Source organism: Perca fluviatilis, chromosome 4, assembly GCF_010015445.1.
Source record: "Perca fluviatilis chromosome 4, GENO_Pfluv_1.0, whole genome shotgun sequence".
NCBI lineage: Eukaryota > Metazoa > Chordata > Actinopteri > Perciformes > Percidae > Perca > Perca fluviatilis.
In genome coordinates, this window is record NC_053115.1 from 38417611 (window position 1) to 38489348 (window position 71738).

The 71738-nt window shown below is 40.3% G+C and overlaps 4 protein-coding genes and 1 pseudogene across 4 annotated transcripts; all 5 read right to left on the minus strand.

The window, feature by feature from the left end:
- Positions 1-3891: 3891 nt before the first annotated feature.
- si:dkey-43k4.5 (potassium voltage-gated channel subfamily S member 2) lies at positions 3892-22663 on the minus strand. Its single transcript, XM_039798177.1, has 10 exons — positions 22391-22663; positions 16251-16427; positions 15610-15743; positions 15295-15459; positions 14368-14539; positions 13327-13410; positions 13046-13207; positions 10586-10669; positions 6909-7001; positions 3892-4811 (listed from the first exon to the last, which is right to left on the minus strand). The coding sequence occupies exons 2-10, from the start codon at positions 16419-16421 to the stop codon at positions 4350-4352; spliced, it is 1527 nt and encodes a 508-aa protein (XP_039654111.1). The 5' UTR covers positions 16422-16427; positions 22391-22663; the 3' UTR covers positions 3892-4349.
- Positions 22664-27204: 4541 nt separating this feature from the next.
- On the minus strand, positions 27205-30501 carry LOC120557100 (odorant receptor 131-2-like). The gene is made up of 4 exons (XM_039797136.1): positions 30401-30501; positions 29675-29813; positions 28345-28770; positions 27205-27462 (listed from the first exon to the last, which is right to left on the minus strand). Exons 1-4 carry the CDS (start codon positions 30463-30465, stop codon positions 27205-27207), a joined length of 888 nt encoding a protein of 295 aa, XP_039653070.1. The 5' UTR covers positions 30466-30501.
- Positions 30502-41570: 11069 nt separating this feature from the next.
- LOC120557101 (odorant receptor 131-2-like) lies at positions 41571-43021 on the minus strand. The gene is made up of 2 exons (XM_039797137.1): positions 42911-43021; positions 41571-42386 (listed from the first exon to the last, which is right to left on the minus strand). Exons 1-2 carry the CDS (start codon positions 42971-42973, stop codon positions 41571-41573), a joined length of 879 nt encoding a protein of 292 aa, XP_039653071.1. The 5' UTR covers positions 42974-43021.
- Positions 43022-43822: 801 nt separating this feature from the next.
- LOC120557102 (odorant receptor 131-2-like) lies at positions 43823-49671 on the minus strand. The gene is made up of 4 exons (XM_039797138.1): positions 49561-49671; positions 48131-48940; positions 44761-44778; positions 43823-43828 (listed from the first exon to the last, which is right to left on the minus strand). The coding sequence occupies exons 1-4, from the start codon at positions 49621-49623 to the stop codon at positions 43823-43825; spliced, it is 897 nt and encodes a 298-aa protein (XP_039653072.1). The 5' UTR covers positions 49624-49671.
- A 774-nt stretch (positions 49672-50445) lies between these two features.
- LOC120557103 lies at positions 50446-59384 on the minus strand (annotated as a pseudogene).
- Between the last annotated feature and the right edge of the window lie 12354 nt (positions 59385-71738).

A 71738-nucleotide genomic window follows, 5' to 3' on the forward strand; every position in this document is an offset into this window, starting at 1 on the left:
GCTAAGCTGTTTCTGTGGCTAATGAAAGTGAATATTTCACTAATATTCCCTTTCACGTGCAGCCGTGCAAAATAGAATTGTTTTTTAAAAAAATTCACCGGTGGGAAACTGTGTTTAACCGTGGGAACGCAGCCTCCTCTTTTATCCTTTCAACCAACTTCGTGAAAAGGCTCGGCGTTGCGATGTTTGTGCATATCCAAAAACCTGTTGATATCCAAGTCTTTCGTAATGTTAAAAAGTAGCTGTTGTTGGAATATATTTTGTGAGAATAAAGTGAGAGGTTGTTAGAGTTCATGAGCTGACCTTGTCGTCTCTGGTTCTCTGGGTTATGAGAGGCCATCTGGTTTTTAAAGTGATAAGACATTATAAAGGGAGTATGGGATATTGGCACCCAGGGAATGATTGGGAAAAGGTCTCCTCTGACCGGAGGGGGCAGGGACGACAATGGTGCAGTGTTTTGCGAGCGCGAGATGTGTAGCACAGAGTATGGAAATGGCCTCGGCTCTCGCAACTCCTTAACCCCACAGTAACATTAGCTACAAGAGACAGAGACAAAGCGACAGGCTACCATTCATTTTCAACGGGAGCAGCCGTTTGCCAGCGACAAGCGACGAGCTCGCCGCTGCCACGAGCAAGGTGGGGCCAAAATAGACAAGAAGTCTATTTTGTGCAAATGTGGAGCGATGCGACAAAGCGACAGCCAATCGGAGTGAAGGGGCAGCGTGACGTAGGTCAGTAGTTCGAGTCGAAGAAAATAATTCAAGATGGCGGAAAACGCTTCAGGACATCGTATTTCTGTATATATCTGATATATTTGGCATTTTATCTCATATATTTAGTTACTTTTATCGAGAAATAAATACTTTTAAATCCAAAAACATAGTTCTTGTGACTTAACAATACCTCTGAAGTAACTTTTAAGACGTGCTTGAAGGTAGCACCGGAGAATTTCTGTTTACTGTTGCCAAGCAACCAGGAGTAGGCTAGGCACGCCCAGGAGCGCCCACAAGCGAGTGCATGTCGCTCTCTTTTGTAGCTAATGTGACTGTGGGCTAAGTCTGCAGAAGATTAAGAACACACAGGTATTCAAATCCCAAACAATAGCAGCTTGTCTCTTTTGACCTGAGAATGGGAGAAGCCGAGGTAACGTTTTCATGCATCGTGTTACGTATCGTTAGGAACCGGGTGGAGCCAGAAGATCTGGACGGTATCCAAACTGATGACAGCACCACCAGAAGATGGGACAGAAATGGATAAATAGACAGTATTTTAACTTAGCAGCATCAGATGCTGGGGGAATCTTTGTCTGTTTGCTAGGTGAAAGATCGACCTGTATTGAAGTATCTGATCCGTGTACACGTAATTGTAGATTGCAATATCATTCTTCACTAAAGCTTGTTATAACTTTAACTGAACGAAACCTGAGTTGTATTTCTCTGATCTACCAGTAAACGAACACTTTTCAGGGTGTAGTGACCTTAGAATTGGAGTCAGATTAAGTCTGGCCTTTTTAGAGCCAGACCGCTCATCGGTCACATTTTTTGAATAAAATCCTACACTGTGTTTCTTCTTTTTTATCTTTTGGCCGTACATCTCTAAACCGCAGTCCTTCAAACCGTCATCTGGTTGGTTTGTGTATCTAAGTCTTTCAATGTTTAAAAAACTTATGTAACATTTTGAATTTTCAAATTTTACTTACTAAGTAAAACGTAATATCCGACGGTCTTGCGGCAGTTCGTGAAATGGTCACGTTATTTGTAATCTATTGATTTGTGTTCACGGGGATGTTTTTCTCTGGGGTTTTTTTCGTGGTGGCTAGCACGAAATGGTCTATACCGAGATTAACGGGGAAAGCAAACGCCACACCCCGGGGGAGGACGCCTCACACACCGGGAGAGGGCCGCAGGGAACGCACGACAATAACGGGACGGTTAACGGGGAAACAAACGCCACACACGGGACGCGATCCCCGGCCTCCGGGGTGAAAGTCCGGAATTGTTTGACCCATCCACCACCCCAACCAACCTCCTTACGCGGATTTTTGGCATTTCATACTACTCGCTACCGTAGTCGTGCTGTGACCACGACATATCCTTCCCATTTAAATACATTAGTTTACATTTTCGTGCTGGCCACCACGAAAAAAACGACAAAAACGTCCCCGTGAACAAGAATTAATAGATTAAATAACGTGACCATTTCACAAACTGCCATGAGACTGGGTTGTAATATAAAAATATACTTAAAGTACCAAAAGTAAAACCGAATCTGCAAAGAAACTGAAGATATTGTATGAATAGTGGAGGACAAAGTAGGCAAAATTATCAGAAAATTAAAATACTCGAGTAAAGTATCATAGAGCATAGAGTTCAGTGCAGAGATGTTTTTCCTTCATAGGGTTGTTGCTTCTTTAAATATCTCTTCTCCTTCCACAAAAGTACTTTCACACATTTCATATATTTTTTTATTTCGTTTGGGTGCTTTGTATTTCACTTCAGTCCTGAAAGTAGTTCAGTTGATCATTGCTACAGAACTGCAGGCCTTTGAGTTCAGACCTTTTTGTCCCATTGTAATTCTTCACCTTTGTGTTTTTAACAGAGCAACACATCCATCAGTAACAGACCTCCATCCCGAAACACCCGACATGCACAGATGAATGACAATTAGAGCTGCAAAGAATAATGGATTAGTTGTCAACTATTAAAATTATCGCCAACTATTTTGATAATTGGTTAATCGGTTTGAGGCATTTTCTATGAGAAAAATAAAAATTCTCTGATTGCATCTTATTAAATGTAAATATTTTCTAGTTTCTTCTCTCCTCTGTGACAGTAAACTGAATATCTTTGAGTTTGTAGACAAGACATTTGAGGACGTCATCTTGGGACTTTGGAAAACACATTTGTCACCATTTTCTGACATTTTAGAGACCAAAGAACTAATCCATTAATCCAGAAAATAATCTACAGATTAATCAACAATGAAAATAATCGTTAGTTGCAGCCCTGTGTGACAATAATCTACAGTCAGAACAGCCTGTCATGGAAGACCCAGAGTTATAATCAAACTCCCAATTAGTGTCAGAAAATCTGACATTTACAATTTGGACCCTCGAACTTGCAGCTACTCAAATACTGTCCTGCCATCTTCATACAGTGAAAGACCCACGTGAACCAAATCCAACAGTTCATACTACATTTATGTGGCCTTGGATCAGATGAAAGTCATGGTCAGATATTACTTCTTTAATCATAGACTGTAAAAATAATGAGCATAGCTTCCGGGTCTGAAAAGTCAAGCCAATGCTGAAGCTCCTTAAAGCTGCATTTTCACTTCATTTATTACCTCAGTAAACATTTTCCGTAAGAGTTTATGGTCTCAATCGCTAGTTTCAAGTCTTCTTTAATACAGCATGATGTTCATTTTGTAGATGATGCTGCCGTTTATTTTAAAATAGACGATAAAGCAGGGGATGCTTTAGGACCTGTCAATCAGGACAGAGGCTCAGCAATGCTAACCATGCTAACACTGTGGACATTAAAATAGACCTGAACTTGTTTTGGGGTGTTTTCCGTGTTTTCATCTTAAACTTTGACCCTCTCACTGTGTGTTTTCACTTCAACAAAGTTCATTGTAACATTTAACAAAAATCTTTGTTCAGCGTTCTGCCAACCGACTTAGCTAGCTACCGATTAGCTGGTGACTTAAAGCAACACCAAAGCACACTTTTCCTCTTCGGTCCCCCTACAGGTTGGAAAGGGAATTGTCCATTACCGCTATCTCATTCGAACTACAGATCCGCTACCTGATCTGGCAAACTTGCATAGTGAGGTTATAGGCAATAGAGGGCCGCAAAGCGAATGCAGAAGTGCCGTTCACCCTGTTACGAGTTGATGAACCACTGAAACGATTTTGGAAACATTATTTTAACGTACAAAATAATCTTTGGTGTTGCTTTAAGGGTAGGTTTGCTAATTTTCTGTTCTGCCTTACATGCAGATGAATGGCGGCAGTACCCGGAGGTCTGCGTTTACCCTCTGGTAAATCTCCGTTGGATGACTCGCTTCAGAAGGTTTGACAATCAGCAACTTTCCCTCTATAGCATTTAGCTTAGCACAGCACCATTGCAACCATAAACAACACCGGTTTGGCCGCGTCATCCCTCCCAAGCTCCCCCCAATCGTAACATCCGGTTGCAAAAAAACAATATATGCCTTTATCGCTAAACTCAAAGCATCAAACCGGCAGTCCACAAACCATTGGGTGACATCACGGATGCAACGTGCATTATTTTTACTGTCTATGGTTTTAATGTGATGTTTAAATCTCCAGTGTGAGCGTTCATTTCCTCACAGCTGACACAGCTCCTTCCTCCTCAGTATGGACGTGTAGGACGGATGCTCCACGTAGCTGTAGTTGATCACACCTCCGTCATCCTCGTGGTCTATATCGTCCTCCTCCATGCCATCAGTATCATCATCGTCCAGACACCTGCTGTCCCCGTCTGACCCCTCCTCTTCCTCTTCCTCCTCCTCTTCCTCCTCCGGCTCGTTCTCGCAGCTCATCCTCATCTTCCTGCGGTGGTTGTTTCTCACCGACGCCTCCAGGGCTTTCTGTCTCCGGTAAAAGTGGGAGAACTTGTTGAAGATGATGGTGATGGGCAGCGCCACCACCAGGGTGCCGCCCAGGATGCATCCGCTGGCCGCCAGCTTTCCGGCCACCGTAACGGGCACCACGTCGCCGTAGCCCACCGTCGTCATGCTAACCGTCCCCCACCACCAGCAGGCCGGGATGGTGTCCAGACCCACATCCTGAGCACAGGGACAGACGGAGGGGCTTTATAGTTATGTAGGATTACCATAGGTTTCATTTACAGTGGGGAAAGGGGGGTTACACCCCCTGCAATAATCAAAACTGGCCAGTGCAACCCACCCTAAAAAACTATTATATTTCCTTTACACGAATAAAGACATTTGCACCATAACTTGATGCAGAAAAGTCAAAAAATGTTGCAGAAAAATTCACCAGAATGCAGAAAATGAAGTGTTTCAAGACGTTCAAAATGTCATTGTTGCTCAGAAGTGGAGATCTCAACGCCCCTAATGTTGAACCCAAAGTTACGCCCTTGAGGGTTACATATTTCAAACCAAGGTTTTTATGCTTCAAATTAAGATTATACAACACGTAGATTCGACCAGGCAATCTGATTGGTCAACTGGACATTTGGAACTCAAATCAGCATGACAGCAAACCAGGCTCAGCACCAGACCCAAACCGTTTTCAGCAGTGGTCCAGAATGAAAATCTGCATCCTGCGTCTGCATGATTCCTTGTGGCCTTGCTCATCACCAACAATATTTCTCCGCCATTTCCATGTCCACATAACAGAGTTGAATCAAAAACTGGTTACTGGTTATATCTATAAACTTTTTTATTATTTGGTAAGATTTTGAATGGTAAGACTCAGCGGTAAGACGCAGCGGCCGCGAGTTCGGCTCTGACCTGCTTTGCTGCTAGTCATTCCCCCTCTCTCCCCTTTCAAGTCTAAAATCTTCTATACAAATAAAGGCCTAAAATGCCCCAAAAAATTATCTTTAAAAAAAAAGATTTGGTATTCAGGATTTTAACTTGTAATGGAATATTTCTGCACTGTGGTATTACTACTACTTCTGCTTAACCCTCGTATTGTCTTCCCGTCGACCATGCAACTTTTAGATTTTCTAGGTCAAAATTTAAACTTTTATTTTTTTCAGCGTTTTACACTTTTGTCACTTTTATTCAAGTTTTTCTTGTCACTTTTTTCGATGCTTTAGTTGATTTTTTTCTGTGCCTTTAGACATTTTTGGGGGGGTTTTCTCCACGTTTTTGAAGCTTTTTCCGCCATTTTTTGCTCCTGATATTTTTAACCCTTGTGATGTCTTCTCGTCGACGTTTTATGATTTTTTTTTTTTGATGCTATAAAATTAAATAAAACACCCAAATTCAAAGAAAGAAATGAACTGATGATTTATGTTACTTGTGAAGAGTTATGGTTGTACGGAACCAGACATGCTATTTTCTTTTTTATTTGGTTGAAAGAAAACCCAAATTTGTGATATAGAAACTTTTTGAAAATGGGTCAAATTTGACCCGAGGACAATAGGAGGTGCCCTGCCACACGTATTTCATTACTTTGTGGTAATGTCTGAAGTTCTACCATGGACTCTGTAACATTTTTTGTGTAAAAAATGCCTTGGTTACCTTGTTTCGAGCCATTCTAGCATGGTATAGAAAGCCTGCAGGAAGACTCAGCTCGATTTCTGGTTCTCATTAATATTCAACAAGCTAAGCTGTTTGAATCTGATTGGCTAACAGCTAGCCAATGAGAGCCTGGCTGTCAGAATCCTTTACCCAGCGCAAGTGGGCGAGCTAATGAATAGTAATCAGCTCAGGCAACATGATGTCAGACTGACCAGCTTTTGTAATTGGCCTGATTTCTCCGCTTATTTCTTTTCAGTGGCTAGAGCTGACAAGAGGAGGTAGCAGTTCATTTTCACATTCACCACATAACACAAACACCATATGGACCTAACATATTTCAAAAAATGCAAGTAAAAACGGTTTTGTATGGCAGGGCACCTTTAAAGTTCTGAGTTATTCCACCCCTGTATGTACTATTCATGAGCCACACCAAAAACAAAAATGTAGTGCACTGTGACATTAAAGTTTTTCTGGATCTAAATCCTCTACTAATATCGGATCAAGTTTCCTGCAGCAGCACCGACATCAGTTACCCTAAATAAGTAAATCAGTTTTTGTGTTTTTTAGAAAGTAAAACAAAACCTCACTGGCTAAAGTAAGAATTAAAGAATCAAACCTGATTATAATATAATGTTTATGCTAAAGTACAGGGTAAGAGTGAAACGTTACCTCTTCGTATTCAGCAGTGTAAGCGATACCCGAGAAGACGGACACTCCGACTCCCAGGTACAGCAGCAGGATGCCGACCTCGCGGTAACTGTGCTGCAGAAACAAGACGGAGGAAAACTGGAATGAGCCTGCTGTAAAAGGTTGTAGGCTGTGAAGTTCTCTGTCTGTAGAAGCCTATGGAAACTAGGGCTGCACAGTTGATCGGATTTGAATCGCAATTTCGATTTCAGGGACACTGTAAAACCAAGCGAAGGAGTTCAAATACCTTGGGGTCTTGTTCGCGAGTGAGGGGACAATGGAGCGGGAGATTGGTCGGAGAATTGGCGCAGCGGGTGCGGTATTACACTCAATTTATCGCACCGTTGTGACGAAAAGAGAGCTCAGCCAGAAAGCAAAGCTCTCGATCTACCAGTCAGTTTTCGTTCCTACCCTCACCTATGGTCATGAAGGCTGGGTCATTACCAAAAGAACGAGATCCAGGATAAAAGCGGCCGAAAGGGGTTTCCTCAGGAGATTGGTTGGCGTCTCCCTTAGAGATAGGGTGAGAAGCTCAGTCATCCGTGACGAGCTCGGAGTAGAGCCGCTGCTCCTTTACGTTGAAAGGGGCCAGTTGAGGTGGTTCGGGCATCTGGTAAGGATGCCCCCTGGGCGCCTCCCTAGGGAGGTGTTCCAGGCACGTCCAGCTGGGAGGAGGCCTCGGGGAAGACCCAGGACTAGGTGGAGGGATTATATCTCCAACCTGGCCTGGGAACGCCTCGGGATCCCCCAGTCAGAGCTGGTTAATGTGGCTCGGGAAAGGGAAGTTTGGGGTCCCCTGCTGGAGCTGCTCCCCCCGCAACCCGACCCCGGCTAAGTGGACAAAGATGGATGGATGGATGTAAAACCTTTCACCGTAAATTTACAGTAATATAGTGGCAGCAGCTTCGCCAGTAAACTACTGTTTATTTACAGTAAGCATACTGTTTATAAAGTTTAAGGTATTTTACTTTAAATAGACAGAGACGTTTCTTACAGTATTATTTGATTTGATTTACAGTAATATACTAGCTGCAGTGTAATTTCCGCCGTTTTCTTTATTTTCCCAAGATACATTGGTATTAACAATCAATACCTGTAGGGCCCTATTTTAACGATCTGAAACGCAAGTATGAAACGCAAAATGCAAGTAGCTTTGTGGGCGGATCTCGGGCGCTGTTGCTATTATACCGGCGGGATAAATGACTCTTGCGCCCAAGGCAAATTTTAAATGTGTTGGTCTGAAGTAGCTAGGTGTGGTTTGGGCGTAACGTGAAAATAAAATAAAATCAGAGCGTCATCTCACATTCCCTTTAAGAGCAGGCACGCTTGTTCCGTGGCGGATTGCTATTATGACGGCGGATTTGCCTGGCGCACGCCAGCAGGAGCTGTCCGGGATGCGGCAAAGTAATAAATGCCCGTCTTGGCTGGGTGTTTTTTCGCTTCGGCCCCTCGGGCGCATCTCCTCAAGTCTGGAGAAGATTGCTGCAGCCATGGAGCGTGGGCCTCCTGTTGTGCCCCTTCCTCCTCCCCCCACTCCATCTCCGTCCACCCACTCCACCAGGAGCGCATCACGCATTACTCCCGGACCAGATTCCGCCGGGGCGTCCAATCCCGCTGTAGTTCAACATCACGTCTCCTTAAGTCCTCTAATATTTCCTCATTTATGTCATCAACACATCCATGATTCATGGAAATGTGTAAAACACAACAAGCCACAAAGAATGCTGCGACTTTTTGAGGACTGTACTGTAAAGTGCCTCCTGACCTATCCGAACACCTGAACCGCATTTTCAGTAATATTTTTCCATGTAATTATGTATGGTTTGCAAAAATGGGATCTGCTGCATCCGTTTAGATGAGAGAAGTGTATGCGCGTTGTGCACACGCTACATTATGGCCAAGCATGCGCCCCTAAAATAGCATCTGAATAACGCACTACTGACTTTAGACTAGCGCCACTGACTTTAGACCAGGTTTTTCCTGGTCAGTGGCGGAATTGTTTTCTGAAACTGCAAAATAGCACCAGGTAACGTTTGCGCCGGAACACGCCTCCTCTTTTCGCAGATCTGAGGAGCAGTTATCCATAGTCCTCATAAATCCACCGGAGGTTAGAACGCCAACACAAAGAAAGAGGAAAGGGACGGACATCCAGCAGAAAATATGCTGAAAATAGGCAGGTATTTCCGGCGGCAACAGAGCAATCCAGGAAGTGGAACGCCATTGATATACTGTAGACTACATATCTTAACCTCTTTGCAAGCATTAACTTTTGATGAAAATCTGTCGGGACTAAATCAGCTGAGTCAAACATGTTGTAATATCATTATTCTGTACGATCACTTTCACCAGCAGAGACGATGTATCTGATGCTCAGTCAGTTACCGCAGTCCACTACAGCGCCGCTCCCCCTGGGCTTCATAACATCGGCCTCACTGGACATGAGATGTAGAGTATCTGAGAGTACCACAACTCATGTTACAGTCTCATCTATCATAACAGAGTTCTTTCCACCAGGAGGATGAGGGGAGCATTATCTGCGTATAAAACATTGTTATGTATGAGCTGTAATGTAAATAGATGAGTCATTTGTTTTACTTTTATAAACGCATTATTTTTGCATTTAAATCGAAGCAGCAAACCTTAAGCACAAGAAGATTTAAATCTAAAGGGGTTGAAATCCCAGTTAATGCAGCTTAAAGATAAAACCATAATTTAAAAACACAATGGATGCATTTTGAAAGCAAAAGTTTTCACTGCTTTAGTTTGGAGAAAATGTTTTTTTCATGTTGGTCTCAAATTTCCTAAAGTGTGTCCTTTAAAGGGTAACTACCGTTTCTTTCAACTTGAACCCTATTTTTCTATGTTTTTGTGTCTACGTGACTGATGGAAGCAACAATCTTTGACATTGGTCCAGTATTATGCGAGTTCGCTGTAAACTGTGTGTTTATTTCAACCAGAACTAGAGTTGTGATGGTTGGAAAAGTGGAAAGACGACCCAAGAAGGCTTTTCGACTTTAAATGAAGTGTATTTTACGATGCTAAAATGACTGTTTATTTACATGGAGTCTGGTGGGTTTAGCGAACACAATTTCATGGATGTATTTATGTTTAAAAAAAGGATCTTACTCTTTAACAGAAAGGTCGACCTCCTTAGAAATCCTTTCCATAATTTTGTCAGACAAAAATATCAATCTGATAGCAAAACGAGCACTTTTTTGAAGGTAAATACAAGCTGGACAATTGTCCTATTAACTTACATTGTAACTTGATTTCGCATAATACTGGACTAATTTCAAAGATTGTTGTTTCCATCAGTCACTTAGACACTAAAACATAGGAAAATAGGGTCCAGTTTGAAAAGAAACGGTAGTTACAGTACCCTTTAATCCCAATCCCCCTTCCTCTAAAAAATCAAACCACATCTTTGAACCAAAGGCAGAAGAATGGTTTTCAGCTCAGACCTTCAACTGTATACAATCCATCAACCTTTATCTAATGCGTCTGCAGAAAGGTCAACAGACCAGCACTTAATAGCATTGTTTTTCTTTTTTCCCGAGAGGTTTCGACGGTTGGTTTAATGTCACTGTGAGCCTGCCCCGCGTCAGAAAGTCAAATGTTGCATATTTCTGTCTCTGAGCAGCGAGCGAGTCCCGACTCACCCGAAGTGTCGCTCCCAGTGACCGAAGTCCTGTCGAGTGTCGGGCCAACTTCAAAACCCTGAAGATCCTCATTAACCTGAACACCTGAGAGAGAGAAAGACATGTTAGGGTGGAGAAAGACTTAATGTATTTGGTTTCATTTGTCTCATAATAAAAGGTGGTAATTATGGGATAACGGCACATTGAATTTCCTCTAAATTTCCCAACTTACACTTCCGGTATTTACGAGTAGTCAAGTGCTTGTGTAACTTGTATTTCTGGTAACTTCCAGAGTGTCCAAATGCCCGTTAATTGGATAGTTGGGATCTTTCTTTCTCTTTTATCCATAGTCCTGCTGCTCGATCACTCGGAAAAAGCTGAGAACACTATGTCTGCTTTCTCAATAGTGTGAGTAATTAATATCCTCCTGTCTTTCTGCTGCAGAGCTAAAAATCTACCTAAAATACATTTTTCTTAATGAGTAAACTAGTTTAGTATTGAAGCGATCTGACACAGTTTCTGGACTGTTCACAGTGCTTTTCCTGGCCGATCGCCCCCATAAAAGTAATCTGCATGTGAATTTTTACACATGTACTGTACATGGACATTTACATGTCTAATGAGTATATAAAAGCAACCCGGTCTCACGGCAGTTCGTGTAAATGTACACGTTATTCTTAATCTATTGATACGTGTTCACAGAGACGTTTTTCTTGTTTTTTACGTGTAACTGTCACGTTATTTTTTACGTGTAACTGTCATGTTATTTTTTACGTGTAAATGTCACATTATTTTCTCAGGGAAAGGACGCCGGGAAGCGGCCGACAAGGTTGCTCCATAAGCTGGGAGGTGGCCGCGAGGCGGCCCGCTGGGGACCCGCTGGGGACCCGCCGGGAGGCGGCCGAAAAGGACGCTCCATAAGCCGGAGGCGCCAGAGGCGGCCGCGGGCGATCCGTGGGGGACGCCCACAATAACGGGATGGCGGAGGTTGGGTTTAGGAAAAAACTTACGGGGAAAGGGCGCCATAAACGCCGGAGAAAGCGGCCTAAACGCCGGAGAAAGGGCGCCTTTAAACGCCGGGAAAGGGCTTCATAAACGCCGGGGAAAAGGGGCCTTAAACGCCGGAGAAAGGGCCGCCTTTAAACGCCGGGCGCCTTAAACGCTTTAAACGCCGGAAAACGCGCTACAGTAACACGCGGGACAAAACGCCACACGCAGGGACGCCATCCCCCGGAAACAAAGCCGCCGAACGGGATGCGATCCTCCGCCGCCCGGGGTGAAAGTCCTGTGTTGTTTGACCCATCCACCACCCCGACCAACCTCCCTACGCGGATTTTCGGCTTTTATATTATTTCCTTACAATTTCGTGCTGTGGCCACGAAATATGCTTCCCATTGAAATACATTAGTTCACATTTTCGTGTTGTCCACCACGTAAAAAACGACAAAAACGTCTCCGTGAACACGTATCAATAGATTCAAATAACGTCACATTTACACGAACTTCCATGAGACCGGGCTGATAAAAGTGACTTTAATTAGAGAAAGCAGTAAAAACGCTTGGGCGGTATAACTTTACATTCAAAGTGGAAATAAAGGAGCTTTTACTGCATCATTTGGAGTTGTTGAAGCATGCCATCTCATTGTGAAGAACAGAAGTACAGTCCTGGATGTGTTGACAGCATTGATGTTAATTTGGGTGAAATGTTAATACTGTTAAAGCTTTAGTGCGTAACTTTTTGATATTAATGAACGTCCGTTGCATTCAAGCATGAGTTGCTACAAAGCTAATTAAGACTATCAGCTCCACACAACTCTCTGTGTTTATCAGTATGGCTATGTTCAGAAGATTGTGGCGTCTGGTGACTTTCCTGCGCAGAAACTCAGGTGAAGATAATGACCTCTTCTGAAGAGTCCATCATGGTTTTTTTAATCCTCCGTGTCCTCCTTGGCTACTAGCAACTGCGTGCAGGAGGGGTGGGGGGGGTGCGCGGTCAGTTTTGTTGTCATTACTTAGAATTCCTCATGGGGGAGACAGAAACTACGCACTATAGCTTTAATACCCCGCCCAGTGAGTTTTTTCAGCGGGGGAGATAGTGGTGTCCGAGTATGGCTAAGGGTAGGGTATGGCTTTACCATGTGTTAGCTTCCTTTTGCCGGCTCTTGTAAAGACAAACCTAAAGTCAATGGTCAACTTCTTACCTTTCCTTTAGAAAGGTAAGAAGTTAGCCTACTATTTAATTTTAAACCAATTAAATTAACTAAAAACCTTACAGTATCATTTATAGATGTATCTAAACAGATATTATGATAGAACATTAGCCAAGAAGTGTCCAAACATGGACACAGTTCCATTATATCTGTGACAAAAGTTCTGTAGCCTAGAAATGTATCTTTAAGGTAAATAATTTGGTATTTCTTCATTTAAAGGTTATATACGTACATTTAATTTACATGCAATAAGAAATAAAGAATTGTAAACCTGTATGAGTCGTCCCAAATTTCCCAGTTCAGACTCTGATCCCAAAGTCAAGTCAAAGAGCAGCGTGATGTAGATGGGAGCCACAGACACCATGTCGATAATGTTCAGAGGGTGATGAAAGAACTTTCTCTTGTTCGGGGAGAGCAGCAGCCGCGACACCACCTCAAACAGAGGAACAGAGAAACAATACTCAGCATTTGTTTTTTCTATTTTTCATTGAAATCTTTGTTCCCTTCCCCAGAATCGCCAGTACATACCATACTTTGTTTTTATCTCCTCACCTCGAAGTTGAACCAGCAGATGCAGAACACCTCCAGAGCCTGCATGGTCGGGTCCTCGATCAACTTCCCTTCATCGTTAAATGTCTGAGAGAAAAGAAGAGAAAGAACTGTTCCTACATCTGCCTGTACTGTTAATGGTTTTTACCTCCAGGTTTTAAACTGAATAATTACAGCAGGCGTTCTGCATTATTATAATGTTTTTGTGTAAATAGTTGTTTATGACTTTGGAAAGTTTTGGAGGCAATCAGGGAGGAAAAACAAGGCTTTTCAAAGTCTGACACTACTACCCCACATTATCCCTACTCATTTTAGCAAATTGTCTCTATTTAAAGTATGCCGAATTAGCTATTAGTAGATCCTGTTTGCAGTGTACCCATGGATGTGCAGACAACTATCACTGCTTTATTTTGATACTGAAGAAAACTTGAAAAACGTGATGATTCTCAGGCAAGTTCTGCAGTTAAAAGGATTGTCTTTTTTCTATGACTTCTAAGCAGATTTATAGACGTTGGACATCGATGGACATCAGAGATAATGGATCCATTGAAAGAATAAGTCGCATAGAGTTTAGAAATGCGTGCATCATGTCTGTGTGTTCGGATTTAACTGAGTTATGACTGTGAGAAGCAGTACGACTTTTGACAATCAACTCTCAAAGAAATTATAATAATGTGCAAATAAGTTCCAGACTACTGTATAATCGTCTCATAAAATCTGAGTTTGGCCAATTGTCAGGGGACCAAGCAGTAAAACAATGAGGAAAACAGGGGTTTGTTGAAAAAGTGGGTTTTTATTTACTCAAAAAATTCACAAAACAATATAAACCAAGAACTTAATATCTAGGCCTCTAAAATAGGTCAACTCAATATAACTTAAACCAAAAATAGATGTGAACTCAACAAAACAGACCTGCTGAATGAGACAAAAGGGAACATATATACTAACTTGGCCAAACCAAATAACACACAGGGGAAAACCAAAATCGACATAATTGCAAGTATGAAGTTTGGCTTCATGTTCTTTTCAGGTCTCTGTACCAACCTGATACTCAGGGATGCTGTTGATACACATGATGGCGATGGATGTGAGCACCACCCCGATGGAGACCAGACTGAAGAGCTTGCTGGGGATGGAGTATCCCGGGTTCTCCAGCGTCAGCCATAGACACTTCCTGATGTTCCCATAACGCACCTTCTGGAAATGCAGCATTTCTCTGTGAGGATGGAGAAAGACAGTCCTGTTTACATGCACCGCAGTAACCGGGGGTTCTGCCAGTTCTTCCCATAGCTATACATGAGCGGGTAATAATGACAGGAGTAACTCCCCGTCCAGGACAGTAGGTGGCGCTCACCAACGTACAGATGGTCGGAATAAGGCTTTTTCTTCCAGTAGACCTTTGTCAAAATCTCAACAACTTGGAAAGCGGGAAGAACGTGGACAACTTTTCAGTGCTGTACATTTCAAACTCGCAGAATCGAAGTCCTCAGTGGGTTTAAAGGTTTAAAGTTTGCGTTGTTGCTGTTGTTCTTCACGACTTTGCTTCCAACTGCTCTCTTCTATTTCTGGGTCGAAAACTAGTGCAGCGGATTTTAGAGGGGCAATTACAAGTAGACCCAAACAGAATCAGCAGATTTTTTTGTTTTGTTTTCAGCAGTGATCCAGAATGAATGTCTAAGGAATTTTAGCAGGCTGTTTTTCAGCTTGGGGAGGGGATGTGTTATATTCTGAGTTTTTTTTTATTTTAATTTGTTTAAAATCTGCCGAAAATCGGCGGAATATTCTACGAAATTCAGCGTCCGCAGATTCTGTGTGACCCTGGCTTTAATCTTAAGGAGCATGTGCAGATCTTTGCTATAACCCTAATATAATCAGGGTTTTAAACTGCAAGTAAACAGATGGATGTAAGTCGGGCAGCATGATAAATCCAGACTTCAAATGGCTCCAGAGTCTTTTACCCGTTACTTTTACCTGTTTAAGTCAGATATCTCGTCCACAGATGTGTCGACGCTGCTGACGTCGCTCTCGTCGTCCCAGCTGTGATGCCGGCTGTTCTCCAGCTTGCGGTCGTGGTAACGGTAACTGCAGCAACTGTCCAGGAAGAACTCATTGATGCCCCAGTACTCGATCTCCTGACTTTGTGGGAAACATGAGTCAAATCAGGTCGGCTTGAATACACGTTTCCGTCTAACGTGGCTTTAAATTATCAGTTAATTTACCTGCTTATGCAATTGATAAAGTAAAAGTGTGTCTGTGAGACAGTAAGATGTTAAACATAAGACAGACCTGAAAGAGAAGACACACAGCTCCTCCATGATGTGAAGTTTGCCCGTCTGGTAAAAGTGGAGGACGTAAGGAAACAGGCCGGGATTCCTATCAAAATAAAACTCCTTCTGCTGCACGTCATAGTCGTCACACACCTGCAGAACGGAGAAAGAGTGGAGACGAGGACAAAGGAAAGGTGGAAATTATGAGTAAAAAAAAAACATTTTTAAAAAGGAGAATGATTAAAGGTGCAGTAGGTAAGACTTATAAAACTAATTTTCTGTCATATTTGCTGAAACTGACCCTATGTTCGAGTAGAACTACATGAAGCAGGTAATAATAAAAAAAAACTCTGGCTCCTCTGGCACCACAGCGCCCTGTTCAGATGCACCAATCAGGGCCGAGTGTCTAACTGCGTGTCAATCACTGCTCATGCACACGCATTCATTCTCCCCTTGTGGGGGGAGGGGCTTAGGAGACCGTTTCAGGCTTTAGCAGAAAGGGGGGAGGGACTGAGAAGTTGTCGATGTTCTTTTTGGCTAAGTCCTTGATCTTCGCAATCCTACCTACGGCACCTTTAAGGGACAAATGATTAAATAGCCATGAGAGAGAAGGAAGTGACATTTTATAGTTTCTGATGACAAATAACTGTACCAACCCACCTGCAGTATATCCTCCTCTGAATCACACGCCAGCAGTTTCCCCAATCTGGTGTCTGGGAATTTCTTCAGCGTACTGGAACAGAGACTCCTCTTCAGACCCCCGACGTTCACGTGGACAAGAGCCTCGTCAGAGTCCTGTCGGACCCAGCTGGGCAGACTCTCCTTCACCATGGTTACCTGGTCCAGACACAACGAAGGCGAGTATGGAAATGGAGAAACACTAAAACCAACAGTGAATGTAACTTATAACAAACACTGTACAATACAGTTCAAACGTTTGTAATCACCTACCACAAAGATGTATTGGGTCCATTATAATGTATGTCTCATCTGAGCGGACTTCTCTATATGTTTGAATGGTCGTTGATGCTTTTATGTTGTAGAAAGTCAGAGATAATGTATCCACGGAAAGCATTAGTCACACAGAGGCTAACAATAAGTGTATCATGTCTGTGTGTTCAGATTGAACAGAGTTATGATGCAAGAAGCAGTTGTAGGATGTAGAAAGTCTTCTTTACGTATAGATTTTACTCAGTGTTGTACATGGAGACCAAAACGGTGTACAATGGTTCAACCAGACTGACAACTCAAAGGGGAGAAAGAGACAAAAATCCCTCTGAGCTAATTAAAATAGCTCATGTTACTGTATTAACAGTTAAATTCAGTTAATATTCTAAGTGGCGTTTTCTTTTGCCCGGAGCAAAATGTTAGCCTCGTGAGACTGCCCTCGCAGGACTCGCAGATCAGTCTGGCATCTTGAGATAGAGAAAATTTGGAGCCGTTCGCCAAACGACCGACCAATCAGCGTTGGTTTTGAGGCGGGTTTAAGTGTGACGCAACGAGAAGCAACTGTTCAGTCTAAACAACATGGCAGCTTCCACGGATGAGATGAGCGTAGCTATCGCGCAAGTCTTATCCAAATTAGAAAGTATTCCTTCATTGAAAGAAGAGCAAAAAACGGCACTGGAGGCTTTTCTCTGAGGAAAAGATGTTTTTGCTCTTCTTCCGACAAGAGTTTGATCTGATTGGTTGATTTGGCCCGTCTATCACCAACATGGATAGATGGTTTATCCAATCAGCTAATCAGTATTTTCGCCCCTTCCCAAAAGTTCTTCAACGTAAAGTTCCCAGATGGCTATGCCGAGCAAAAGCGAAGTAATCCATCTGGCGGAGTCAGGTTAGCTAAATGTTCCACAAAAACAAGTTCCTTCCTGAGACTATTTAGCAGAGCCACCGTCGCTGCATCCGGAGCTTAGCACCGCCCAAGACGATTGTGATTGGTTTAAAGAAATGCAAACAACCCAGAGTGTTTTTTTCCCAACTCCTATCCTAGAATGTATCTGTGGTGTAGCCAGACCTTACTCCACAGCGCTGTGAAGACAGGTCTGGCAATGCGAGAATTAGACTAATTTGACATTGACTGTGGCCGGGTTAGCTCAGTTGGTAGAACAGACGCACATATGTAGAGGTTTACTCCTCGACGCAGCGGCCGGGGGTTCGACTCTGACCTGTGGCCCTTTGCTGCATGTCAGTCCCCTTCTCTCTCCCCCTTTCATGTCTTCATCTGTCCTGTGGCATTAAAGTCCTAAAATGCCCAAAAAAATTATCTTAAAAAAAGTCAATAATAATTTGACATTGAACTTTGTTTGGAGCAACTTTTTTTTTAAAGGAAAGTGTTTAGATGTGATTCAGATGTCCTCTCTTTCGCTCTTTATTATCTCTAGCTGAGTCAGCAATCACCACACAAAAAAAACATTCTGGCAAGGAAGAGCTTGAGTTTTATTTTCTGCTCCAAACGTTTGAGCCTCTCTTTCGCAATGTAGGCACTCTAATATAATCTACTCTGCTAAATGCACTTCCAAGCCAAGATGACCAGACACTACTTTGATGTCCCAGATATTTTTTTTTTAATGTTGACTACAACACAAAATAGGCATTGATTAAAAGCCAAAAGGCTTTTACTGTATTTTTTATATCTTTGCAGACTAAATTTAAGTCCATGTTTTGGTGTTTTCTGTGTAGCAAGCCATAATACAGATTTTAACAAGATTAAACTGCCATGATTAACTTCATATCAACATATATAACAAACTATGTGATCAAAATAAAATAAAAATTACAAATAGATGCAGCCAAAACAGAAACTACCTCCCACACATGCTCATCTACTACTCCTACAAACACCCACATGGCGCACAAACTTTCACTAAAAAATCCCTCAACAGATGAATAAATAATAACGTTTTCACTTTACAGCAAAACTGTGAAAAGTATTATGTGACGTTTTTAGTCGCTCTTCTGCCTCAAAGGTCTCAAGTGTTCCCACTGTTGCCTAAAATATTTTTTACAGTATGATGTTGATATCAGTGCCAGGAAACAATAATTCAGTTAGCCAAAAAGAAACAATACAATATTGCTTAGCAACAAGTAGAGTGTGAGGGAATGAAGATGATATCTGGATCATAATTTCTATTTTCTTGTATCTGATCAGAGTGATGTGTCCTGTTGTAAATAAAATCAGCAGCTGTTCCACCCAACAGGACTGAGAGAGGACGTGTGTCTCTATGTGGTTGTTTTGTGTCTCTATGTTGTTGTTTTGTGTCTCTATGTTGTTTGTTTTGTGTCTCCATGTTGTTTTGTGTCTCTATGTTGTTGTTTTGTGTCTCTATGTGGTTGTTTGTGTCTCTATGTGGTTGTTTGTGGTTGTTTGTGTCTCTATGTGGTTGTTTGTGTCTCTATGTGGTTGTTTTGTGTCTCTATGTTGTTGTTTTGTGTCTCTATGTTGTTTAGTGTCTCTATGTTGTTTTGTGTTTCTATGTTGTTGTTTTGTGTCTCTATGTGGTTGTTTGTGTCTCTATGTGGTTGTTTTGTGTCTATGTGGTTGTTTTGTGTCTATGTGGTTGTTTTGTGTCTCTATGTTGTTTGTTTTGTGTCTCTATGTGGTTGTTTGTGTCTCTATGTTGTTTGTTTTGTGTCTCTATGTGGTTGGTTGTGTCTCTATGTGGTTGTTTGTGTCTCTATGTGGTTGTTTTGTGTCTATTTTGTTTTTGTCTCTTTGTGGTTCACTTGTGTCTCTGTTGTTATTTTGTGTCTCTATGTGGTTGTTTTGTGTCTCTGTTGTTGTTTTGTGTCTCTATGTTGTTGTTTTGTGTCTCTATGTTGTTGTTTTGTGTCTCTATGTGGTTGTTTTGTGTCTCTATGTGGTTGTTTTGTGTCTATTTTGTTTTTGTCTCTTTGTGGTTCACTTGTGTCTCTGTTGTTATTTTGTGTTTCTATGTGGTTGTTTTGTGTCTCTGTTGTTGTTTTGTGTCTCTATGTTGTTGTTTTGTGTCTCTATGTGGTTGTTTTATGTCTATTTTGTTTTTGTCTCTTTGTGGTTCACTTGTGTCTCTATGTTGTTGTTTTGTGTCTCTATGTGGTTGTTTTGTGTCTATTTTTTTTTTGTCTCTTTGTGGTTCACTTGTGTCTCTGTTGTTGTTTTGTGTCTCTATGTTGTTGTTTTGTGTGTCTATGTGGTTGTTTTTTGTCTCTATGTGGTTGTTTTGTGTCTATTTTGTTTTTGTCTCGTTGTGGTTCACTTGTGTCTCTGTTGTTGTTTTGTGTCTCTATGTGGTTGTTTTGTGTCTCTGTTGTTGTTTTGTGTCTCTGTGGTTGTTTTGTGTCTCTGTTGTTGTTTTGTGTCTCTATGTAGTTGTTTTGTGTCTCTGTGTTGTTGTTTTGTGTCTCTATGTGGTTGTTTTGCATCTCTGTTGTTTAGTGTCTCTTTTAAGGCGATTAAGTGTGCAGCAAGTATAAACACATACAAGACACATAAATACATACAAGTTGTACACACAGTCCAACTGGAACACAACCATATCAGTACGAGGACAAATAAATACCAGTACAAGGTGCATGGATAGCTACATAGGGTAGGAAAAGTGCATATCAGCCTACAAGGTTGACACCGTATAATCAACAACGACCATCGTCAACAACAACATCCAGCATCCATTACATTACATCACCAATCCCTTTTATCAATGTTTCTGACCTCCTCAAAGCGTAGTCAACAAACTATACATTTTTAACCAACCTGTGATCATTGTGTGTCCATATGTGGTCATTTTGTTTCTCTTTTTGGTTGCTTTGTGTCTCTTTGTTTTTTATGTCTCTATAGTAATTAAGATGGTAGCTGGATCATAATTTCAGTTTTTTTTTTTTATTCTGATCAGAGTGATGCCTCCTGCTGTAAATGTAATATCAGCAGCTGTTCCACTCTAACAGGACTGAGGGATCTATCCATTTGGAGGCAGCGGTAAGTGCCTCGCTTCAGGTAAAGTGTAGCTATAATGTAATGTTAAAATGTTTCATAGTCTCTTATTGCAGAGTGTAGGAAATGGCCCGAGGAATCACAGACAGGTGATCACCTAATGCGGACTTAATGGTTTTTCAACCAGAGCAGTCCGACTTCATCTGTCTCTGAATCTTTCACTCTCTTCCTGCTGCTATTTAATCTCCTTTCTCTGTCTCTCTCTTGTCTCTGATTTATGGACATGTGAAGTGCAGTTAACTATGGCAGCTTAAATCTGTCTTCATGCAGGTGGGTGTGTATGTGGGAAGCATTTCAGCATTTATACTGTAACAAGTCCTCCAAACCATACGATGACATTCGTCATTTGTTCCTACTCTCTAATACGACCTTTAGTCCTCGTATCTAAACACTACCACATAGAGACAGAGGTTTAAACTTTGTCAGAAAATGTGTTTAATTAGCTCCACAATATAATCTGTATTAATGTTAAAGACCCAATATAACCAGAATTGTGAATAATACGTTACATTGTGAGTTTTATGACAGCAGAAATGTCAAATCAGGTTCTTTGTAAATTATTTCCTTTCTCATTTTATACAAGCTAGGGCTGCAAGTGACAATTGTTTTCATTGTCAATGAATCTGTCAATTAAATTCTCGATTAATGGATTAGTTGTTTGGTCTATAAAATGTCAAATGGTAAAATGAAATGTCGGATCAGTGTTTCCCAAAGCCCAAGATGACGTCCTCAAATGTCTTGTTTTGTCCACAACTCAAAGATATTCAGTTTACTGTCACAGAGGAGAGAAGAAGCTAGAAAATATCCACAATTAGGAAGCTGGAATCAGAGAATTTTGACTCATCTCTTCAGCTCTAGTACAAGCACCAAACTAAATACAGTAAATGGCTGGACAATGTGACTCTCTCTCTCTTTCTGTGAGTCTATAATTACACGTGGGGCCCATGCTGAGCTCTCGGGGGAGCTGCCATGCTGCACATGCAAAAATAAAGCCCATCTATAATTCAGCACTAGACAGCGCTGCGCCTTAAAATCACAGCGGTGAAAAAATTGCGCCTCATTTACAAACTCTCTCAAACAGATGAAGTGAAACAGTGTAAACAACATGAGACAAAACATGAAGCAACACATAGGGGTAAGATGTCGGGGAGGATACGTGCCCCCCAATATTCTGAATATGTATCTGTCTCTTTCTCTGTGAAATGAAGCTGCCTTCAAGTGCGGTCGAGATCGATCTGACGGAAATCAATAATTGTGTGTAGGCCTACTTGTGCTACATGGGGGGGGGGGTAAATAGCACAACAGCAGCGTGAAAAATAAAGATGTGATTTATTGGGATTTTGAAAGTAATGCCTCTTATGTAGATTTAAACTTTGGAGCTTATGGCTTTAACGGTCTCATGCTCTAACAGTAGGCTACTGTTAGTTATTTGTTCATCTAGCCATCTTAGATGGTAAAATGTAGGCTACATGGTTTCTAAAAATAAATAAAAACATCCCGAAACACGTGTGATGTTTTGAATACAGTTTAGAAGATTACAGGAGAATAATAATCAAAAATGACATTTTCCTTTACATAGGCCTAGAGACATTTTGCACCATAACGTGATGCAGAAAAGGCACACATTGTTCCATATAAAAATCACCAGAATGCAGGAAATGTGTTTGACATTAAAAACTTTCTGTGGGTGGACCCCCGCTTAATCCCCCCCGTTACAATTGTGTGTCGCCGCCACACCTTATATTATGATAAAGACAGAAACGTTGAATAAGAGGAGCAATTTCAACATTTAATGACTTCAAATAACACAGTTATAACTAAGACTTACCTTTGAGTTTGGTCACGTCACTCTTTCGTCAACGGATTCAGCATCCTCCTCAGATGTCACATTCACCCCATGTTGCGTTTCTAAGTTTTTATACTTTCACGCATGAAAAAAAGACCAAACATGTCACACACGGATCTTCTAAAGCCGAGAAAAGACAGCGAGCTTCTTCTGCTTAAAAAAAAAACTTCACAAACCACCTTCCTTCTGCCTGTGACATTAAACTGTTGAGAAGAGATAACTGAGTCCGCTGTGGTGCAGGTATCCTCCATCTGAACCGCTGTTTGTCGGTCTGTTTTCTCTCACAGGCTTCGGCTTTTTCCGTCACATCCCGGAACAAGATCGCCTCTCCGAACTAATGGTGCGTTCCATTTGAATTTACATCTACCAAGTCGGAAAATCTAACTGGAAGGTCCTCTATGGGATGAGATATGTCTCATTAGGTTTGTGGGAACAGATTGACAATCAGTGTGTAAATATGCAATCCGTAAATATTAAACACATTCTACAAATACAAAAAGTTTTGGAAACTCACAAAAAGAAATTTGCAAATATAAAACAGATCTGCAAATAGGCTACACAACCAAGTTTCACAAATAAAAAATAAAAAATCTGTAAATAGGTAAAATTACACAAATTTACAAATAAATTAAAAACATTGGTGAACATCTTCTTAGTCTCGCTTTGCCAGACCTTCCTCCACAGCGTTGCGGAGGAGGGTCTGGCAAGACCACACAGCATTCCTGGAACGTGCTCTGGTTAATTGGCATTTCTTTAAAACAATCACAATCGTTGCTAAGTGTAGGACAGAGCCACGGTGCCTCTGCAAAATAGCCTCAGGAAGGAACTTGTTTTGGTGGAACGTGTGTACGTTCAAAAGTAGTTTTAGTCATGCAACAGAAAACTCAGATTGGACAGATAGTCTAGCTAGCTGTCTGGATTTACCCTGCAGAGATTTGAGGAGCATGAATTTACAAACACAATAATTACAACACAAAGAAAGAGGAAGGTGACGGACATCGGGCCGAAATGAGGGACATCCGGCGAAATTTCCAACAGCACTTAAAGTGCTCATATGCTCATTTTCAGGTTCATAATTGTATTTAGAGGTTGTATCAGAATAGGTTTACATGGTTTCATTTTCAGAAAACACCGCATTTTTGTTGTACTTCATGCTGCAGCTCCTCTTTTCACCCTGTGTGTTGAGCTCTCTGTTTTAGCTACAGAGTGAGACATCTCACTTCTGTTCCATCTTTGTTGGGAGTCACACATGCTCAGTACCTAGGTAAGGACTACTAGCCAATCAGAAGCAGAGTATGAGGGCGTGCCATGCTAGCAGCTAGGCGAGCATTATAACGTGTGTTCCAAAGTGACCCACGTTTATCTCTGAAGTAAAGGCTGGGCTACAATAGAGCTGTTTGGAGCAGTTTATGAACAGTGTTTTCTGTTGGAGATGGTAAGTGGGGTGGACTTTGGGCTTTTTTACTTTGCAAGCCTATTACATGCACAAAAAAGATATATAACACAATAAAGGAAAGGGAAAAAGCCAAAAAGCATAATATGAGCACTTTACACAATCCCGAAAGTGAAACATCATCGATATAGACTGATAACTTTCAAATGGACATTTGTGCCCACTGAGGTCATTTTTTCTGATTCTGAAATTCGGAGTACCTCACCAACTCCGACCAAAGCCGACCTCAAAATCCAAGATGGCTGCTCCGTGCATCAACAGTAGTGAAAGCTGTAGTAATATACAGTTTATTAGCACATCTTACTTGTGTCTCATTAAACACAGTAGGCCTACTGTCCAACTTATATCTGGAGACATGTTGCTAAGGTCTTTAATATACTGATCCTGAACGGAGTTGTTTATACAATGTGTTTGCGGCAATTTAGAGCGAGTTTAATTAAATTTGTAAGTCTTTATTTTCACATCTCCGCAGAGACTCAGTATGTTGTAGTCAGTAATACATATTAAGTTACACTGTGATTCTAAATGGACGTTTATATTTCCTGTGGCACTACTGTAATATTCCTGCTATCTCACAACTGGGATTTTAAGACTGTGTGTGTATATGTGAAATCATTAATGATTTTTTAATCACTGCCTCTACTATCCAGAGAGACTGCTATATTGCAAGCAAGGCCTTTAAGTTTTCCACTAACTAACAGCAGCTGACTCTTCATTTTACTCAGTAGCTCATTAGAGAATATAGGTTTCCTCTCCATTATACTTTAGATTTAATCAAATGAATTAAGTTTTTACATTTGTATTTGTATTTATACTTTCAGAAATGTATTTGTTTATTGATTCATATTTCATTTTGGGAAGCTGTATTTCATAGACTTCTGCATGTATGTGACGGTGGATCCATCTAGTGGCCAACATTTGGTTTTGCGTCTGTTGGCCTTTTCCCCCTTTCCCCTCTAATTCTTTCCTAACACTTGACTTCAGTCAGTGGAGCCACAAGCAAATAATCTGTTGTCTTGTGTATTTTCATATGATGTTTGGTTTTGAAACAGAGAGATGCTGATAGTTAAAAATGACTGAAGGAAGGATACAAAATGACTCTCCATACCAACAATGGCTAAAGCAACTACATTTTTAATGATTTTATCTTTATTCATGCAACCTGCACTGTCCTTAGGGACACTGAAAGTAAACAGTCATTTGTAAGATTGTTATTTTTTCAAGGATTATTTTTTTGGCTTTTATTGGCTTTATTTTTAGGACAGAATAAGTCAGGAAAGTGGGAGAGACAAGAGGATGACATGCAGCAAAGGGCCGTAGGTCAGAACCGAACACGCAGCCACTGCAACAAGGACTGAGCTTCTGTACGTGGGGCCCACCCTCAACCAGGTGAGCTACCCAGGCGACACATTGTAATTTTTTTACACAAATTTAGCTTTTACCCCTTAAAAGTAACATTTGGTTCTGAAGGCTACAGATTAGGCTATTCTGCTCTGCAGGTTTTATCTCATTAAAAAAAAATCACATAATGGACTTAGACATGGTAAAATCAAAGGTAGTCTCTGAAGGGGAGACACTAAAGGCCTTGATTATACACCAAGCCGACGGCCCGAGGAGGCGACGGCGAGGTGACGGCGAGGCGACGGCGAGGCGTAGCCTCTCGTCGGCCCTTGTCGCCGGTAGTCTTGGCCAAAAAATAGCTCGAACACACCGCAGAGACTACAGCAGTACCATGTGTATTCTGCACCTGTCAGGAATTGACTCTCCATTAGTCTATATCCACGACCTTCCACCTCCGGGATTGCCCAGTTGCCGCCGGAAATGGCGCGGTGTGTCCGGTGTGTCCTTCTTTTGGTTGTTGCTATGACACTCACAACAAATAGTGTTTGCTCGAGCAACGGCAGAACCGAACATAGCCTATGGTCCCTCTGCTTCACTCACCGCCAGGAAGACAGTGGACACTGGGAGATGGCTAACCAGACTGTGCCTCTCCCGGGCTGTCACAAAGTGGCGGAGGGACCGAACGGCCCGATGCTGGCTTGTTAGCTAGCGTTAGCTTGCTAGTTTTCACCCACCAACACCCAACATGCCTTCATCATACACTTCTTACAGAAAATTAGCCAAACAAACATGTCACTCATCGGCGATAGCAATGTGCTTTTACTACGATGTGACAAGGGCGTGTGAATTAAACATTAAGTTGTTACATTTTACTAATTTAGAGGCTGGCCAGCTGGCTGGCTAGGAAGCTAGGTTGCTTGCAGTGTTGCCAACTCTTTTCCAATGAAAGTAGCTAGCACCAGCTCCAAAAGTCGCTAAAAGTAGCTAGATGACGTCATACACTTATTTGCATACTTGTGATGTCATTATGCAATCATTTGCATAAAGCTTAGTGGTTGTGTCAGCAAGGTAGATAGAAAGAAATAGAATTATAGGAACAATATAGGAATGTATTTTACCTTATAATTATTAGTTAGGTAGCCTATCTTTGAAGTAAAAAACGAAATTATACAAAGGGAGGGAAAAAGGTCGATGAAGAATTCTCAAAGAAGGCTTGCTTGCTCAGGGCCAGGCCAGCTCAGCAAAGTCTTTCTCCCGTCGCGTCCCGCTGTCCCTCCCTACCTACACTGGCCCCCGCACCCCTTGCCCCCTCCCCTTCTACCTGCCTGCGCACTGTGCGCAGTGTTGCTGCACATGAGGAGAGAGGGGAAGGGCTGCGCCTACAGAAGAGAGATGTGACTGTATTGGCGGCCACAAGAGAGAAATACCTTGCGTGTTCTCTGGACAATACTAGCGACTATTTTACAGAAAGTCGCTTTCTTTTCTACAGAAAGTCGCAAGATTTGTCACTAGTTGCTTTTGTGAAAAAAAGTCGCTAAGGGGGGTCTGAAAAGTCGCTAAATCTCGCTAAGTTGGCACCACTGCTTGCTAGGGGGCTAATTGTTTAGCGGTGCAGCGGTGTCTTGATATGCGTTTATTTTTAAGCTCTTTATCGTCTGTACCATTCAACAAAGCTAATTGTATAGTATGACCAACAAAGTATTAGATAGATTAAACATGCTGCGCAGCATCTTAATTTTTGAAGCCAAAAAAGTCCCACACAAATGACATACTGTTCCTTTTTGACACTAAAGTTTCCGCAGTGTCAGGTTCTGTCAAGCCTGAGGCCATTGTACAACAGGTGCAGGTACGGCGGAGGGTGCCCAGTTGATGCTTCCTCTGCAGACTGCTTTACACTCGCATGTCACGTGACCAGATATTATTGCGAATGCAATTACTCATTCAGGTATATTGAATTGAGCTGAACTGAACCAAGAGCTCACGTGTAGACGGATGGATGTGATTATTTCGCATGCAGGTTCACTGGCAGTAACACCGGTCTGACCCTGACAATACTTTTGCCCCGACAAGCCAGGTACCGGGTCCAGTACTTCCTGAACTGCTCATCCCGAAAACCGTAGATGAGTGGGCTCATAAAGCGGGGGATGATGTAGACGACCAGGAAGAAGATGTAACGGATCTCTAGACTGAAGCGGGGGAAGAGGGAGATGAGAGCCGCCTGAAGGGAAGGAACCACGAAGGCAAGCAGGCACAGCAGCAGCTGAAACACAAGACAGATACATCTTAGTTATGATAGTTATTATTAAGAAAGTACACATTTACAACATTTACAAAACCCAGGTCAGCTAATGTCTTTAAACTTGTACAATAATATACATTTTTTACGTGTACCAAAACTTTGCAAACAAACTGTAAGTGAGAAAATGACCCTACAAATCAACAGCTGACGTCACTGATGCTACTTCCATTATTTTTACAGTCTATGGTTGCATAGTCTGGATTAGACGGTTCATTTACCGGATAGTAGCAACCGGAACCTCCGAGCTACACGTTTCACCCTGAAAATGGCAAGTAAAGAACATTTGGATCGAGGCACGCCTGCTTGGTTCTTCCGGTGAATGATTGTAAAGATTTACAAAGAATATGTTTATAGCATTTCCTCTCTAACTGGGACGTTTTGGGACAGATTGGTGGGATTGCTGTGGACGAAGTACACACGGAGATACACTGGTTAGAGCTCAAATTACATTTGACCATGTATCCAGCTAATTTAAATAGCTCATGTTACTGTATTGTGTAAACAGTTAACTCTATTTAATATTCTAAGTGGCGTTTTCTTTTGCAGGGTGCAAATGTTCCACCAAAACCAGTTCCTTCCCGAGACTATTTAGCACCGTCGCTGCGTCCGGAGTTTAGCGCTGCCCAAGACGATTGTGATTGGTTTAAAGAAATGCAAACAATCCCTGACTGTTTTTTCTCCTATCCAGGAGTGTACACATGGAGGGGGCCAGACCTATCTCCACAGCGCTGTGGAGATAGGTCTACTAATGCGAGACTATTGGTTAGCTTTTCCTGCTATGACACATAGAAATATCCTTAATGAGAAAAGTATTGGGATTGATTTCTGCGTAGAAACACCGACCTGTAGCCCATGAAGCAGCACAGTGTTCCTGGCTCTCTTCACTGATGCCAGGCCCATCGAGGCGGCCTGTGCCGCCAGCATGATCTTACAGTAGGTGTAGAGCAGCGACAGAGCCACGAAGGACAGGTACACCCCGTCAAACACACAGTTCTTGTAGTAGATGGACTGATGGCGGAAGAGAAGAGGGTGGTCGCAGAAAATGGAGGTTTGGAAGAAACTCAGAGGCTGGTAGACAAGGGTGATGAGGAGGTCGGTGACGGGCGGGGCGGCGGTGAGGATGAGGATGACGCCAATGAGGCGGAGGGTGCGAGGGACGGTGCACATCTGGCTGTAGTACAAAGGGAAGCAGATGGAGATGTAGCGCTCCACCGCCATGCCGGCCAGGATGAGAGGGGTGGAGCGGGTGGTGAGGACCGCCGTCATGATCTGAGGGAAGAAGAACTCAGGTCTTTTGTAAATGTAGCAATAGCACAGTGTAGAAATACTCTGTTACAACCCGTTCTCACTCCCGGCGCGTCAAAAACCGGTGCTTGTTCAAGGGCCTTTAGTGTTAGTTACTGACGCAAAAAGTCTACTCTAGCATCTTTATAGAACGCACCGGGCATAGCAGTAGCTCGACTGACGCACTGTAAGATGATGTAATATAAAGGGCGAAACAAAGGTAGCAAGTAGTATGAAAGCCCGAAGATCTGTGCAAGGACACAGGTTAAGGTGGTGGATGTGTCAAACAACACATGGACTTTCACCCAGGAGACAGGGGTTCATGTCCTGTTCTCGTCCTGCATGTCACTGAAACTTACACTTTTTTTACCCCACCCAGGATCTTTCCCTAAACTTAACTAAGTGGTTTTACCCTGCATGTTGAAAACTGATGCCAAGTGTCCTGACAACGTTTACCCCAGAGTGTGAAATCAAGCCATGCATGGGATTACATTGGAATTAGTTAAAAGGCCCCTGTGTCTGATTTAGATGCTAAAGGAAACTTTTTGCACCTGATCAAGCTTGGTTTTGAGGCGCTGGGAGTGAGACTGTGTTGTTTTTCTAACTTTAAATTTCGTTTCCAAAGGGAAAACTTTATCATCATCTGTTTTATCTGAAAAGACAAATTCCGTTCTGTTCATCTCACTTTCATTTTAAAAGAAAAGGCAGTTTTCATCATTTCATCAATCATTTTATTATTCTAGTACCAAAAGGTGACATTTTTACGTGGAAATTATATGATAAAAGATTGATACTTGGCGTCCAAAGATTTTGCGATACTTTGCTATATATTTCCCCCACACCTAATTGTTTGGGAAAAATAGGAAGTGACATTGAGTTGATGACTTACCAGAAAGCAGCAGACGGAGGCGTGGATCATCCTGAAGATATAGCTGACCACGTAGAGAGCCGTAACGAGGCTGAGCAGCAGAGCATCGTTGATCACCATGTAGATGAACATGATGTACCGCGGGTTCTCATAGAAGAGACTGCAGTCAAAGATAAACAGGAGCTGAGAGAGATGGCAAAAGGGGTTTTCACTGCTTTTTTTAGTTTTAGTTTATTTTAATAGCTCTGTGGGATAGTTACAATGAACAAAGTGTCTTAGAGCAGTGTGCTTATGTAAGAAATTAATTTAGTTTACATGAGGTCAAATCGCCTTTTCATGTTAAAGCTTTAGTGCGTAACTTTTTGATATTAATGAACGTCCGTTACATTCAAGCCATTGCCAAATGAGTTGCTACAAAGCCAATTACACAGTCACAGAAGGCTTGTGTCATGTGGCCCTGCCGACAGTATTGTTGTCATTACTTAGACTTCCTCATGGGGGGCGACAGAAACTACACTACAGCTTTAACAAAGAAGTTTTTTTTTTTTACCACAGCTGTATAGAGATTAATGGCAGAAAGTATACACTTGGAATAATTGATAAAAGGATTCATACACGTTTTGTTTCTGTCACCACATTCAGGAGATGCTGCTATTAAATCATGTTGAACATTATTTGATTAAACACAGCATGACACAGGTCACCGTTTGTATGCACTATGTGACATAAATGTAGACGCGTGTCTACCTGTTTCGCAGGAAGGTGAGCACCATGCTGCCGTTGATGACGCTGAGGGCGAGCCACACCAGCATGGCCACTATGTTCTTGGTGAGAGCGTTAGAGAAGCTATCTTTAGCGTCCGCTGTCAGCGCAGAGCTGCTGTTACTCATCAGCAGCTCCTGAGGGTCCGACATCTCCGCCTCACAATCTGAAGCAACACAGAGAGGAAATCTGAGGTTTGACAGACAAATAAAAACTCTTCTTTTCATGTTTTGTTTAAGGGATGCATTTTGATTTCATGAAAATAGCCAATTGGGTTACCAAACAATTGTAGACACACTATAAGGCACTTATTTTTAAATGTCTGCACACATCAGGGTGCACTTTTTGGTTATTTTTTAAAAGGAACATGCATATTGGGGATGTAATGATGACACTCAATTCATGATATGATTCAGGATTTTAAGGTTGTTTTTTTTTTTACATAATGAGCTGCAGACAAATGACTTAAACATATTCCTTTATTTCTATAAACTGTGTAAAAAAAACAGCAGATGTTTCCTCTTGTCAAAAGTGAAAGGAAAACTGATGAGTACATAAAATGCACAAAAGGCTGAATTGCACTATTTCTTTTGTTATACAGCAGCTATATTGACACATTTTGTAGTAATAAATATAAAGACATCCTAACCTGTACACACTTACAACCACATATATCACATTCACACTTTATCAGGAGTCCATGGCTCACAAATTAAGCTTCCCAATCTGCAGATCAAAGAAAGAAAACACATTTAGTGTGAAGGACCTTTTAAAAGTGGCATTACAAACAGTTAAGTTTAGTTTAGTTTCCTTTCTGATAATGTACACAAAGAAAAAAAAAAGAAAATCTGGATGCTGATTTTCCACATTTGTTTACAGCTTTGAGGCTTTTATTTAGACAAAGGAAATGGTAAGCGTAAAATAATGTGTCTAATTCATTACTATAAAAGCTGTTTATTAAAATCTAAACATCTAATGCCTACCTTAAACTAGAAGCCCTGAAAAGACTAAAGTCTGACAGCTTCTCAAATCTAAAGATAAACTCAAGGAGTTTAGAGTTTAGACTTCTTGGTGGTAAAATCTTCTAGTCTGTGACTGAAAACTCAGTGACATTATGACAGAGTTTCTTTAGATGTGAGATGATGTCAGACTTAAGTCTTTTCAAAGTCTTCTCAGAGTCTTCTAGTGCAGGGGTCTGGGACCCTTAGGGGGTCCACAGAGTCAACGCAGGGGTGGCCTCCAAATTATTGTCTTAACACGAATCAAACATTATTAGCAAATATAAATCCCCACTGATGATAGGCTTACTGGCCTATAGGTATAGTCACTAAGATATCCATCCACAGATACAGTTAAGGATTCAATGTGCCACATGTATGTTTAACATTAAAACATGATTTATAAAGTCATGGCAACAATTATTAGGCTATTTAAATACAAAAAAAGGTGAAGGTCGCCCTACACGATATTGCAGGCCCAGTTTAATATGCAACTTAATTTCTACAATATTTGTAGTAGGGGCTCCCTGCTCTGTCTCTCTTTCAGTTAAGGATTCCTTGGCTTAAAAAACGTTGAAGACCCCTGTTCTAGTGTATGGTAGGCAATAATGTTACTGAATCTTTTTGTTACAGACTAGAAGATTTTACTACCAAGGCTTAATAGTTTTATGTGACCACCTGACACCGAACAATTGAGACAATGGGATTTCCTTTCTCTCAGCAAGACTCTCATGATTTCATTCCAATATTGGTAATGTGTCTACGACAGTGGAAATCGCTTGAAAAGTCATTTGGGTATAAGGTCGGCATAAAGCACATTCACATGATATTTAAGATGTACAGTATTAGAAATAATAACACAACTCCTGTTACACAATCGATTCACCGTATACATGCATATTATCATATTTTATACCAACTTACTTCATTCAGCAGCCCATAAACCTCCACTCTGTCTTCTGTAATGAAAAAGGGAAATGCATTAAACCAGAATATAGCATAACATCGCATTAAACCAAGGATGTAGTTTCACTGTTTAGGGCATTCAGATTCACATACTCTACTTTTAAGTATCCATAATATGATTCATAAAAGTGTACAACAGAAAACCTTTTCACACTTTTTTGTAAAGAACCAAGAAACACATTATCCTTTACTATGAGCTGTTTCATAAAACTTCAACAGAAAAAGTAATAATGATGTTAAGGTGATTGATGGCAGAGCCTGTCTCTCACCTGTTGATTCCCAGTCTCCTCTAGCAGCCTGCTGTCTCGTTTAAAAGAATCTGTATTTGACGTGTGTGTGTGTGTGTGTGTGTGTGTGTGTGTGTGTGTGTGTGTGTGTGTGTGTGTGTGTGTGTGTGTGTGTGTGTGTTGATCAGGTTGCCGGAGGGATAGGGTAAATGTCATGATGTCACAGGTTATGTTAAGGATCCCTGTAATGAGTGTTGGGAGACTTTTGCTTCCTTAACAAGTGAGGAAGTTAAGCTGTAGATTGACCCGTTTATTACCATACACATTAGCATGAAAAAAATTTATGAACTGGAAAGCTTCTTGGAACTAGTCTTTGTGAAAATTAGACGGTGCTCTTTGGTAGTGGGGGTCATGAACAAATCCACTGAGCATCAAGATAAAATCCAAGGCACTGATCTTTAGAAAAAAGGTCAAATGCACGGGGTTGATTTGATTTTTAATTTCATATTTATGTATGTATTTTCAGTCATGAAAAGAACATTTTGTGGCATTTTCAGATCTAATATCTGACACTGCCCACCTTGTTGGGTTGACCTAACGTCCAGAACAGGCAGATTCTCTTTTGTGTATCTTTTGTAAGCATATTTAGGCAAACTAAAGGACTCATCTCCCAAAAAAAGACTTTGAGAAACTTGTGCATGCCTTTGTTTTTAGTTGACTTGATTACTGTAACAGGACGGAGGAGGATTAGGGCCAATGCGTAAAAACATTTTTTAGTTTAAAGTCAGACAGATTCTGATTTTAAACTCAGAACTCAAATACATGGACATCTGATCCTACATTAGCCCTGATCCTCTTCCTTATAACAGCATCTTTACAGTTCTCTGAAAAGAAGAATAAGGAGAATCAATCAGACAACTGCAGCTTATTCAAAACGCTGCTGCACAAGTCTTCACTAAAACCAAGGAATTTGAACACATCACCCCTGTTCACAGAGCTTTGCACAGGCCTCCTATAATTAAAGGATTAATTTCCAAATATTGTTATTGACTTACTTAGCACTGAATGTTTTGGGGCCAAAGTACATGTCTGATATGTTGCTCTGTTACGAGCCATCCAGAGACAGCTAGGCTCACACACCGCCCCCAGGGTCGGAACCAAACATGCAGAAGCAGCTTTCAGTTTTTCTGCACCATAGATCTGGAATAAACTTCCACAACATTTGAGATCTGCCCTAAACATGGTATTGTTCTTTTAAATCAAGGCTAAACACATTTGTTGTTTGCCATTGCTTTCCCTGAGGTCATTTAGAGATGGTCATTCATACACTTCTATGATTCTTCCACATTCAAAAGCAAACGCCAAACTTCACTATTCTATCAGGCATTTGATTAAATACAGTGCGTGCAAGTGTGTGTGTGTGTGTGTGTGTGTGTGTGTGTGTGTGTGTGTGTGTGTGTGTTGTGTGTGTGTGTGTGTGTGTGTGTGTGTGTGTGTGTGTGTGTGAATTTGTATGGTCACACTTGTGAAAGGTGTTATGAATACAATTGCCATTGTCTTTTAAATATACTTTGTTTATGTTTCATGATTGTTGAATTTTCTGCTGTTGTTTTTGCTGTATATGTAATAAGCCTGCCTTTGTGGCTGAATTGTGCTAAATAAAAATAAATAAATTGTATGATTGTCTGTATGCTAAAGCAGAAGATCTGTCTCCAGCACATGTCTTCATAATTTGTATAATATATGAAATTATTGTATTGAACAAAAGTTAACTATTAGGGGAATAAATGCTGTGATGCTGTTGCTCCACCAGGTGGTGCTCTCTTCTCTTCTCTGCTCTCTCTGTGGCAGCTTCCAGATAAACAAGTTGGTATGTTATCCTGTTCCAAAGAGATATTACCTGATGTCATGTTGAAATTCATTTGTGGATAAAGCCTGGCTTCTCCCAAATCAATATTTACACACCAATAAAGTTAAGGAGATTCATTCATAAATTCTATCCAGCTAAAAACTATGTTCAAAACAAAATGTAAGAGAGACATTGATGTGAATTGGAGTTTCTGTTGTGGTTGGACAGAAACTACTGTGCATTTATTTTGGCATTGCCCAATTTTGAATTGAGACTTATGCAATTCTATAACTTAGAATATTGATGAGAGTTTTGTCTTGCTTTGGAGAAATGTGTTGTTTTAATATCCTAAAATAGGCCTACTCATGAGTATATATTTAATCATGTTATTACAATGGCCACATTTAATGTAAATTCACACGGAGGAAACCATAGACTGTATAATATTACAGTCTATGGAAGAAACCCTGTTTTACTAGCAATTTAGTTCAAACAATACACCCAGTCAACTCAACACTCTCTTAAACAAAAATCAATTAACACTGTAACAGTTAAAACTGTGAATTTTTATCGTTTGTTTTTCTATTTTTGTATGTGTTCTCTTTTGTAGCTACATGTCTTTACTTGCAAGACATTTGTAGAGATAAAACGCAATGGCCCATTTTTTGGAATAAATGTGTTTACTATAACTCCTTTGTATGTTGTACTTTCTGTAAAATAGATAAATAAAGGTTTTAAAAAATGTGTATAGACCCAATCACAATGTTTGTTTACAATAACTTCCGGGTAGAAAGGTTTTGCACCCCGTACTAACAAATTGAACGGCGCCAATTAGCAGTGCACTGAGCATCACGTGTGCAAAAAGGAACTAAGAGTTACAAACTACGTGCACAGTAGATTCTACCACACTGCTGCCATGTCTGAGCCGTACACTGTATGAAAAGATATATTTACAGTCATTGGAATGAGCCAACGGTCTGCACGCATTCATGTAAGTTTTAATTAAATTACTGGAATGAAAATATTCTATATTTTATATGATATTTCAGGTCTAAATAGTAGGTATAGAAGCCCATGTTTGTTAGCTAGCTGTACCATGTGGGATGTATCGTTAGCTTGGTTGAGTTAACTATTAATTAAGGAGTTTTACTTCATCTATTTCAATTCATTTTTTTTTTATTGTAAAACATTTCTTTTATAAATTAGTTGTTCCCTTTGAACCTTAAGTTTGCACGGAGCCACCATTGTCAGCTTGAATTTTAAAATACCTTTTCCCAATGTTAGTTAACCTGCAAGCTAGTTAAACTTAGCACATGGCAAAATTCATATTGTATGTTTTTGTACGTATAGGGCTTTGAAGCTTCAGGGAGAAATATTTGAGTATCTTCAAACACCTACACGGTCACCCCTGGCACATACACAGCACCGATTTGATAAGCAACATAAATTAAACTATAGAAATGCCAAACAAAGTTTGAAGTACTTTAGAAATGGTGTCACTATTCCATAGTGTGTCCACTAGCTAGACATTCACAGAAAGCACTGTAAAGTAGAATTTTCAACTGTTATGTTAAAAAAGAAGACGTTAGAATTAGCTGATATTGATATCTGTATTGGCCTCAAAAGTCCAGTTCAGCCATGATCACAACCCCAAATCAGATTGGATTAGTTGAAAAGAGATGATTTTCTCTGTTGCATCTGTTTAGGCTGACAGGAAAGTTGTATTTTCTGCAGTCTTTGTTAAAACAAATGCACAGTTAAAACACATACAACCTATTTTAAACTCACTTATATTTTTAATAATTTTCACACTATTGACTTCAGGGAAGATGGAGGATTTTCCAGGAAGGAAATCATGCGAGGTGAGAGGAAACAAGGAAATGTGTTTTTTTAGAAGGGTGAGACGTCCTTTACTCTGAAGCAGCACATGAATTTGTCAGCTGTATGCACAGAGTTAGCACAGCTATCAGCTGCACTGCTTCTGGGAAGGCTGCTCTGGTGTATCCATCCTCTCTCCTCGGGGCAGGAATAAGAGCTTTGAGACGGTCTTCGTGAAGGAGGGCCAGGTTCAAGTGAGGAGATATCAAATAAGAGACTTAAAGTGGTCATATTATGCTCATTTTCAGGTTCATAATTAATAATAATAATAATAATAATAAATTGAATTTATATAGCGCTTTTCATGGACTCAAAGTCGCTTTACAGGGCAGGGTAGATTATAAAAACATAACAAAACAAGTAGAACAAAACAAGATACAGATGAAAAAGGGAGGGGGGCAGGTGGACTATGGGTAGGCTGAGGTGAAGAGATGGGTCTTGAGGCGGGACTGGAAGATGGTGAGGGACTCAGAGGTGCGGATCTCTTGGGGGAGGGAGTTCCAGAGCCTGGGAGCTGCTCTGGAGAAGGCTCTGTCCCCAAAACAGCGCAGGTTGGACTTTTGGATGGAGAGGAGACCGCGCTGAGGTGGATCTGAGGGACCGTGAGGGTTGGTAAGGGGAGAGGAGGTCAGTGAGGTATGAGGGGGCCAGATGGTGGAGGGCCTTTATAGGTGAGGACCAGGATTTTGTAGGTGATCCGGTGGGAAATGGGAAGCCAGTGGAGTTGTTTTTGGACTGGAGTGATGTGGTGCCAGGATTTGGAGCAGGTAATGAGGCAGGCGTGAGTTCTTTGGACCTAGTTTTGATGTTGGTAGAGCCGATGCTGAGGAGTAGCAGTAGTTCCTAGTCGGGAGGAGATGAAGGCGGAATGATGAGTCTTTCGGAGTAGCGGGGGTGGAGAGGGTCTGATTTTTTTGCGATGGTGCGGAGGTGAAAGAAGGAGGTTTTAATGACTTGACGGATGTGAGGCCCAACGGAGAGGGTGGAATCAAAGATAACGCCAAGGTTGCGGGCCTGGGGAGATGGGGGAGACAATGGTGCCGTCGATGGTGAGAGTGGGGGTATTGGTTTTGCTGAGTGTGGATTTGGAGCGCCGATCAGAAGGAATTCTGTTTTGTCGCTGTTGAGTTTGAGGAAGTTGTGTTGCATCCAGGTTTTAATAGCTGACAGACAGGAGTTGATGTGGGAGAGGGGAGGATTGTGGGGGATTTGGTGCTGAGGTAGATCTGGGTGTCGTCCAGCATAGCAGTGGAAGTCCAGGTTGAAGTGGCGGAGTATCTGACCAAGAGGGAGGATGTAGATGATGAAGAGGAGGGGGCCAAGTACGGAGCCTTGGGGAACACCTTGAGTGACTGTGGCTGTGGCAGAGGTGTGGTTGTGGAAGAGAGATTAAATGGGATCTGTTGGAAAGGTAGGAGTGGAGCCAGCTGAGTGCGTACCGCCGAGCGACGAGGTCTTTGAGTCTGGTGAGCAGGATGTTATGGCTCACAGTATCGGGGCTGCACTCAGGTCGAGGAGGATGAGGATGTTGAGGGAACCGGTGTCAGCAAAGGTGAGGAGGTCGTTGAGGACTTTGAGGAGAGCGGTTTCTGTGCTGTGTAGGGGGCTTAAACCAGATTGGAGAGGTTCGAATAGGTTATTGGCAAGAAGACGGGTTTGTAGTTGTGAGGCGAATGCGTGCTCCAGGGTTTTAGACAGAAAGGGGAGGTTGGATATTGGGCCGTAGTTGTTGAGAGAGGAGGGATCCAGACCAGGTTTTTAAGGATTGGGGTGACAGCGGCAGTTTTGAAAGCAGAGGGGACAGTTCCAAGGGACAGTGAGGAGTTGGAAGAGGTTAGTGAGGTAGGGGCATAGGACCCGGGAGGCAGGACTTCAGAAGTGGAGTAGGGAGGGGGTCAAGGGAGCAGGTAGTGGGGTTTGGAAGAGCTGATGGGGGGTAGGTATTGCTAGGGTCGGGAGGTCTGGAGGGATGGAGAGAGGAGGGTCCAAGGTAGGTGCTGGAGTAGATCCTGGAAGGTCAGATACAGGGGATAGGGATTTGTAAATGAGATTGATTTTGTCAGTGAAAAAGTGGAGGAATGAGTTGCAGAGATCCGGAGTAGAGGTAAGGAGGCTGTTGGTCCGAGGCTTGATGAGGTTGTTCAATGTGGAGAAGAGGGTTCTGGGGTTTTGGCAGGGGTCGGTGAGGATGGTGGAGAGGTAGGCAGATTTGGCAGCAATGAGGGCATCTTTGTAGGCGATGAGATGGGATTTATAGGCTTCATGATGGACTGTGAGGGATGATTTCTTTGTCAGACGTTCAAGTTGGCGGCCAGTTTGTTTCATTTTCCGGAGTGCAGGTGTGTACCAGGGTGAAGAGGTGTTAAAAGTGACGAGTTTTGTTTTGAGGGGGGCCAGGGTGTTGAGGGAGGTAGACAAGGTGGAGTTGAGGTGGTCTGTGAGGTCATCGGGTGAGGTGAGGTTTGAGTCCAGGTGGAGAGTGGTGGAGAGCAGGTCAGAGAGATGGTGGGGATTGATAGATTTGAGGTTGCGGAAGGTGATTTCTCTGAGGAGGCGGGGGCGTGGGGTTGGAGAAGGGATGGTGAACCGTATCAGTTTGTGATCAGAGAGGGGAAAGAGGCATGGATGGAGGTCGAGCACTGGTTGGTTGGTGGAGCAGACCAGGTCGAGGATGTGACCTTTTCATGGGGGGGGAATGTGACATGTTGGGTGAGAGAGAAGTTATCCAGTAAAATTTTTGAATTCTGATGAGAGCTTGCATGTGGGGGAGTCCATGTGGATGTTTAAGTCACCGAGTAGCAGCAGACGTGGAGAGAGAGATGAGGCTAGTGTGAGGAGTTCAGTAAAATCAGAGAGGAAGGAGGGATTTGGTTTAGGTGGCCGGTAAATGAGGATGACTGTCATGGAGGAAAGAGTTTTGAAGGCGAGATATTCAAACGATGATACTGAGGGGAGGGTGAGTTCTGTGATCCGGAAGTTCTGATTGAAAATGACGGCGAGGCCACCTCCACGGTGGGAGGGGCGGGGTTTGCAGATGTAGTTGTAGCCAGGGGGGGATGCTTGGTTGAGGGAGAAGAAGTCGTTGGGTTGTTGCCAGGTTTCGGTGAGCAGAAGGAAGTCAAGAGTGTTGTCGAGGATTAGTTCATGGAGGGCAGGGGCTTTATTGTTGAGCGATCGGGTGTTGAGGAGGGCAAAGTTGGCATGGTGAGAGGGTGGTGGGATGGGGGCAGGCTGGAGAGATCTGAGGTTGTCCCGGTTAGCGTTCGTGTGGTCGTTGGGGGTGTGGGGGTTGCAGTTGAGGGGGGACAGTGAGCCGATTAGCAAATGATTGGAGAGTATGATTGAGTGTATGTGAAGTGGGGAAAGCACTGTAGTCCGGTCCGGGTTTTCTGTGTAGCCTGATGATGCGTTCAGCCCTATGTGAACCAGTGGGTGAAGCATTCAGATGACGTGGGACAGGTGCAACAGAGCGTGCAGGTGACCAGATGGATGGAATGGATTGTCCGTGGTGGAAGAAAACAAACTTGCGGCGAGAGCTTCTGTGGATGTAACGGCGTCGACGTAGAAGTCCGAGCTGTTTGATGACTGGGATGCAGGATGGAATGGAGTAGTTGACGAATTGGACCAGTTGCAGAGTTGAATATTTGATCATGATGCCGACGGAGGGACAGAGAGCTCCGTGATAGTGGTTAGCCGTGGGCTAGGAGCACAGAGGTGGAGGGTGGAGATGGATGAATGAGGTGATTGCCAAAATGATCCACAGCATGACCGAAGGAGAGGAATGTCTAGTCTTGGTCGCGGCTCGCATCTGGTGGAGGATTGCAACGGGTTAGCCCCGAAAGCAGCTAGGATTTGCCGCCACGCCGTTTGGTGAACAGGGGCAGCGAAGCGGCTAACCGACGAGGCAAGAGTCCGGTCAAGGAGCCCCAGGCGGCTTCGGGAACCAGCAGAGAGACTGTCCAGAGGTACAGAGGCTGTCCAGAGGTAGGGGGTACAGCGAACACAAACACAAGAGAATAGCAGACGAATAGCAGATGAATAGCAGACGGAGAAGCGGCGAATAACCAGCGCCAGCGTCCTCTCACGTCGGTTGGAAATTTAGGGCTCGATAATGAGGAAGGGTTGGGGGAGTGGAGGGAGCTACAGAAACGTTGGCATGATAATTGTATTTAGAGGTTGTACCAGAATAGGTTAACATGGTTTAATTTTCAAAAAACACCATATTTTTGTCGTACTGCACATTGCTGCAGCTCCTCTTTTCACTCTGTGTGTTGAGCTCTCTGTTTTAGCTACAGAGTGAGACATCTCACTTCTGTTCCATCTTTGTTTGAAGTCGCACATGTGCAGTAGCTAGGTAAGGACTACCAGCCAGTCAAAAGCAGAGTATGAGGGCGTGCCACTCTAGCAGCTAGGCGAGCATTATTACATGTGTTACAAAGTGACGCACGTTCATCAAGAAAGGAAAGGCTGGACTACAATAGAGCTGTTTGGAGCAGTTTGTGAACAGTGTTTTCTGTTGGAGATGGTAAGTCCCTTTGGAGTGGACTTTGGGCTTTTTCACTTTGTAAACCTATAACGTACACAAAAAAGATATATAACACTATAAAGGAAAAGGAAAGAGCAAAACAGCATAATATGAGCACTTTAAAGAAGCCCTCCGGTGTCTTTAGCTGCATGGTACTAGCCGATAAGCCACACTTTGTTGTTTTCTTTGTATGTGCGCAAGTAGGCAGGGGTGGAGAGATTTCAGATTTTAAATTGCAATCGTGACACCCATAGACTCTGTACATAATGATATATATTTCTTTACAATAATCTACAATAACATTAGAAATTAAACAAATGAATATCTTTATTCAACCCCCCCATATGTAATCTGTAGGGGTGTGAACATTTTAAAAATCAATTCTTTTTCCCAGAATAATTTTTTTTCTTTCTTTTGCCAGTAGTTCAACTAAATATTTTCTGTTTATACGGTACTACGGACAGCAACTACATCGTATCTATTACTGCAAAACAGACCGAAAGAACTTCTTACTCATGTTAACAAATGAAATAAATATCAGACTGACTGACTGACATGTGATATGCATTCTTTTTTAGAAAATTGGTGTTTTTATAAATACCTCATGATACATTGTCTCTAGAAGTGTATTATTAAACTTGTTTTTGTTAAAGACAAAAAAATACTCAATACGACCCATGTACCCGCATGTCGTCCCATCGCTAGTAATCTGTTACATGCCATCTTTGTTAAGGGGGGCCACTGTCTGCAGTTTGACCCTGCAACTGTTGCTTACAAGGTACATCTTGAGGTACTTCCTGAACTTTTTATCTCTGACACCATAGACGATTGGGCTCAGGAACCTTGGCAGGAGGTAGACGATCAGGTAGTTTGCATATCTGATTTCTGAGATTCGGCCGGGGAAGATTAGCTGCAGAATGATCTCCACACTAGGGGAGATGTAGGAGAGCATGCACATGGCCATCTGGGCCCCGTGGATCAGAATGGTGTTCCTGGCTCTCTGGGCAGATATCTTGTCCGTGGAGAGGGCCCGGGCTGCAAACAGGACCCTCAAGTAGGTGAAGACCAGAGTCAAAAACACATAGGAGAAGTAGATGATATCAAAAACTTGTCTTTTGAATGCCAGGATCGGGTCTTTGAACACATTCGGTCGTATGCAGAACACAGACTCATGAAAGAAGCTTAGGGACTCCGTTGCTAGCGTCATAAATAGATCTGTGATATCCGGAGCCACGCATATAAACCACATCCACCCAATAACAATGTAAGTCCTTCTCACTGTGCAGATTTGAGGGTGCCGTAAAGGCTCGCAAACGGCAATGTAGCGCTCTATGGCCATGCTAGCTAAGTTGACCGGTGTGATTCTGGTGGTGAAGACCGCCACCAGGATGAAGAAGCAGCAGAAAGAGACGTTAATCTTGTAGAAGATGTAGCTGAGGACAAAAAGTGTGATTGTGACGGTCAGCTGGATGCCGTCATTGATCACCATGTGGATGAAGAGGATGTAACGAGGGTCTTCATTAAATGTCTGCAGGAAGATAAAGGAAGAGAGAGGGGAGTGAAAAACGTAGAGAGGATAAAACAATTCATGGATTAAGAAGGAAGAAGTGTTGGTGTTAGTGAGTAAAGTCCTGGATGAAAAGTCTGTATGGCATCATTAACCATCCTGAAGTGAATTATTAATTGTAGTATATTAATAATTGTTGATCAGCATGCTGTTTTTTTATATTAAGGGGAAGAAAGACTCCTCGGAGTGAAGAGAGAGAAACAAACATAGGTAGGGCTGCAATCGATTCTTTTTTTCGAATTTATTTTTAAAGATTCTTTGATTGCAGATTGTTAAATGTGAATATTTTCTAGTTTATTCTCTCCTCTGTGACAGTAAACTGAATATCTTTGAGTTGTGGAAAAAACAAGACATTTGAGGACGTGATCTTGGGCTTTAGGGAACACTGTTCTACATTTTTCACCATTTTCTAAAATTTAAGTTGCATTCCTTAAAATAGCACATCCTCAAATTTACGAAGCTGAAACGAGTGAGTATGTGTGTACCTGGTGTCTTAAAAATGTGGCAACCAAGCTGCTGTTGATGTAACCGAGGATGAGCCAGACCATAACTACAATCAGGTTCTTCACCAACGCTGTGGTGAAGGTGTCTCTGACGAGCACCAACTGATCCAACCATAGAGGGAGCCAAAGAGAAAAAAATAGAAATTATTTTTAAACACGATGAACCATAATTTATTTTTATTCCATCACTGTGTTTCATGAGCTGATCAAATAATATTAAAATTCTGTATGCACTATGTCCACAAAAAAAGTAAGTAAGCTTTCATTGGTCACTCTCAGTCTCACCACGATGGGGGACATTAAAAAGTAGTTGTCAAAATGTTGATGAAATTCTTACACATCAGCCCATACATTTATATACGTATGTTTCTGTGAATATCAGCTGAGCTGCAAATGTATTTTTTAAAGCAAATAATCCTTTATCTATTATCATGTTTATGAATCAGGAGATAGAAGCATGTACATGACACAAAGTGAATTATCTCTTTAAAGGCTTAATATAATATTTGGGTATGAACTATTCACACAATGTTGGCCAAGGCTGCCATACAAGGTGCCACTTGCTCATCAGATAAACATTCACACTCCAATGGCACAGCATCAGGAGCAATTTCAGTTTCAGTGTCTTGCCCAAGGACACTTTGACATACTGCAGGGCCAAGGATTGAACTACCAACCTTCCTATTGATAAGCTACCGCTCTTCCACCTGAGCCACAGCCGCCTACACCTATAAACTTTACATTTTAACATCTAAATTAGCAATACAGCTGTACAAGCAAATCAATAATTGGTTATAGTTTTATTTGATGTAAAGATTATTTTAAGACCAATTTCTTCACCAAACCTGAGAAGTCATGTTGCCTCCAGGACTCACTGATGAACTCATACTTCACTCAGACCTGATAGAGAGGATGCAACACAGAAAATACATATTGAAAAATGCATAAAGTAATTACCCAAAAAAGCATAATGTAATCAATTCAATAAATCTGTTTAAATCAGTCAAACATTTACATATTAAAATGTAACTTATTGAAATTATGATGCATGCACACTACTTTGGCCACATAGAGTACATGTATTTGAGATATCAAAAGCATGTAATATGTTTTTTTAACTTTGGCTTTATTTGTCTTTATAGAAAATCACATTCTGTAGTTAGATACGTTTCATGTTCTGCTAACTCACTGCTGTAAATCTGAGCTAAACCAAAGTTGACCTTGACCTTGTTTTTTTAAAGAAATACATCAAACCATTTTGCTTGGATGTTTTTACCAAAGAAATGATTTCCTGCTTCCTGCCATGCAGCGTTCTGCCATTATTTTCTTTTCACCTGCAGCCTGATTTGTTTTTTTCAGCAATCAACCCAACATAATGTTAAAGCATAGCAATTAATTAGTTAATTATAGCATTTATATTAACATAACTGGTACATAAAGGCTGAGATGTTCTTAAAATGAATATATCAACAACAGTTTGACATTCCCTTGATTGAGTACACACATACGAGAGAAAACAAGATTCATGAATATGGATATATCTCATTTAGCAAATTAACCCTTCATTTAAAATAAACCCAAATAACCTTAGCAAAGCTCAGTCAGCTGCTGAAATGTTACAGTTCTGCAGTTTATTTTTCCAGTGCAAAACACAAGTAAATTAATCACAAATGATCCCAATGTGACAAGAAACTGGCAGCAGAAAAGTGACATTAGAAACTGAGCTTTGTGATGAACATGCTGGCAAGATTTTAATCAAATCACTATCAGCCAAAATAATACATTACATGTATATACTTATCCAAATGAAAGTCTCGTCCTGCTCCACCTACCTGAGTCCAGATCACACCCTGAAGGCAGACAGCGCGACACAAGAGTCTTTATAAACACTTTGAAACAAAACGTAATTAATTTTCACGTCATCGTCAGTGTTTGTGAGAGAAGTAAAAAAAGATGAAGATAAGATCAAACTTTTATTAATCTTGAGGGAAATTGTTGTGCAGCAGTCTTCCAAATATAGAGTTCAAATAAAAACAATGTATGAAAACTAAAGATTATTAATAAGGTGTAAACCCCCCCTCCCCCCCCAAAAAAAAAAAACAACAAAAAACAATGCCAGAATATATACATGATGATAGTTAATGGCAGTCTTGAGGCTGACAGTGTGGTCAGTAGGCCTGCAACTAATGATTATTTATTGATCGATTAATCTGTTTATTTTCTTGAATAATCAATCAGTTGTTCGGTCTATAAAATGTCAGAAAATTGTGAAGTTTACTGTCACAGAGGAGAGAAGAAACTAGAAAATATTCACATTTAACAAGCTGCAATCGAGAATATATTTTTGTTCCATAAAAAACGACTCAAACTGATTCATCGATCATCAAAATAGTTGACATTTATTTTAATAGCTGACAATCGATTAATCTTTGCAGCTCTAGTGGTCAAAGCAGGGTGTTTGATCCTTTGATGAAACTTTTCTTTTATTCACAATGATTGACTGAAGTTCAATGTTGCCAAGTAGTGTTGGAGGCACTGTAGCACTACAATCATACCAGACCAGACCTTAAAGAAAATCCCCAGTCAGAGCTGGTTTTCAAGTGTTCAAGTGTCCACAGCCAATGTGAACAGACTCTGCTTCATCACATGTAAATATAGGCTGAAATTCAATTGTTGTAGCAATATTAATAATTAAATTCTGTCGTTTATATGCCAATGTTATATTAAGTATATATTATCCTTGCTGCTAGCGCAGCTTATAATTTATATACAATCAGGGGACATTTTTATTGAAGCAGAAGAAAGTACTCGGTTATCAGTCTTTTATAAAAAAAATGTTAGTGCTGTCAGTTAAACGCGTTATTAACGCCGTTAACGCAAACCCATGTTAAAGGAGTCACTAACTTTTTATCATGACATTAATACATATATATATATATATATATATATATATATATATATATATATAATATATAATAACATACATTCTTTTTGGCCTAGAAAACTTTGTTGTTTTTTTCACATGCTGTTGCAACCACTAGTAACGTTAGATAAACTACAACACCACACCGGATCTAGCTAGACCGGAATTAATACAACAGGCACGCCGCACACACTTGTTTGGGCTTGCGAGCCGGCCAAAGAGTAGTAGGCTAACGTTACGTTTTGAGTGGATGGCGAGCGCGAGACGCCAAAATGGATGCCAGTAAGATTCTGAATGGAAAGATTACTTTTAAAGAGTTGCCAAATGGTTCCATTGACAAGACCAAAGTGATCTGTGTGTTTTTTGTCGTTGTGAACTGAGCTATCATCGCAGCACGTCCAGTCTGAAATACCACTTGATGGCCAAGCACACAGCTGATGGGAATTCTCCACCCCCTCGTCAAAGCCAGGCGACAATGGATGACTTCAGACAGAAGCACATGGATACCACAACTAAGAACAAACTTAAAAAAACATTTGCACAAAGCAAGCCGATCCACTTTTCCATATTGATAAGAGCATTAAAATGAGAAAAAAATAATCAGACAAAAAGAAATCAAGGAACATTTAGAATAGATAAAAATGTGCGATTAATTGCGCGTTAACTATGATATTAATGCGATTAATCGCGATTAAATATTTTAATTGTTTGACAGCACACATTTTTTTATTCTAACAATCTGTGAACATTTTGACTATATAATTACATACCTCGTCATACAATTGCGTCGAATCAGCCTCGACTTTCCAGTTTCTATTATTAGGGGTGGGGAAAAAAATCTATACAGCATAGTATCACGATATTTTCCATGACAATACTGTATAGATACACAGACGGCAAGTATCGATCTAATATTATATATGTCTTGGTCAGTTTCTCTGCTTGAAAATCCCATATTGCAGCAATCAAATTAAAGTGAGATGAACAAAACTTTTTAGATAAAATAGATGTTGACAAGGTTTCGTTTTGGGGACATCATTGGAAATTAGGTAATGAATTGAAATATATCGCAGAATATTGCAGTATGTTTAAAATCGCAGTAATATTGTATCGTGACATAAGTATCGTGATGATATCGTATCGTGAGGCCACTGGTGATTCCTACCCCTAGCTGATATGATGGTTTGACAAACATACAACATTTGTTTTACAATATGTGTCATATCTTAGAATGTTTTGACTACTCTCAGTATTTATTCAAATGTATTTGTAGTACCCATATATTTGAACTTCTGTCTCTACTGCGATATAAACAGAAAGTAAAAACAAAACTACAAATATCTAAAACACAAATGATCATGTTACGTACTGCTGTAAAGATAAAAAATGTTTTTGGTTACTAGACATGCTAATTTAGAGGTTTTTTTCTGATGATAGCCGACCCTCGTTACCCGAGCATTAACCGTTAACGGACAAGAAGGCAACAGAGTTCCAGTTCCCCCGTCTAGGATGCTAGGACATACTTTCTGCTTTACGCAGCCACGATGTTTCTTGCATTCTCGTAGACACATGCAGCAACTTTGCTGGAACTGCATAGCGACCGACATAAGATCAACAGTGGTCTGCGGCGTGTATGTCTGAGCCTGTCTCCACACACATCCACCTGCAAGGTTTTAAGCTGTGTGTGTCCCTGGCAAACTATGTGTGTAAGACCATTTAGGTTCTAATTGGAAAAGAGCTGAATCACCCCTGTCTGCATGTGTAAGATGTCCGAAAGTAAAAAAGAATCAGACTAGGGCTGCAACAAAATTTTCTCGATCAACCGATTAGTTGTTTGTTATATAAAATGTCAGAAAATTGTGAAAAATGTGGATCAGTGTTTCCCAGAAGCCCAAGACAACATCCTCAAATGTCTTGTTTTGTCCACAAATTATATTACATGTCATTTAGCTGATGCTTTTCTCCTAAGCTACTTACAGTTGCTACATATGTCAGAGGCCGCACACCTCTGGAGCAACTATGGGTTAAGTGTCTTGCTCAGGGACACATTGGTTGATGGATCGCAGTGGGAATTGAACCCAGATCTCCCACAACAAAGGCATGTGTCACATCCACTGCACCATCACCACCCATAATTTAATGAGATGGTACCTAATTTGCACATTTAAACATAAATATTCTAAAAACTTGTAATACAAAAGATATTTTTCTTAATGTCAGTAATCAATTGGGGAAGTTTCATGCTGATATCTATTAGTTCATTTTTTCTTCCAATTCACCTGGGTTGTCTTAAGGGGGGCCACTGTCTGCAATTTGACCCTGCACCTGGTGCTTACAAGGTACATCCTGAGGTACACCCTGAACTTTTTGTCTCTGACACCATAGACGATTGGGCTCAGGAACCTCGGCAGGATGTAGACAATTAGGTAGTGTGCATATTTGATTTCTGAGATTCGGCCGGGGAAGATTAGCAGCAGAATGATCTCCACACTAGCGGAGATGTAGGAGAGCATGCACATGGCCATCTGGACCCCGTGGATCAGAATGGTGTTCCTGGCTCTCTGGGTAGATATCTTGTCCGTGGAGAGGGCCCGGGCTGCAAACAGGACCCTCAAGTAGGTGAAGACCAGAGTCAAAAACACACAGGAGAAGTAAATGATATCAAAAACTTGTCTTTTGAATGCCAGGATCGGGTCTTTGAACACATTTGGTCGTATGCACAAAACAGACTCATGAAAGAAGCTTAGGGACTCCGTTGCTAGCGTCATAAATAGATCTGTGATATCCGGAGCCACGCATATAAACCACATCCACCCGATAACAATGTAAGTCCTTCTCACTGTGCAGATTTGAGGGTGCCGTAAAGGCTCGCAAACGGCAATGTAGCGCTCTATGGCCATGCTAGCTAAGTTGACCGGTGTGATTCTGGTGGTGAAGACCGCCACCAGGATGAAGAAGCAGCAGAAAGAGACGTTAATCTTGTACAAGGCGTAGTTGAGGACAAACAGTATGACTGTGATGGTCAGCTGGATGCCGTCATTGATCACCATGTGGATGAAGAGGATGTAACGAGGGTCTTCATAAAATGTCTGCAGGAAGATAAAGGAAGAGAGAGGGGAGTGAAAAACGTAGAGAGGATAAAACAATTCATGGATTAAGAAGGAAGAAGTGTTGGTGTTAGTGAGTAAAGTCCTGGATGAAAAGTCTGGATGGCATCATTAACCATCCTGAAGTGAATTATTAATTGTAGTATATTAATAATTGTTGATCAGCATGCTGTTTTATTTATATTAAGGGGAAGAAAGAATCCTCGGAGTGAAAATAGAGAAACAAACATAGGTAGGGCTGCAATCGATTAATGAGTTTGACTAATTCTTTAAAGATTAATCAGTTTGAGTATTTTTTTTAAGATTCTTGGATTGCAGATTGTTAAATGTGAATATTTTCTAGTTTCTTCTCTCCTTTGTGACAGTAAACTGAATATCTTTGAGTTGCGGAAAAAACAAGACATTTGAGGATGTCATATTGGGCTTTGGGATACACTGATCCACATATTTCACCATTTCCTGACATTTTAGAGACCAAAAAAATAGAGAGAAAATAATCAACAGAAAATAAGTAAGTTGCATTCCTAAAAATAGCAAATCCTCAAATTTAAGAAGGTGAAACGAGCGATTGTTTGTGTGTGTGTGTGTGTGTGTGTGTGTACCTGGTGTCTAAAAAATGTGGCAACCAAGCTGCCGTTGATGTAACCGAGGATGAGCCAGACCATAACTACAATCAGGTTCTTCACCAACGCTGTGGTGAAGGTTTCTCTGATGAGCACCAACTGATCCAACCATAGAGAGAGCCAAAGAGAAAGAAATAGAAATTACTTTCAAACACAATTCACCATAATTTATTTTTATTCCATCACTGTTTTATGAGATGATCAAATAATATTACAATTTTGTATGCACTATGTCCACAAAAAAGTAAGTAAGCTTTCCTTGGTCACTCTCAGTCTCGCCACGATGGAGGACATTAAAAAGAATTTGTCAAAATGTTGATGAAATTCTTACACGTCAACCCATATATTTATATACGTATATTTCTGTGAATATCAGCTGAGCTGCGAAAGTAATTTTTAAAGCAAACAATCCTTTATCTATTATCACATTTGTGAATCAGGAGATAGAAGCATCTACATTACACAGTGAGTTCTCTCTTTAAAGGTTTAATATAATATTTGGTTATGAGGTACCAGACCAGGCTACAAATTGGTGATAGTGTGAGATCAACAACAGTTCATGTGAAGATGCTGTGATAAGACACTGGTTTAATGTTCGGGCCAGAAAGTTTTGCGAAAGCAGGGATTGATGATTAGTTTCAAGGTTTATAAAAAATAAAATACTTTTTTTAAAATTTAGCAGTGGACGTACCTGAACCACCTCCGCCTAGGCCTAGAAACTTTACATTTTACATCTAAATTAGCAATACAACTGTACAAGCAAATCAATAATTGGTCAGTTTTATTTGATGTAAAGATTATTTTAAGAACAATTTCTTCACCAAACCTGAGAAGTCATGTTGCCTCCAGGACTAACTGATGAACTCATACTTCACTCAGACCTGATAGAGACGATGCAACACAGAAAATACATATTGAAAAATGCATAAAGTAATTATCCAAAACCGCATCATAATTAATTCAATAAATGTTTTTTAAAATCAGTCAAACTTTTATGTATTAAAATGTAACGTATTAAAATTATGATGCATGCACACTACTTTGGCCACATAGAGTACATGTATTTGAGATATAATACATATCATTTTTTTTTTTACTTTGGCTTTATTTGTCTTTATTGAAAATCACATTCTGTAGTTACATAAGTTTCATGTTCTGCTAACTCACTGCTGTAAATCTGAGCAGAGACCTGAAGCTGCAGAGCTTAAGGCAATTTGTAAATCTAACACTAAACCAAAGTTGACCTTGTTTTTTAGAAATACATCAAAACACATATTTCCTGCTTCCTGCCATGCAACATTCTGCCGTTATTTTGTTTTCACCTGCAGCCTGATTTGTTTTTTTTCTCCCTTAAAAGCTGTCGGACAGCAATCAACCCAACATAATGTTAAAGCATAGCGTTAATTATATAATTTATATTAACACAACTGGTGCATAAAGGCTGAGATGTTCTTAAAATGAATATATCAACAACAGTTTGACATTCCCTTGATTGAGTACACACATAAGAGAGAAAACAAGATTTATGAATATTGATACATCTCATTTAGAAAATTAACCCTTCATTTAAAATAAACCCAAATAACCTTAGCAAAGCTCAGTCAGCTGCTGAAATGTTACAGTTCTGCAGTTTATTTTTCCAGTGCAAAACACAAGTAAATTAATCGCAAATGATCCCAATGTGACAATAAACTGGCAGCAGAAAAGTGACATTAGAAACTGAGCTTTGGGATGAATATGCTGGCAAGATTTTAATCAAATCACTATCAGCCAAAATAATACATTACATGTATATACTTATCCAAATGAAAGTCTCGTCCTGCTCCACCTACCTGAGTCCAGATCACACCCTGAAGGCAGACAGCGCGACACAAGAGTCTTTATAAACACTTTGAAACAAAACGTAATTAATTTTCACGTCATCGTCAGTGTTTGTGAGAGAAGTAAAAAAAGATGAAGATAAGATCAAACTTTTATTAATCTTGAGGGAAATTGTTGTGCAGCAGTCTTCCAAATATAGAGTTCAAATAAAAACAATGTATGAACACTAAAGATTATTAATAAGGTGTAAACACCCCCTCCCCCCAAAAAAACAAACAACAAAAAACAATGCCAGAATATATACATGATGATAGTTAATGGCAGTCTTGAGGCTGACAGTGTGGTCAGTAGGCCTGCAACTAATGATTATTTATTGATCGATTAATCTGTTTATTTTCTTGAATAATCAATCAGTTGTTCGGTCTATAAAATGTCAGAAAATTGTGAAGTTTACTGTCACAGAGGAGAGAAGAAACTAGAAAATATTCACATTTAACAAGCTGCAATCGAGAATATATTTTTGTTCCATAAAAAACGACTCAAACTGATTCATCGATCATCAAAATAGTTGACATTTATTTTAATAGCTGACAATCGATTAATCTTTGCAGCTCTAGTGGTCAAAGCAGGGTGTTTGATCCTTTGATGAAACTTTTCTTTTATTCACAATGATTGACTGAAGTTCAATGTTGCCAAGTAGTGTTGGAGGCACTGTAGCACTACAATCATACCAGACCAGACCTTAAAGAAAATCCCCAGTCAGAGCTGGTTTTCAAGTGTTCAAGTGTCCACAGCCAATGTGAACAGACTCTGCTTCATCACATGTAAATATAGGCTGAAATTCAATTGTTGTAGCAATATTAATAATTAAATTCTGTCGTTTATATGCCAATGTTATATTAAGTATATATTATCCTTGCTGCTAGCACAGCTTATAATTTATATACAATCAGGGGACATTTTTATTGAAGCAGAAGAAAGTACTCGGTTATCAGTCTTTTATAAAAAAAATGTTAGTGCTGTCGAACGTTAAACGTTATTAACGGCGCTAGCAAAACCCATGTTAAAGGAGTCACTTCTTTTTATCATGACATTAATACATATATATATATATATATATATATATATATATATATATGTATATATAATATATAATAACATACATTCTTTTTGGCCTAGAAAACTTGAGATGTTCTTAAAATGAATATATCAACAACAGTTTGACATTCCCTTGATTGAGTACACACATAAGAGAGAAAACAAGATTTATGAATATGGATACATCTCATTTAGAAAATTAACCCTTCATTTAAAATAAACCCAAATAACCTTAGCAAAGCTCAGTCAGCTGCTGAAATGTTACAGTTCTGCAGTTTATTTTTCCAGTGCAAAACACAAGTAAATTAATCGCAAATGATCCCAATGTGACAATAAACTGGCAGCAGAAAAGTGACATTAGAAACTGAGCTTTGGGATGAATATGCCGGCAAGATTTTATTCAAATCACTATCAGCCAAAATAATACATTACATGTATATACTTATCCAAATGAAAGTCTCGTCCTGCTCCACCTACCTGAGTCCAGATCACACCCTGAAGGCAGACAGCGCGACACAAGAGTCTTTATAAACATTTTGAAACAAAACTTAATTAATTTTCGCGTCATCGTCAGTGTTTGTGAGAGAAGTAAAAAAAGATGAAGATAAGATCAAACTTTTATTAATCTTGAGGGAAATAAAAACTTAATATGAACACTAAAGATTATCAATAAGATGCAAAAAAACAGTGCCAGAATGTATACATGATGATAGTTAATGGCAGTCTTGAGGCTGACAGAATGGTAGGGCTGCAACTAATGATTACTTATTGATTGATTAATCTGTTTATTTTCTTGAATAATCGATCAGTTGTTCGGTCTATAAAATGTCAGAAAATGGTGAAAAATGTGGATCAGTGTTTCCCAAAGCCCCAGATGACGTCCTCAAATGTCTTGTTTTGTCAACAACTTTAAACAAATTCAGTTTACTGTCACAGAGGAGAGAAGAAACTAGAAAATATTCACATTTAACAATCTGCAATCGAGAATATATTTCTTTTGTTCATAAAAAAACGACTCACTGATTTATCGATTATCAAAATAGTTGACAGTTATTTTAATAGCTGACAGTTAATTGATTAATCTTTGCATCTCTAGTGGTCAAAGCAGGGTGTTTGATCTTGTGATGAAACTTTTCTTTTATTCACAATGATTGACTGAAGTTCAATGTTGCCAAGTAGTGTTGGAGGCAGTGTAGCACTACAATCATACCAGACCAGACCTTAAAGAAAATCCTCAGTCTGAGCTGGTTTTCAAGTTAAGTGTCTATATGTAAATATAGGCTGAATTCAATTGTTGGAGCAATAATAATAATTTAATTGTCATTTATATGCCACTGTTATATCTTAAATATCTTATTTGAATTCACCTTTGAATGTGTGTACAAATGTCATGGCTATCCATCCAATAGTTGTTATTGAGTTTGTCTCCTTGCTGCTAGCGCGGCTTATAATTTATATACAATGAGGGGACATTTTTATTGAAGCAGAAGAAAGCACTCCGTTATCAGTCTTTTATTAATTTTTTCATTCTAACAATCTGTGAACATTTACATACCTATAATTACCATAATAATAATTACCATAATTACATACCTCGTCATACAATTGCGTCGAATCAGCCTCTACTTTCCAGTTGCTGTAATTAGGGGTGGGGAAAAAAATCGATACAGCATAGTATCACGATATTTTCCATGGCAATACTGTATAGATACACAGACGCCAAGTATCGATCTAATATTATATATGTGTTGGTCAGTTTCTCTGCTTGAAAATCCCATATTGCAGCAATCAAATTGAAGTGAGATGAACAAAACCTTTTAGATAAAACAGATGTTGACAAGCTTTTGGGGACATCATTTGAAATTAGGTAATGAATTGCAATATATCGCAGAATATTGCAATATGTTTAAAATGGCAGTAATATTGTATTGTGACATAAGTATCGTGATGATATTGTATCGTGAGGCCACTGGTGATTCCCACCCCTAGCTGATATGATGGTTTGACAAACATACAACATTTGTTTTACAAAATGTGTCATATCCTAGAATGTTTTGACAACTCTCATTATTTATTCAAATGTATTCGTAGTACCTATATATTTTCTGCTTTACGCAGACTTTTACCGGTCACGCAGCCACGATGTTTCTTGCATTCTCGTAGACACATGCGGCAACTTTGCTGGAACTGCTTAGCGCCTGACATAAGTCAACAGTGGTCTGCGGTTTGTATGTGTGAGCCTGTCTCCACACACATCCACCTGCAGGGTTTTCAGCTGTGTGTCTGCGAGGCAAACTATGTGTGTAAGACCATTTTACTTGCCAGTCCTCATCGAGATAGTGATATGTGTCACGTAATGTTAGCTCTCCACTGTGGGCATTTTCCAGCAGAGAGCCACGAGCAGAACAAAAAGGGCTTAAATGCAACTAGTGCAAAATTGGGATTAGCAAGTTAACTAAAAGTAAAGAAATAGAATGTAGAGCCTATTTTTCTTTTATCAGGCAAAAAAGTGTTCTAATAAACTTTATTTTTGTTTTAATAATATTTTTTTAACTGTTTAAATGACGCTAAAATGGTTAATGATTAACATTCCTATTGGTTACATAATATACGTCTTCTACTTTTAATTCAACTCTCACTGCATTTTCATTGTAGGTTTCATGTTTGACATTGGATATTTTCTGTGCGGTTGCGTATGTTCACTTTACAGAGCAGGTACCTTCTCATATGTCTCTTGAAGGTCTGGTCTCGCAGTCCGTACACAATGGGACTTACAAAGCGTGGCAGGATCTGGACAATGACATAAAAGGCAAAAAGTAGAGCAGACCTTGTTCAAACATGGGCCGCACGTACGTAAGCATACATAACAGCAACTGAAAACCGTGGAGGAGAATAGTGTTTCTGGCTTTTTTAATGTCTGGAGTTGCTTCCTTGGCAGCAAACAGAATCCTGAAGTACGTGTAAAAGACAGTGAGCCAAACCAGGACAAGACAAACAATGTGTGACGCGTCCCTCTTCTTCAGGCTGTAAGAGCTCCTGAACACGTAATCTCGGACACATAAAACTTGAGAGTGAAAGAAGTGCGGCGGCTCTGTGGCCAGGAGGATAAAGAGATCTGGTAGGATGGAGAACCAACTTGCCAACCAGATCAATCCAATCAGGATGTAGGTGTTCTTGACGGTACAGATCTGTCCGTGGCGGAGGGGGAAGCAGATGGCGATGTAGCACTCGACCGCCATGCCGGCCAGGTTTAGTGGCGTGTTGAGTGTGGCCAGGATGGCAACGATCAGCAGGATGAGGCAGAAGGGTACACTGATGGTGTAAAGGGTGTAGCTGATGATGTGGAGAAGAGTTGACAGGGCCAGCTGCATCATGTCATTCATCACCAGGTGGATGAACAGGATGTACCGAGGGTTTGTGTAAAATATCTGAGAAACAACACGATCACATGTTAGGCAGACTTTATTAATCCTTTCATCATGTTGAGAATAGTCAAATCTTCGTATTGAACAGCCAAATCCAGGTGCAGCCCTACAGTCTGCTATGATTGACTCACAAAATAGTTGAATTACTTGCTAATGATCAGAGCAAGTTTACCACGAATAAATGGCCAATAAATAAAAGCTAACTTGCCTCTCAGAGGTTGATGTTTTCTGTAAATAACAATGGGAAATTTGGTGTTTAGCTTATCAAATAATGATAAGTAACAACATCACAGATTTAAAGACATGTTTTCACTGAATATGATTCATAGAAAATAGAGAACGTTAGAAGCAGGGACCCAAATCACATGAAAATGATCTAATGCTTATATACACGTGGTTTTGCCTTGGAGAAACATTTTGTTTTTAATGCTAATCATTTGCTTCAGTTTTATAACATTCTTGTTTCATTTACAACCTTTTATTATCCTTTATTTAAATGTTGGATTTTCTAAAAACGTACTTGTTAAAGCTGTGAAAACAATCTACAGTTTCAAAATGTAGCTCTCGCTTTCTTAAAGGGGTGATAGAATGCAAAACTGATTTTACCTTGTCATAGTTGAATAATGACAGTTTATTGGGTAACTAGTAGTGATGCACCGAAATGAAAATTCTTGGCCGAAACCGAAAACCGAAAAAAGAGGAAACAAAGACCGAAAACCGAAACCGAAAAACCGAAAGAAATTAAGCCAATTATTAGTACCATTGCATTTATGACTATGACTGTGTACTAACTTTACTAAAATCAAGGCATTGCAATTGTATAAATTAATATTAAAGTTTAATTAAAAAAATATCTAGCAGAAATATGGCTACAATCTGATAGTCACATACAGTATACAGTAGCCTAAGAACAGAATAGCTTACCTATTATTATTATTATTATTATTATTATTATTATTATTATTATTATTAATTGAGGCACTTTCTTGCAGGATTTCACTGAACATATCAGACAACGAGGGTGCATGCCCCTCATCTGGTGCAGCGAGACAAGTCTTTTTTTCTGCGCTCTGATCTCCTGCGCTGGGCGCTGCTCCGTCTCCGTCTCCACGCAGGTTCTGGGCATCCATCGCGGCCTGGATCATTTCTCGTGCGCCCTGCTTTATTTCCGCATCCAAGTAATGGTCTTTATAACGCGGATCAAGTACAGTCGCGATGAAGTGCAGAGGATCCGAACAGATCTCACTGAAACGTGTGCTGACAGACTCTAAGAGCGTACTTTTCATTGTTTTCAGTCCGTGGTCCGTCTCAACCTCTTTGCTTAGGAGACACTTTGCAGGTGGAACGGATCGGGTACTGACACACGTGCAGGTCGCGTTTTCTGTTTGCGTCATCACAACATTTTCGGCCGTATTGTTTCGGTGATAAAAGTATTTCGGCCGAAAACCGAAAATGCCCTTTTGGGCCATTTTCGGCCGAAAATTTTCGGTGGCCGAATATTCGGTGCATCCCTAGTAACTAGGACATACATAGAACCTCTAAATCCCATTGACACCTCTTTTCTCTGCAAATCTCACTATTTGAAACTGCCTCTGAAAACGGGTGAATCTAAACGAGCCCCATAGTTGACGTCAACTATTGCGGCTCCTCCTCATTTGGCTCTAGTCTCTTTCTTTGTCACGCCCCAACATTTGCATAGGCTACACAACTGACCTGAGATCCTGCTAGCTAAATGCCCGGTGTATGTGAGTGAAAGCGCGGTCAGCGAGCTTTTTACGCCAGCAATCTCTTACCACAGGTTCCAGTTACTCTTTTAATGTGTGTAATTATAATGTGTTGAGTTATTTAAACAAACGATTGGGGAAATAAACGCCGCTTGTCCGTGAGTCTCATTGATAGAGCATGCGGCTGGATGGAGCTCTATCAATGAAAGCTAGCTAGTTTCTCCTCTTAGAATTCCTCTGGAATTCACAAAAATTCATTAACTTGAAATCTGACACAGTTGTTAGCTTTATAAGACATTTAGTTAGATGTTGTATACGTGGCGTGACGAAATTCAAACTGTAAATATACTCGAATTACGCCGAAAAGGAAGCTAACTATCCGTGATTTGTAGCTAGGATTGAAGGGACAGTCGCAGCTAACGAAACACCTAGTCTTCACAAATATTAATTAACTTGAAATCGGACACCGTTGTTAGGTTTATAAGACATTTAGTTAGATGTTGTGTAAGTGGCATGACGAAATTCAAACTGTAAATATACTCGAATTAAGGCGAAAAGGAAGCCAACTATCCGTGATTTGTAGCTAGGATTGAAGGGACAGTCGCAGCTAACGAAACACCTAGCTAGTCTTCACAAATATTAACTTGAAATCGGACACCGTTGTTAGGTTTATAAGACATTTAGTTAGATGTTTTGTAAGTGGCGTGACGAAATTCAAACTGTAAATATACTCGAATTAAGGCGAAAAGGAAGCTAACTATCCGTGATTTGTAGCTAGGATTGAAGGGACAGTCGCAGCTTGACATGTGGGTAACATGTGGTAAGAGATTGCTGGTGTAACAAGCTAGCTGACCGCGCTCTCACTCTCACACAACGGGCCATTTAGCTAGCAGGAAGAGGGAAGTTGAAGGCCCTGGAGCTCTGTCAGGGCAGCGGTGTTGGTAGTCCCTGCTGTGGGCTGCCAGCTGTGACGGAGCTCCAAGTACCTCATAGCAGGCCGGGGTCTGTGAAGGAAGGCAGGCCAGGCGGCGAGGCAGCACCGGCGGGCGGAGAGGGAGCACCAGCGGCTGAACTCCGACACACAGTCTTACCAAATTTGCAATTAGCAATCAATTTTCGTAAAACGGCCCATATTTGAGCTTTATATAGTTGATTTCTCTCTTAAAAAAGTCTCAGAAGTGAATTTAATAACGAAATAGCCCGACAAACAATGTATAACTTTGCAGTGTCTGAAATATGAGGCCTGCTGTCGAGTCTCCCATGTGTTTCTATGTAGTTTGCTCAAACCAATCAGCGCGTAGCTCATTCGGAATATTCATTAACATACCATATTTGGAAGAAAAGCTCTTGTTCCAAATAGAGCCATATTCACAGGGTAGTTAAGGGCCTAATAAAATAGCATTCGGGCAATTTTCAGCCCAACCAATGTTACATACCCCATTAGGAGACCTTAAGGAACAGTGTAAAATACCCTATATAATCATTCTATCACCCCCTTTAAAGCTGAGTGGGAAAGATGAGGGAGAGAAAATCATAACATAGTGATAAATATAGTGTAAAAACTAAGCAGATTTCAGACCTGGTGCTTTCTGAAGGTGTGGACCAGAGTACTGTTGATGTAGTTGATGGAGATGCAGAGCGCTGTGACAATCACGTTCTTGATCACTGCTGTGGTGAAGTTGTCCCGCTCATACTCCGTTACAGTTGAAGTGCCGTTGACGGATGAAAAATTCATATCTAAAATGTCAAAATTCTTTCCCGTCTGAAATAAGCAAAGATTATTATTCTAGATTATTGTGTCAAGTTTAAAATGTGCCATGAGACACACTGATTCATGTTATAAATCATTCTTTTCTAAATCTTAATACTTCTTTAAAAAACTATTTGTAATTTCCTGCCTCTTTGTGGAGTATATTTTTGCTCTGTCCCAAATTATTTAACTTATTTTGAAATAGGGTGGGCTGGGTTTAAAAACTTTTTTTTTTATTCAAATCGATCTTCATTTGAACGTAATTGGTGAAGATGTTGGTATCATATGAAACTAGACGATGTAAGGAATCCATGTCATGCTAAATACCACTCCAAAGAGAGGTTAGATCTGCCATGGCCTTTTTAAAAGATGTATGGCTTTAGGTTAACTGTCTCTGCATCACATCCTCTGGACTAAAGAAAATATTTTTTCTGTCTCTATGTAACTGCTTTGGGTTGAATTCTGAACCACAACATTAATATATATATATATTTATTAATGCAGCAGGTTAGAGCAGGGGTCTTCAACAGGGGGTCCTCGGAGGCAATGCACGGGAGACCCCAAATTATTGTTAATTTTTAAAGTTTTTTTTTCAAAAATTGTCTTAACATGAATCCAACATATTATCAGCAAATATGTCCCCACTGCTGACTGGCCTAGGTAATCATAATGATTCAATGTGCCACATGTTTGTGTAACAATAAAACATGCAGCAATTATTAATTTAATAGCTTAGTATTCTATGCACTAAAAAGCTATGTATAAAGGCTTTAGGCCGCCCACACGTTATTGTAGGCCCAGTTTAATATGCAACTTAATTTTATACAATATTAGTAGTAGGGGGTCCTTTCTCAGTATCTCTTTCAGTTAAGGGGTTCTTGGCTTAAAAGTTGAAGAGCCCTGGGTTAGAGGGTTGCTTTTACAATTTACAGCATTAGTTCACTGAGAATCTCTTTGACATTCAAGCGAAATTGGTGTTGTAACTGAACTATCCCTGATCAAATTGAATCGGAAATCAAATCAAATCTTGTTATTCGGATTCATATCGATTCAGGAAATCAGTGGCGATACCCAACCTTATTTTGAAATCATTTCAGAGCAGATGATACAGCTGCACCGAGTATTTGCTAATAGTTGAGCATAATTCCCTCAGAGGAATCACGATCACTCTGGGAAGCCAGTAATACATATTACTGAATATTACACAAAATATCCTTCTCAATCACAGACAGAATACATGATACAAACTAAAGTAATAAAAAATGTGATATACACAATAATACAGACATATACAGCCCATACATTATCAGTTCAATGAAGCAGTAGGCATGACTAGACTGGAGGCTACTTACCCAGCAGGACAACACATAGCATCAGTCTGGTGAGGGTGTTGAAGTTTATATATGTTGATGGAACACATTTGGGATTATGTTTAGCCCATATTGTGTGTGTGTGTGTGTGTGTATTCGTACCAAACCGTCACCAGGTCACAATGCATATTTTAGTGTTACGTTCTAATTGGAAAGAGCTGAATCGCCCCTGTCTGCATGTGTAAGATGTCCGAAAGTAAAAAAGACTCAGGCTGGGGCTGCAACTAAATTTTCTCGATCACCCGATTAGTTGTTTGTTATATAAAATGTCAGAAAATGGCGAAAAATGTGGATCAGTGTTTCCCAGAAGCCCAAGACGACATCCTCAGATGTCTTGTTCTGTCCACAACAAAGATATTCAGTTTACTGTCACAGAGGAGAGAAGAAACTAGAAAATGTTCACATTTAGGATACTGGAATTAGACTATTTTGTTTCATAAAAAATTACTCAAGCCAATTAATCGATTATCAAAAATAATTGGCAATTCATTTCATAGTTGACTAATTAATTGATTGATTTATTTTTGCAGCTCTACTGTCTAGGGCTGGGTACTGAATACAAAACCTTTTAAGCACCGACCGAATTGCCTCTAAAGTATCGAGTATTGAAAAATGCCTCGGCATTCAATACCCAATTTCAATACCTTTTTTATTAATAAATATCATCAGCGTCAGTGAGCCAATCAGCATGCAGCATGCTTTAACCTAATGTTTGTGATAGGCTGTCTAACGTTACACGTCGTAGAGACACGCAGGAAAAAGCCTACGTTACACAGAGACTGGGCTCATGTAGTATGTGCTGAAAAATAAATTGAAAGATTTGTGTCATAATGTTGTTTTTGTTTTATAAAAATGGTATGAGACAAGTATCGTATATAGTCACGGTATTGGTCTCGGTATCAGAAATTTTGGAACGATAACCAGCCCTTCTACTGGTGCATCCTGCACAGTGCCTGCGTGGCTTGAGCGTGTCAGTGGCATTTCCATTTTTATTTGTTTTTTATTTGGTTAGAGCTTGCACACTGCCTGCGTGACGCGTACATCTCAGAAAACGCGTGCATGCTAGAAATCACGCGACAAGCATGCGTGTTGGAAGCGTTTCCAGGCAAAATAGAAATGGAAAAGATGTTTATGTGTCATTTTGACACAAATACATTTAATAAATGACATTTTGTTGTTTGAAAATCTCTAGGTTTTGACATAAATGCAGATATGAATGTAATTTAAAAAAATAAATAATAAATAATTATCAATTTTCAAATATTGCAAAACAACAAACAACAAAATATTCTGCAGCCTATTTTTCCTTCAATACTGCCGAAGTTGTATTTGCTGTTTTCAAATCAGTATGTATTATACTCCCTGTGCAGAGTTTGTGGCTCGATAATAATGTCACCTGACTTCGTTTCTGTGAGACAAAGAAGTCCTAATTACTGCTAGAAACTTTACCCCAGTTTATACCGCAAGTGTGTCAGACGCGTTTATTACTCCCACGTCTCAAGCAGCAGATATACTCTCATTTGAATCTATGCAGCTGTTTGTACGGGCTCCGGGAAGGGTCACGTTTCAGCTACGTCTCAGTCACATAAATGCGGCCTGAAGCTTATATTTACGCTTCAAGTCCCTTTTTTCGACAATAAGCGTGAGGTTGATGCTCAATATAACACTTCTACCTTATAAATTACTACAATTAATACATATTGTAGGGTTTTTTAATTATTTTATCATTTTAAATATTAAACTTTTGTCATATTATCTTTATCTTATTATCTGAGTTCTTGATTTTTTTTAGTTTCTAATAGCATGTTTTCTTCTTTACTGCTGTTTATTCATTGATTCTGTATTGTATAATCCTTATCTTAATTTGTGAAGAGATTTGAAAATTAGTGTACTGTACACTTGTATAGTACACTATCTATCACAATGTAGACATTTAGGTTCTTTAAATCCCCAGGCTTGACACAAATATGGTTTTATTTTAAAATTGCCTTTATATAGATTTATTTTTCTTCTGTGCAGCAGCAAATGTAAAATCTTTTTATAGACAATAAAAAAGAGGATCAGTCTGTTGTGTAAAAAAGGGAACTACTGTCTTTACCCTATCACCCTAGCCAATCTGCTCAGACGTCCTCTGCGCGCTCCGCGCTGTCCGAGAGCCTGCCTTTTTTTCCTGTGTTCAGATCCGCTGTCCAGGCCAGTCCCTATACACGTCCTGCACACCCAAAGGGTGTCTCCGCAGTTCCCAACCGCCATCTAGCCCCGCACCACCTCTGGCCTCTTCCACATCTGAGGCCCCGTTTACACAAAGGGAAGACGCAGATATTTTCCTGCGGTTTGGCCTCTCATTTACACGAAAACCCCGTTTTTATCACAGAAAACGATTATTTCTAAAAACTCCGGCCAAAGTGGAGATTTTGGAAAACTTCGTTTGCACGTTTGCATGTAAACTGTGACAAACGGAGGTTTAGGCAGCCGAGAGAGAGAAAGAGGACGTGATTGGTTGCTGTTGTTGCTATTTTCGGGATTCTGATTGGCTAACGTGGACTTGAGCTTCTCGTTACACTGCCACCTACAGGTCTGGCGTGCTCTTGGCTGCATTGACGGCATATATATACACGGGTACATGTAAACGAACACTTTTCTGAAAACTGACAGCTGTGCACGATGTTATTTTTGAAAACGGAGAGGTTGAAATGTCATGTATCTAGCCGGCCACGTGTAAACATAGCATAAATCTCCATTGCGCTCAACCACAGAACACACAAGTTGCTCCCATCTCACCCCTCTCCCCTGATTTGGAGATGTGCTTCAGGTGCGTTTGGAGGTGTGCTCAGTGTCTGTGCCAGGCAAGCAAAGAAAACACCACAACCAAAAGAAGAACCCCACACTTAAAACTATTTGCAATAAACATATGCAAAAACACTAGCTGTCTGGCTGCACTTTTATTTATTTAAAAAAATATATATATAAAGAGATACAACAAAAATATTTATTAATTTAATGATTAAATAAGGTAATGTCTCCAAACTTACCTCAATTATTACTTGTCTCCTGCTAGTTATATTACAGCACTTACTTAAAAAAAAAGTTAAATTAAAAAGTATTTTTGTTGCATCTCTTTTCGGTGTTGTAATTTGTAGACGGCCCTAAGCACTCGTCTTACAGCAGCAACAACAGCAGAGAGCAGAAGCCAGCAGGCAAGTGTTATTTACATAAACTTCTGGTGTACTTACAAACTTTCCAATCCATCGTTTTATGAGAGCATAACCTATTTGTACTACTTGTAGACGTTTGGTATCATTTCGGGCATTATTATTGGGGTAACTTACGAGATACAAACGTGGATCCATTAGCCCCTGCGCTAAGCTATTCAGCTGATAACGCTACTCTACGCTAACTCTCCCAATGTTAGACCCAGGTGAAAAAAGCTTCTCGGGGGGTGTTTGGCTCGAGGTCATGGTGCAAAGGACCCTAGGGTGAAATTACTCCGAACCATCACTTTAATGCCCCAAAAAATATCTTAAAAAGCATTTAAATCTTTTTTTAACCTCTCGCTAAGCTTCTAGCTGTCAATTAATTAAGCATGTTAATTAAGCATGAATGAGCAAAATGAAAATACAGCGAGAGCAAGTCCCAAACCAATGGCTTCTTATTTACCTGGTGAACTCCAGCAGATGGATTTCATCTGTCAGTTCTTCAACACAAAGCAAATTAAGAGCATGTCAGGGTTCATGTTACACAGCAATTAAGTGAGGACAGACGTAATGACAGGTAATTCAAGCAGGGATCATTTGCACATGAGTAAACGTGAATGGTAGATTCCCCTGGCCCGTTCCACAAAACCTCCTTAGTTTTAAGATATTCTTCAAAGTCATTTTTCTAGGTTTTCTAAGAAATTGCTCCTTAGCAGGAGTTATCTATTATCTTCCAAGATTAGTTTTGTTTTAATAACAGATTTCAGGGTTCAACAATAAGGGTTACCTGAGTAAACATAAAACTTTACTTGCCCGTTTGGGTAAAGATGAGCATTTGTTTAGTTTCCTGGGAAGGGATGAAAGGACAGCATTGTGACCATTGTGGGGAATCAATTGTGAGCAGACCTAAGCAGACTAACACTGGGACACTGCTGGCGAAGCGCTGCAAAGAACTCCATAGAACGTCTCTCTCTTTCTCTCTCCCCCTGTGTGTTTGTGTGTGTGTGTGTGTGTGTGTATATGGGTCACTCTCTCTGTCTGTCCGTCCGTCCATCCGTCTCTCTCTCCCTGTGTCTGATCTATAGACAGTAAAATGAATGGATAAATCCACGCCATAGACTTCCACGGAGACCAGTGAAGTCTATTAGAAGAACTTTTCCGTTCATGGCTGAGCATTGCTGCGCAGCCTCAAACTGAGCTTGACGATGTAGATGTGACGTGAGCAACCTGTCTGAAAGTTGTAAGTCTTCTGGTAGCTGTGCCAGGAGAAATCTCAATCATTCAATCTTGCAGAGACGGAGAGCATGAGTAGGAGCTGTCAATGAGCGTAGGAGCAGGAGCAACTTTTGGTAAGTATTCTGATTCATTATTTTCAAATAATGGACAATTATTTGGCCATTGCCTCCACGGCCCCCCAATTGCCTGCAAGCTTCTCCTGTACAGTACAGTAATATCTCTACTATGTGACAGAAAGTCACGTGATTATAACACAATCGTTGGCCTATTTTTTATAAAAAATGGCTGCTATGGGGCCATAATGTAAGATATATGGTAAAGGAGCCTTTTATACATTGTCGTGTTCCTTTAGAAATAAACAATGAACAAATAAACGCTTCAGATGTGAAGTTATTTGCTTTCAAAGTGACACCAAAATGAATAGCATAGTGTACTGTAAGTCTGTGCTACCAGCTTGCTTCACGTTTTCTGCCTCTGTCTGTTGTCTTTCATGATGAAGGATGAAATCGCCTGTGTGCCCTTATGTGCTACTTCTGCTGTGTTTTAATGTGCTGGGTAATGTCATTTTCCCCGCAGTGCGCTACATTAAAATCAATGCCACACACCTTACAAAAAGCATGGAGGTTGTCGATATGACTAGGTAAGATGCATGTAAATTGTTGCGCCCAATATGTTGAAATTTACAGCTATATTTCGATTTATTTGCGGGACCACCACCTCCACCTGCCATTTTTATCTGCTCGCTTTCGGGTCTGAACTTTCCGCAAAGCTTGCGCAGAGATCAACTGCGCAACTGGGTTATAGGTTGCCAGGTTGAGGTGACAAACGGGTTGAAAATTGTAAATGGTATGTGGATTGTGTGAATAGGATGGGTTTCATGCAAGATCTGGCAACTGGTCAACATTAAACAAACAAACATTTCCCGGGAGAAATAACATAGATAGGGCTAAAAAACGGGAGAAACCCAGGAAAAACGGGAGTGTTGGCAGCTTTGGTCTGAAGTGTGTAAAGTAAGATGTAAACAGTAAACAATAAGTACCCCACATCATTTCCAGACTCCATCTATAACTTGCAAACAAAATAAGACAATCAGCTATAAAACTGAAAATACAGCATCTCTGTTCTCTGCAAAGACTAACTAAATTACCTGATTAAGGCAACGTTATCAAGACGTCTCCCGACCATTTTTCACCGCAGAAAGTTGCTCCCTGCCTGGCTAAAGCTAATATAGTTAGCCTGAAGAAACAAGGCGTCTGTCCCAACTATTGTTACGGTTCGGAGCCGCAACGCTGGAAACGGAAAACTAATCTACAACAGCAGTCTTATCCACCACTCTCTCGCCTGTATTGTAACTGACTGGGCAATCAAAGTTTTCCCAAACTTGCGATCTTAAAGAGGCCGACAGGTCCTCTTACTCTTCGCCACCACTCGCCATACTCGTCCTTAGTGCTGCTATCTCTGACTCACTAAAACTGCATACATAGGTGGAGCTTGGCTACAAAGGGCCCGCCAATCGGAGCTTCAGACCGCCAGTGCGGACAGGTCGCCATGTTCCAGCCGTGGACTAAGCGCTGAATAACAGCTGTGGTCCTGTGTTGAGTGGTGGCACAGTAGTCTACTACTACTAGTCTATCCAATACAAATTATCCATGTTAACAGTTAAACATATATGTTAACAGTTAACATATATGTTTAACAGTTAAACATATATATATATAATTTATATTATTTATATTATATATATTATATATATTTGGTATTGCTCAACTGTCGGTTGGCAACACTGGACTGGACGAGAGATGGCAGCGGGAAGTGACGGAGTAGGAAGCGGGTTAGAGATGGACGATGGTGATGGCGGGAGTTTTGAAACTGGAGATTGGAATGTAGTTAGTAAAAATTAACACAAAAAGAGTAGGAATGCTAAATTGGATGATAGCGATAATGATTGCGTGCGTAGAACAAATGTAGCAGAAAGAAGTAGAGATGAGTTTAAGGTGTTAGTCAAACTTGTAGGGACCTTCGTTCGGCACATGGAATCCAATAGGGTTAACTAAAACCATCGCTAAGGAAATCGGGGAGGTAAGGAGTGCCAAAATATTGAGAAATGGAGCAATGTTAATCATATGTAATGATGTAGAACAACAAGGTAAAGCAATCCGGATGAGTAAAGTAGATGACAAGAAATTGCAGTGTTCTGCGATTAAAAGCAGAAAGTTGGTAAGGATATCAGATGATGATATTAAAGGTAATATACAGACGCAAAATTAAGTGAGGTCAGATGTCTGAAAGCAAATCGGAATGGTAATAAAACAGTCTATTGGTTCTGATCATCTTTGATGAAGAAAGGCTTCCGGATAAGATGTTCATAGGATATATGTGCTATGATGTGAGGCCATATGTCCCCCCCACCCCTAAGATGGTTTTAAGTGTCAGAGATTTGAACATGTCGCGGCGGTGTGCAGGGGAAAACAGAGATGTGGCAGATGTGGTGGAGATCATGAATAAGGCAAATGTGAAGAGGGGGCAAAGCTGAAGTGCTGCAGTTGTGGCTGTGAGGTTTGTAAGAAAGCAGAAGAGGTGCAGCAAGTCAGGGTTACCCAGGGAATAAGCTATGCTGAGGCAGCGAAAAGGGTTTCATGAGACAAGCAGGTCACAAGGAAAAACGAAAGTATGAACAAAATGCAGGAAAATTTAACAACTGTGATAAGTTGAAAGAGGAAACTTTGTGAGGAAAATTATTTTGTTGTGTTTATGTTAGAGATAATCAACTGTTCAGCACAGACAAATAGCAGAAATGAAAGGATCAAAATAATTGTCAAATCAGCTGAAAAGTACCTTGATGTGACAGGGCTTCACTGGGAAATGGTTAAAGATATTCTTAATGATGATGTACAAGTTTCTCAGGCATGGGCTGGCTATTCCTAATGGCGTTAATTGTACTTCAGTGGAATGCAAGAAGCTTAATAGCGAATGGTCAAGAGTTCAAGAAGTATATAGATAATTTGAAAGAGAAACCTAACATGCTTTGTATACAAGAGACATGGCTGAAACCACAGTTGGATTTTGTTACAAAGGGATACACTGCAGTAAGAAAAGATAGGGAAACTGGAAGAGGGGGAGGAGTTGCAACATTCATACAGACTGGAATGAGTTACAAAGTTGTTTATGTGAGCAAAGGTCATGAAGCAATTGGGATGAAGATATGGGCAGAAAGAGACCCTATTGGTATAATAAATTATTATAATCCATGTGGACATATTTTAGAGGATGTTCGGGGTTCTTTTCAAGATAGGGTAGTATGGTACGGGGACTTTAATTATCATAACTCACTGTGGGGTAGAAATAGAATGGTATATGCAAATGGTGCAGTTATTGGAGAATTTGTAGATGAGCACAATTTAGTCTATATTAATACTGAGGAAGGTACATGCTATAATAGCATGCAAAATACCAAAACAGCACTTGATCTGACTTTTGTATCCAGAACAACAAGAATTAATTGTGAAATGTGAAAAAAAAAAAAATAGTTGGTTTTTTTTTTTTTTTTAGTTGGTACTAAGATTATTTTTGAAAAGGTAAAGAATATTCCTAGGTGGAAATTAGGAAATGCTAATTGGGAAGCTTTCCAAGACTAAAGTACAAACCGTTTTAAAGTGGAGAATCAGGATGTAAACAAATTTAATGAAATTTAGTGATTATATAGTTAATGTAATAATACAATGGGCTAAAGGAAACATTCCAGAAAGTGCAGGAGCTAGACGGAACAAGAATGTACCCTGGTGGACTAATGAATGTAGTAAAGCCATAAAAAAACAGAAATAAAGCATTTAAGCAACTCAAAAAACTCCATTCTCTGCACACTTTGGTTCAATAAAAAAGGGCTCTGGCTATAGTAAGAACAATTAGGACTTAAAAATGCACATTTTGGATGCAGAACTGCAATAGTATTGGAAAAAGTACAGTTGTCAGATATCTGGGAATGATTAGGAGAATGAGAAGGTGGGATCCGTGGGAATTATGAAATTCAGTTGTTGATTAGTGGGGACAAAATGGCTGTCAACAATTTAGAGAAGGCTGAGCTTCTTGATCAAACATTTAGGACAGTGCATAGTTCAGATAATCTTTCAGAGGAGGCCAGGCAGTGTAGAAACAGAACACTAATGGAGAATCAGAATTGGATTTGCCTTTTAGTATGTTTGAATTGAAAAGAGCAGTTTTTGGTGCTCGTCAAAGAACTCCTGGAATAGATGGTGTGTGTTATACAATGTTGAAACATATGACAGAGAACCTACTAGCCAAAGTGTTAAAACTTTTTAACAGTGTTTGGGAAATCGGTCAACTTCCATCAGTGTGGAAACAAGCGATAATAGTGCCTATACTAAAACCAGGGAAAGACCCATCAGATCCATCTAGTTCTAGACCTATTGCCTTAACGTCACATTTATGTAAAATCATGGAAAGAATGGTTACTGAAAGGTTAACATATTTCCTAGCAAGTAAAGCTCTTTTTTCTCCATATCAAAGTGGGTTCCGTAAAGGTCGAAATACAATGGATTGAGTGTTGTGCTTGGAATCAGAAAATAGGAAAGCACAGACCAATAAGGAAGTGGTGATGGCTATATTCTTTGATGTGGAAAAGGCATATGATATGCTCTGGAAAGAAGGACTACTAATTAAGTTGAAATCTTTGGGAATTGGTCGTAGAGCATATAATTGAATGCAGAATACTCCAGTGTTTATGCGGTGGAGAATTGTACTCTGCAAGGAAGCCTTTGTAGTCCATTACTTTTCAACATTATGATAAACAATATATTTTGTAATGTTGATCAAGGTGTGGGAAGGTCTTTGTATGCAGATGAAGCGGCTTTGTTCATAAGAGGCCGCAATGTGGCATTTGTAATTAAAAAAATACAGGCTGCAGTGGCTCAGGTGGAGGGATGGACAAATAGATGGGGATTCAAACTGTCTGTGGCAAAAACTCAGGTGATTTGTTTTTTCAAGACGGCATAAAATTGCACTCTTGAACAAGTAAGAGCAAATGAAAAGCGCACATGGAATATGCATATAGGAAAGATTCAGAATAAATGTAAAACGGTTATTAATTTACTTCTGTGTTTGGCAGGACAGGAGTGGGGAGCAAGTAGATCATCTCTACAAAACATATATTTGGCACTCATAAGACCCGTTTTAGATTATGGTTGTGTATAGTGTTTATGTCAGCAGCAGAATGTCATCTCAAGAAGCTGTATGTCTTGCAAGCTCAGGCTCTGAGGATCTGTAGTGGGTCTTTTAAAACATCTCCAGTTTCAGCGATGCAGGTGGAAATGGGAGAGATGCCTCTGAGAATGAGACGGGTCAAGTTACTGCTGGCATACTGGGTTAATCTCCAGGGGCATTGTGATTCACATCCTGCAAAGGGCGTTTTAACAGACTGCTGGGAACACAACAAGTCAGTTGTCAAGAATTTCTCAGATTCGGTTTTCATTTTCACAGATGGCTCTAAACATCCCGAAAAAGGGTGTGTAGGTGCGGCAGTGTATATCCCAGCGAGTGATACATCAATAAAGAAAAGGTTAACAGACCATTTATCAGTATACACTATAGAGTTGATGGCAGTGTTACTGGCATTACAGTGGATAGAGGAGAAGGGACTTACCAAAACTGTTATGCATCTGACAGTTTTTCAGCACTTTCTAGCATTAGAACAGGCTAAACATCATCTAGAACAGATATCATCAATGAAATATTTATTATATTGTACAGAATGCAAATTAAATGGTTATAAATTTCATTTGGGTTCCTGCCCATGCTGGTGTGGAGGGAAATGAGAAGGTGGATATTCTTGCCAAACAAGCACTTAAGATTACACCTGTGGATCTACAGTTTCCAGTGAGCAAAGCGGAAGTTAAATCATTCATCATGACATATGCACAAAAAACATGACAGGAATATATATAATAATAATATATTAGTGAAACAGGAAGGCATCTTTACAATATACAAAGAAGTATTGGTGATGGAAGGAAGGTGGGCTTTAAGCGTAGAGAAGAAAGTATTATTACTCGTCTCAGAATTTGCCATACTTAATTATTCATTATATAAAATAAGCAAACATTCTACCAGAAATGTGCATACTGTCACCAGCCAGAAACTGTTAAACACATTCTAATTGCGGGGAATATAACACCCATAGAGAGCATCTTTTTCAGACGCTCTGTAAGGCCATCACACCTTTTCATTGTCAGGGCTTTTGGGGAAAACAGCTGGCAAGGTATATCACTATATTATTAAGTTTCTAAGAGAAGTTGATCTATTAAAGAGATTTAGGTTTATTTAATTTTTATTTATTTATTTTATTTCCTGCATTTATCTCTCGTTCACACTCCAGTTCAGTTGGTGAGGGTAATGCACCTTTAAATTGGTTTGCCAACCGCAAATAAACCAGAAAGAAGAAGAAGAAGAAGAAGAAGAAGAAGAAGAAGAAGAAGAAGAAGAAGAAGAAGAAGAAAAAGGCAAGGGAGTCTGTTTGCCTCCCAAGA

Bases quoted from the DNA above. Each gene is read 5' to 3' on its own strand.
- LOC120557102 (XM_039797138.1), bottom strand. From the start codon at position 49,623: ATGGTCTGGCTCATCCTCGGTTACATCAACGGCAGCTTGGTTGCCACA. The intron at 48,941-49,560 runs GTACACACACAC...ATCTTCCTGCAG, and splicing joins CCACATTTTTTAGACACCAG to ACATTTTATGAAGACCCTCG.
- LOC120557101 (XM_039797137.1), bottom strand. From the start codon at position 42,973: ATGGTCTGGCTCATCCTCGGTTACATCAACAGCAGCTTGGTTGCCACA. The intron at 42,387-42,910 runs GTACACACATAC...ATCTTCCTGCAG, and splicing joins CCACATTTTTAAGACACCAG to ACATTTAATGAAGACCCTCG.
- si:dkey-43k4.5 (XM_039798177.1), bottom strand. From the start codon at position 16,421: ATGGTGAAGGAGAGTCTGCCCAGCTGGGTCCGACAGGACTCTGACGAG. The intron at 15,460-15,609 runs GTCTGTCTTATG...TTTCCCACAAAG, and splicing joins CTGTGTGTCTTCTCTTTCAG to TCAGGAGATCGAGTACTGGG. The intron at 14,540-15,294 runs GTAAAAGTAACG...CCATCCTCACAG, and splicing joins GAGATATCTGACTTAAACAG to AGAAATGCTGCATTTCCAGA.
- LOC120557100 (XM_039797136.1), bottom strand. From the start codon at position 30,465: ATGCTGGTGTGGCTCGCCCTCAGCGTCATCAACGGCAGCATGGTGCTC. The intron at 29,814-30,400 runs GTAGACACGCGT...CTTTGACTGCAG, and splicing joins CTCACCTTCCTGCGAAACAG to TCTCTTCTATGAGAACCCGC. The intron at 27,463-28,344 runs GTCGGTGTTTCT...CTTGTGTTTCAG, and splicing joins TGCTGCTTCATGGGCTACAG to CTGCTGCTGTGCCTGCTTGC.